General features: G+C 37.6%; 1 long non-coding RNA gene across 2 annotated transcripts; it reads left to right on the top strand.

Annotated features, from left to right (window-relative positions):
- Positions 1–11,984: 11,984 nt before the first annotated feature.
- Positions 11,985–68,186, top strand: LOC140497574 (uncharacterized). 2 transcript variants are annotated; one of them, XR_011964731.1, is made up of 5 exons: positions 11,985–12,426; positions 22,439–22,583; positions 33,456–33,533; positions 63,198–63,281; positions 65,280–68,186. It is a non-coding gene; the product is annotated as an uncharacterized lncRNA (long non-coding RNA). The 2 variants fall into 2 exon arrangements; XR_011964730.1 differs by lacking the exons at positions 22,439–22,583; positions 33,456–33,533 and having other exon boundaries at positions 12,081–12,426.
- Positions 68,187–72,089: the final 3,903 nt, after the last annotated feature.

Genomic DNA, 72,089 nt, shown 5'->3' with positions numbered 1-72,089 from the left:
ACTAAGACATGTTGATGGGATTTAAAATTTACTGTCTGTGAATCATCAAAAGGTCTTGTGACTGAGTGTAGTAAGAGTCGGCTTTAAAAGATTCAAGTTCAAGTGTAGGCTCAAATGAGTTCAAGCATGGCCCATACTGACAGTGGTCAAGTCATTGTTAGTGATCTAGGCAACTCTCTAAAAGAATAAAAGGCAGAAAAGTTTCCTATCTTCATTGGTAAAGGGACTTTCCCCATCTGGGAGTTTCTTATTATCAATGAAATCGTAGGGTTAGTCTGTATCCCTGTCTCTCCTTTGAAACAGAATAAGAGTGAAACATTAGAGTGTAATCAGCCTGGTGAAAGTGACAAGAAAGTGGCAAGAAAGTCTCGAAAACAGGCAACTCAGGCCTTTTCCACTTGGCAAAATTGAGACTTAGAAATATTGATTTTTTTTTTTTAATGTTCAGTGGAAACTGAAATGATCTTAAGAGTGAGGACTGAAGTTTGCTTTAAAACTGCTTTTTGCCACTGCTGCTGCAGGGCCCTCTTAGCTGCCAAGTTTGATTACTCTCTGTCGCTCCAAGAGAAGTCAACACTCCATAAATGGAAGCACCTGGCTGAAAGATACATCTCAGGAAGAAGAAAGCAAATACACAAGGTGTAAGATTCTGGTGAGTAGAGGTCAAGACAACATCTGTTTTGCCTTGCGTACATATTCAGACACAGCTTTCTGTTCTGGACGTCAGTCGAGCATCTAATAACTTCCTGCTTCAGGTGATACTGCAGCAAATGGTTTCCCTGCACCAATGCAGTTGCAATTTCTCTGGCTCAGACAGAGAAGTGCAAGTTGCAGCCAATTTTGCATGCCCCCCTCAGCGTAATTGCAATGTCACAGTTACCAAGCGAGAAACCATCAATGAGCGGGGTTAAGTGGATCTGTGTGTAAAGCCAGCATTTTGAGAAGCACATACCATCCTTGCGTCCCTGATACATGTGTTAGATTTCTAGATAAACTATGGACCAGACAACTCCCCCAGCCTGGGGAATGATAACAAATGCTGAAATGGGCTTTTCTGGTGGAGAGGATTTCAAGGGTGCCTATATCCAGCTACCTGTCTATCTTGTTTGTCTGTTTATCTGTCTGTCTGTCTATCTGTCTGTCTGTCTGTCTATCCGTCTAACTATCATTTTTATCCTCATCACCATCATCATTGTCTATTATCCATCATCATCATTATCTGCCACCTACGTAAATACATACAGTATCTATATACATTCTGAAAACGTGTCTTTATATGTGTGTATGTGTATCTATTTTGTTGGTGCTGTTCAATCACATATAATCCTTTTCACCCCATTTGGGGTTTTCTTGGCAAGGATACTGGAGTGGTTTGCCACTTCCTTCTCCAGCTCATTTTACAGATGAGGAAACTGAGACTAAGTTACTTACCCAGGATCACACAGCTAGTAAGGGTCTGGAACCAGATTTGAACTCAGGTCTGCTTGACTCCAGTACCTGTACTCCATCTATTGTGCCTCCTAGCTGCCTCATGTTTCTGTATACATACATACACACACACAAACACACACACATACACACACATACATTGTCTACATAAGGTAGGTATATATGTGTGTGTGCATATTTAGTTGAACTGAATTGCACTTTCACCATTTCAAAAACAGTATTTTATATGATAAAATCTTCAGAGTATCTTAACAAAAGACAAACAGAAATATCTTCAAGGCAGTTAAAAACTTGGCAAAATGATCCTGAAATACTCTTCTATTGTTTATGTGATAGGAATTGGGACTGCGTCTACATACCTAAGGTGAATGGGAGAATGAATATGTTCCTTCAGAACTGAGCCTCAAATACCACATGTTGGAAATAAACAGATAATTAATAATAATCCAGATAACAATTGAAATGATCAGAATAAGCATCCCAGTTGGTTGTCAGATAGAGGTCATTCTTTTCAGCCTCGTTTCATGTTACTCCCCTTTACACATTCTCCATTCCAACCCACCTAGCCTGCAAACTGGTGCCCACACTTGCCATTCTCTCTCTCTCTCTTCCTTGCTTTGGCACAAGTAGTCCCTGTTTCTGCGATGGCCTCCATCCTCACCTCTGCCTCTCTGAATCCTTCCTTCCTTTCATTCAAGCACTGCCTCCTACTCTTTTTATGTGTTTCACACATATATAACACTCACTTCCCTAGATCAGATGATCTGATGGCCAGGTGTGTTATATATCTCTTTCGTCCCCCAGGGTTCCCTTAAGGGGGTTTTGAGATATCTAGGCTCTCTGCAAATGACTCCAGCCCCCATCAGTGATGTCCCCTCAAATATAGACAGTGCCCCTTCAATGCCTCTTAAACACTAACAGATTCATTTTTACAAAGAAATATTTACTTCAAAGGTATCATCATGAATATACAAACCTATCCCTCCCTCAACACACAGGAGGCGTAGTACTTCTCACCTTCCCATACCACCTCAGTCTCTGGCCAGGAGAAGGGGATTAGATTCATACCTTATTTCCTATATAACAGTACAATTTCCAAGTCTAAAAGCCCCTTCAGCTCAGGTCCCAGGTACCCTGGCTTTTCTGAGTTTTCCAGATGAGCTGATTGGCTGCAAATCTCACCTGGAATCCTGGCTCCATGGTCTTCATGACTTCAGCTCCCAAACCAGAGGGGACCACCCCTTGTATTTGAAACCAAGAACAAACAGAACTGAAGACGATAAACACCCCAGCTCTGGGTTCCAAAAAAGAGTGAGGAAAGGTAAGTATCCCTCCTGTTGGCTCAGTTCATGGTGCCTGCTCTGTGGGTGAACTGTGATAGTCAGTCCTTGGGCGCAGCTGGAAAGAGCTCCCAGGAAAGAGGAGTCTGTTTCAGTCTATCCTCTTTCCAAGACTCATTCCTTTAAAGACTCAAAGAAGCTACTCTTGCCTAGTGGAAAAATATAGGCTTCACCTCCATGTGAGGTGACCATATCAACCATAGGGGAGTCCCCTTACACAGAACTCTAGCTTACTTCCCTTAGTACATTTTATAGCTTTCCTTGAGGTAGGAAGTGTTTCTTTTTTTGTGTGTTTGTCTGGAATATAGCAAGTATCTAATAAGTGCTCAGGAAACTGAATTAAGCTGAAATGCAAGTAAAGAAAGACAAAATCACTCCGGGGATGAAAAGATATAATTTTTCCATTGCAGCTGTCTTCATCAACTGGAGGCACCATTTTCCATAAAGATTAAAATTATGACCATCTCCCCCCATTTCAAGTTTCATTTCACATCCTCCTTTCTTCATAATTGGAGAGGAAAGAAAATTAAAGTGTGTCCTCATTTAAGGACTTGAAGTTCAATTGGTGAAGCAACCTATCCATGACTACCATAGTTTCCGTTTCTTACATCAGTGGGAGAAGATTTTCAGGTACAGAATGGATGAATTAACTGGCGCTAGGAAGCCAAGAGAGGGAGGACAAATCATGGTTGTTTTTTTCTTTTTGGTAATACACAAAAATGACATTAACAAAAGCTTTCTCATTGGCATAGCATAAGATTTTTAAAAAAATCAAATCCATATATATATACATATATATATGTATAAATATATCAAAATCTAAGATATATATATATATATATATCTTAGATTTTGAAGAAAAAACATTCATCAGGTAATAATGAGTTACGTATTTCCATTTAAAAATTTTGACAGATGTAAAGTAATGCTTTAAGAAATAACATTTTTATTATTGGGACAGGGTACATTGACCTGATGGCTTTTCTAGGCTTATCTGCTCATACTCACTGTGAGCTTCCTGCAAACACACCCTTCCATTCTCGTACTTGACTTTTCTCTCCTGTGCCCTTGTCATAAACGACAGAATAATGTATTTATATGAAAAAATGATTCTTGCTCACATTCCTTTCTGGTTTAGATTCTAAGCTTGAATTTAGGATCATAGGTATTCATAGCTGGAAGAGACCTCAGGGATTATATAAACCATCCTGCTCATTTTACAGATGAGGCAACTGAGGCCCAGAGAATTAAGTGACTTTCCCCTGCTCATGTGGGTAGTTAAGTAGCAGAGTGAGGATTTGAACATATACCTTGAACCCCAAATCCAGGGTGCTTTCCCCTGATCTACTCTATTTATTCTGCCCAATGGATGAATGAAGAGAGGGTGTTAGGAAAAATAGAAAATTCTTTCTTTCCCAATCCCAATCTAACATTTGATTTTTGAAAAGTCTACATTCAGCTTTTTCCTGTACTGCATAACGTTGCCTTAATTTCTCAGTTTAAGGAACTTTGTCACTTTTCTTTCCTTTTTTTGATGAATTCAGAGTGGAGCATCCTGGGCCTAAAATAGTTTTCTTGTGTTTGTTTTTCCCTCACCAGCACACTGCCAGTTCTCTTTGTCTCCATGAAATCCTCCCCAATGGCCTATAAAACAATTTAAAAGTTTATACTAAACACAGCACTAATACTGCTTCAGAGAAGCGTGGTAACAGTTGAGGGGGCATGGGAAGATGAAGAAGAGGGATCTTGACCCATTAGATCAACAAACAAAATAAGTCCTGGTACTCTGAGTGCAGATCAATGGCATGCCTTTTCTTAGGTACATTTAGTCTATCTTGGGCAAATTTTCCATGATCCCCATTCATTAGACATGGCCAACACAACCTTTGTGATCAAAAATTAAAAACATATCTTGCTGTGAATATCGGTTTTAAAATTCATTTTGGAATTCTTCCATTGACTTATAAGTTTGTGAACCATGCATTCTAAAAAAGCTCATCCTTTTTGATTATTTTTTTTTGTTTTGGGGGGATTTTTGCTTGTTTTTAATTTGCAGCTGACATTTTCACTAGAGCAAACCTCCTAACACTCTTGCTTCATTTTCACAATTACTTTCATTGCAGGATTATTGGCTCTTCAAAAATTTAAAACAAGTGACCAGATGCCAAAGCTTTACAAAGCACTATACATTACCAGCTGTGCCATATAAATCCCAGTTGTTGCCTTTTTTTTTTATCAGCAAGCTGTGGTTGGTGTGTGATGTCTTATTTTTCCCCATCCAGACATATCTATCCATGCTCCCCATTGATCTGTTGGGGATAACTTATAAATATGATCTTATTTATATCTCTCATCTAATCCAAACCATAAACTCTTTCAGCCACTCAACATGCATCATTATTTTTTTTTTTTTGAGGGAGGAGAAAGGGGCAGAGGGGCACAGGAAGAGAATACATGTCATAAAAAGCACATCTACATAATTGGGTGAATGTTGTCACTAGATCTTCTTTATATAGAAAGAAGTCATTTGAACTGAGTGACTGGCTTGAGCCATCTGTTGTTAAAGACAGCCTTTACAGTTGATTCTTGGATGCTGTGTTCTATTATTTTCCTACCTAACTTCAAAACAATTTTGTGTTTTGACCCCAAGATATCAGCATTAAAGCTTATTCTCATACATATGGCAGCCAGAATGCAGCAAAGGGAAATAGTTAAGTGATTTAAATTCTTTACCATTGAAAGCTCTCAGATCATTGATGTCCAAGACTAAGTGGAAGAATCAAGCATGCTGGGCTGGGATGGTGCTAAAACAATATGCCTTTCACTAATAAAGCACAATGGACCCATTCTCAGCTCCATCGTCATCAGTGATCAATGGGGTCTTCAGTCTAAAAAGAGATGCCGATTGAGGATGAGAACTGCATGGTCTTCAGACTCTTTAGTTAAAGCTTAAAAAACAAAACAAAACTGAGAATGGAAGTTAATAACTCTTCCCAATCATTTGATTTATCTAAAATCTATCTAAGAAAAATAAATAAATAAAGGTTATCTAAAGTGGCAGGCAAACTGAGGGGGAAAAGGCACCTGATGGGTGGACCTATATAAATACACTGCAAGCTTCTTTACTATCCCCTTTTTTCATGAGTCAGTGCCCTGGCATCTGCTCCCAAACTGTTCCCATCCTGTTCAAAAACTGACCTGCATATAGATTGGGCTTAATGACCAAATGTTTAAAAATTCATTGCACAAGAACAGCTGAAAGCAGTTGATTGGTTTGAACTTTATTGTGTGCACCTTGGTTCCCAGACCTGCAGTAAAGGGGAAGGTCAGCTGGTAAACATTTGGGCATTTAAAAATAAAAAGGGATAGATTTCCCAATGCCCATGTCTGTTTCATTTACCCATAGTATTATCCCCAATGAGCTGATTGCATACGGGGATGGGGGTTCCTCCAGAGTTGGGATTTGGATCACATCTTTAAGAAATGCTTACCTGGTAATGTTCTATCCCTGGATACATGCCTGTTTTAAATGTTTACTTTTGGAAGATTCAGGTTTGGTTTTGTCTTGTTTTTAAGATTTCTGCCCCGCCCCACCGCAGTACCCAACACTGAGTTGGTGTATGAATGAAGAAATAACTTCATTTCAGTGTAAGGTAAGTATTTCTTTAAGAGCACAGAGGATGGATTTGCTCTCCATTGGTGTCCCCCTAATTTAAGAATATGATCGAGCTATTAATGTTTTCCAAAACAAAAAGGAGTCATCCTAAGAAAAGGAATGCTTCTATGTTACCTTTACAGCAGGAGATAAACAATCTCACTTCAAGCTCACAAGCATCCTGTGAGCTAATGCTAGAGTTACTGCATTCTTCAGTTTATAAAGAGACTGAGACAAAGTGAATTGCCCCAGAATGTCCAGCTAGTAGATGCCTGAGACAATATTTGAACCCGGGTATTTCTGACATGAATTCTAGTTTTCTACTATACCACATGAGTGTGTGTTTGTGTGTGTGTGTGTGTGTGTGTGTGTGTGTGCGTGCAGTATGTTTACTAGGTGGTACAGTGGGTAAAGCGTTGGGTCCAGAGTCAGGGAGACCAGAGTTCAAATCTCACCTCAGATATTTCCTATCTGTGTGATCCTGGACAAGTCACTTAACTTCTGTCCAATTTCCCCTTTGGTAATTGTTGTGAGGATCAAATGAGATAAAAATCATAAAGTGCTTAGCACAGTGTCTGACACATAGTATTATTTAAATTCTATTATATATCGTCCTTTCCCTCCCATGACCTTCAATAGTTTAACCAACTTTTCTTAATATTCATGATGCCATACAGGGAATTGGAGTGTCATTATTAATACTTTGGCTTCAATGGTCGCCCTAACCATGTCCTAACAAATTCACAAGTGACTTGAGAATTGCAAGCCATGCTATTATCCCTAAGGCTATTTTTTTTAAAGATCACTCAAAAGAAATACTGATTGATCAAATGCATCACACAGTACATATTGTCAGGGAGAAAGAACATGAGATGGGGGGTGTTCAAGTCAAATCTTAGGAGAGTTATGATGAGTAAATTTTATTTCATCCATCTCATGTGGAAAGTTCTAAGATCACTTATAAATCATCCTTGTAATGGTATAATGCTTATTGTCTCCTCTTTTGTAGAATTCACAGAAAAATCATTTCTCCTCAGTGTGTGGATATAAGCTCCCAGAGGGCAGGCATTGTGTCTTTAATGAGTTTATGGTCAGCACTTCCCTCAGAGCATAGCAAATGCTGATTGGTTAATTAGTTGTGTCTGCTGTTCATTCACTCTACTTCTGGAAGATTCCTGGGCTCAACCCTGGTATGTATTTGTTCATCCAAATTGAGTGGGTTCTTAATGATTCAAAATTCATTTAAAGAAAAGTAGATCCTGGCCTCCACTGAAAGCTACAAAAAGTCTTGATGGTGTGGTGAGAAATGGGAGGGAGGAGTGTTGTTGGTCTATTATTCTCAAGGAGGACCATGATATGATGGAAGTGATGCCATGACATGCAAGTGAATTGGACTGAAGTGAGGGAGTCTCTGGAGTCATCTGGGTCCAGTGGCAATATATCGATCAGGATGACTGGATGGCCCCAGATGCAGTTGGGAGACCTTGGTCTTTGTAAGCTAAGGTCTTTAACAGGTCTTAGTTTGACTGAGGCAACATGCATTCAGTGATTAAGGTTAGGTAAGAAAAGAGGCAGAGGGAACACGAGAGACTAAAAGGGTGAGTGGGGGGGGGGGTCTCCTTTTGGTCTTCCTGCATATTAAAGGTACCTGCGGGACAGCTTCCTGCCTCAAACATATACTGTCTATGTGATCCTAGGCAAGTCACATAAGTTTTCATTACCCTAGGCAACTCTCTAAAATGATAAAGTGGATAGCAACCTGCATTGTTAGAGGGAGTTTCCTCACCTGGGAGTTCCCTTTATTGGTGAAATCACAGATTTGGTCCCTATCCTCCTCCCTATTCCTCAGAGTCATTGATACGGTTTCTAGTACTGACCTCATGTCTGTGCCTTTTTTCTTCATTTTTGTTGATGATTTGGGGGCCTAAGGTAGCGGGGTATATACCAGTGTTCATGCATGTGTTGAGCTTGTTATCCCCTTTAGCTAATTTCTTCTTTATAATTTTCCTTTTCTCAGTAGGCAGTCCTTTGTTATTACAATGATAATCACAAGACTAGTAGGGATGTAATTTCCCTTAATGCTAATAGGAGCTGTTTGCGTATACACACCCAGTTTATTCTTAGATTCATTTATTAACTGACTTGTTCCTCTCATATTTAAATACAAAATGTGTTTATTTTCATCACAAATGCTTGTTTGTGAGCTCTGGGATCTAGGCACTGGAGTCAGGGCCTTACAAAATGTAGATGAAAGGATAAGAGATGTCATTTTTTGACATGTAGAGTTGGTTTTATATTTTTCTTTCTTCAAATACAGGTAGCTCCAGAACCTCTGTGACAGGATCAGAAACTGGAAGTGAGAAGGCCCCCGAGACATTCTCTAGTTCATCCCCTCATTTTACAGGTGAAGAAACTGAGGCCCAGATGACAAATGTAGAATCCTACAGAACTAGGATTCTAACACAGGTCCCCTGATTTTGTATCCTGCTGACTTTCAGTGTTGCTGTTCACACTGTCTAAGTGGTGCAGTGGTTCGAGCCATAGGTCTAGAGTCAGGAAGACCTGAGTTCAAATGTGACCTCAGATACTTACCTGTTGTGAGACCCTGGGCAAGTCACTTCACCCTGTTTGCCTCAGTTTGCTCACCTGTAAAATGAACTGGAGAAGAAAATGTTAAACCACTTCAGTATCTGTGCCAAGAAAACCCCAAATGAGGTCACAAAGAGTCAGACAGGACTGAACAACAACTCCTGATTTTGTAACCTGCTCTTTCATCTGTAGTTGTTTGGTTTGTTTGTTTGTTTTTGTTTTTAGCCTTGGTTACAAGGGCACAAACAAAACTCTGCTGTTAGATCAAAAAAGACCAAAAAGTTTCCTCCAAATCTTGTCACCTGATAACTTCATCCCTTTGAATTCTGTCCATTCATTATAATCTATTAAGAGTTAAGATGACTGAGTATCTACTGTTATAATTTTGAAAGTAGAAATGAAAGGCATCATATAAGCCATTAAGAAATACTGTCTTTCACCCCTACCCCCTAAGATCTGCAATACTTTAACTAGATTTCATTAATTTTCTTGATGGCTCTGTGATATATAAAGGACTAATACAGGGAATTAGAGTATAGACATTCATTCATTCAGCAAATAATTGTTAAGCACCTACTGTGTGCCAGGTCCTGGTGATACAATGAGAGAAACAAAATAGTCCCAGACTTCAAGGAATATACATTCTGATTTTTCTTATTACATGCAAACCGTGGCTATATATCCAAGTTGTACCTTTTACCTTTCAAGATTTTAACTTTCAAGATACAGCTTCTAAAAGTTAAGTCAAGACCCTTCATCCCAAACTCTTTAGCACAATGTTATTGTTATATTTCCTAAAAGACTGAGCAGCTTGCCATATTAAACAGTGGCAAGACTTGGAGAGGACACTATTTAGAAAAGGTGAGTGAAATATTCCCCACTCCAACCCTGGTGAAGAGTAAGTGGTTGCTCAGGTCTTCCTCACTCTAAAGTCGGCTCTCTTTCCATTATGATATGCTGTGTCTCATGCAATTTTTACAGAGGATAAAGAACTGGATTTTAAAGTGAGGAAGACTTAATTTGTGTTCCATCCCTGCTATAGCTATGTGACTTGGCCAACTCATTTAACCTCTAAGTGCCTCAGGCAATTTTCTTACACAGGAGGGCTCAGGAAAGGTATCAGTCTTCATTGATGAAGGCTGATTTCTCTGGGCACTCAACACTCAACTGCATGAAACTGTATACAGAGTCCAAAACTTTACAAGATGCCAATGATCTAGATGAAAATCAAAAATTATCCAATCACTTTTCTAGATGTCTCTAAATGTTTGAATGACTACATAGCTTACATGGGTTTTAAACGTATATCCAAATGTGTTGGCATTATGAAACCTTAGCTTTAGAAAATTTGTGAAAACATCCAGGTAAAGACTTGATCATTTTTGGATGACTGGCAGCTTCTTTTATGCTTTGAGGGATATGATGTTATCAATGTGTGTTCTTCCTTTCCATGGACAAGTGAAATCCAATCAATAACTTCCAAACTGAAAACAGATTTTTGCTTGACAACAAATAATACCAAATGCTACTCTCTAACAAGATATAATATAGGATTGTCCTTGCAGGGAATTCAAAGTTAAATAAAGAATTCCAGTTCAATTTCCAAGATTCCTACTTCAAACCTGGCAGAAATGTGTTCAAAATGGCAGAGTAAAAGAAATTCTATAATGCTGGGTGTGTATTTCCATCTGCACTTTCATCAGGACTTTTCCTCCACCCTCTACTCAGCCTAGTGTCCAGTTCCTTCATCAAAGTTAATTCCCGAGGACTTGAGGTGAGGTCTTACCAATGTGAGCTCCAGAATGTATTATTACAGTCTCCTAGCAAATACATGAAATTCACTTTAGTTCAAACCACCCAAGCATGACAACTCTAATAATGACGTTTTAATAGTGTCTACTGTGTTCAAGTTTTCTGAAATCTGATATCTGACACAAGCTAATATAAGCAGTATCACCCCCTCCTTATTTTTAATAAAACAGTTGCTTAAATGGGGAATCCAGTTGTACTGGACTGATAAAACTTAAATGATTTTGAAAATGATGTTTTACTCCCTCATTTCTTATTTCACTGGTGACCAAGATTATGTGTTTGTATTACAGAATGTAAGCACTAATGTGCCTCCTTCTAAAGAGAGTATATTCACCTCTGAAAATTTATGTAACTAATTATCCAAAACTACTGAAGCAGCTACTATTTGCTTCCTACATAGTTGCCCTGGAATATAAGTATTTAATTTGTGTATATGTGTATATACATGTGTGTATACACATGTATATACACATATATACATACATATACACATATACATGTATGTTTGTATGTATATATGTGTATATACGTGTGTGTATACACATGTATATACACATATATACATACATATACACATATACATGTATGTTTGTATGTATATTCTAAATTCTTTGGTCTGGATTCTAACAGACTACTTTTTTTAATTGCCTGCAAATTTTTGTGTAATGAGTATGCAGGTTTCGCTCAACAAGGTTGACATTGTTGAAGGGTGGGGTGGAGGTTAGAGATGTGTGCTTACATAGTTTTTAATAAAATCAAACCCCAAAGAAACTCAATAAACAAATGACAATGTTTGGAAAAGAGAGGAACTCATTTCCTTTGATAGGGTGCAGAGAATTCAAGAAACCTGTGTTTATAATGACCGTCTGCTTCGGTTAGTGTGAAAGAATCTACTTGTTACCCACTTACAAATAAACAAAATTGATCAACCCTCCTTTTCGACAGCAGGCCTGGTAGAGTTTATTTTAATTTTTCTATAAAACTGGAATACAGAGCACTTATCCTATATCCAAATTCTATTGTGGCCTTTAAGACATATTTTCCCAGCTGTTTTCTTCTCTCTTTAGGAGACAAGTTGGCATTTTAGTCTGTGTTTTAAAATTCCTTTGCTTTGCTCAAAAATGTGAATTTCCTCAAACTTAAAAAAAAAAAATCGATCTGTTGTCCATGTTTGGATACTTGGTTACATACCAAAGGTCTCTTTTTTCTTGGCAGCCGATTTTAGCGAAAGTTGCTACTACTGAATTAATTGGAAATCTAAGTCAAATTAGTCTTCCTTGCAGGATTGGCTGCTACAAATGTAAAATCTTATGTAACCTATGAAGTCATTGTTTGGACTTCTGGGGCAGGCACATTCTATCTAATAAGTGATTCAACATTATTTCCAAACATACAAATAATTCGTGCTGTGGCATTTGTGAAGTAGAGATATGCATTACCCACTTTGACATCTTCCTTTTGGAAATCACTTCATCTATTGTGAAGAAATTTGAGGATCCCCTCAGCAAGGAAAAAAGAAATCCTGCCATCCTTAAATTTGCTGGACTTCTTTCAAAGTCTGTTTCTAGTTAATTGGAGTAGGTAAGACCATTTGAACTTTGCATTGGCATTACACATCATCTTTTTCTTTCACTGTCAACTTAAGAATTAATTGTGCTGACAGAAAGATGGGTCATGAGGAAAAAGATACTGTATTTTCATTTCTTTCAAAGAAAAGACAAATTCAAATCTCTTGATTTCTGGAGAGCTGCTCCAACAAAGGGGTGCTACTTAAATTTGGATTTTCCTCATAACTTTTTTAAAAAGCTGGGTTGTATTTGCCTTTATTGTAAAGATTACATTAATCCATCAAGAAATTTTTTAATCAATAAATTCATTTTTACTCTCAAGATGTGTAAAGCCATGAGCATTTTCCAGATGTGGATGTGGATATAAGTAAAGAAAACTCCTCTGTTCTGAGAGGAAAAACTGTTGACATTTCTTTGAAGTATAATCTCTTTTGTTTATTTGGTTTTTAATAGCTTCCAGCAGTTAGCCACATATTTTTTAAGTGATGCTGCTTACATCCTTGATTCTTTTTTTAAAATCCTGAGTGGCATTCCCCTACAGCCATACATTTAGAAGATTAACCTACAAAATGATGGGCCCTTCACTAAGGTAGCTAATTCAGGAATGGATAAGATACAAAGATGTGGGCTGTTGTGTTTATAGCATCTAGACTAAAGGAATATTTTCTTTCTATTCCATGGGTTCATAAAAGTACTTGTTTTTAAAGGCTTCCCTTCCAGGTTGCACAAATTTTCCCTGGGGCTATTCCAAAAAAAGCCAAGAAGATAGAACAGGGCTAAACTTTTTTTTAATTCTATAAGTCACTGCATATCCTTCAATATCAAGCTTGAAAAAAAGTAAGGGAGTAAAACAGTGTTCAGTTTGCCTGTGCATATTTCAACTGCCATGGGGTAGTGGAGAACAATGCACAAGTATGCTCCTTAAATGAGGAAATTTTAAATATCAAGTGATAAGAAATCATTAAAATTGACTGAGAGCCTGAAAAGTCTTTGACACTGAAAAATGGAAACTATTTGGAAAGTAAGTGAAAACTTAAAAAAAAATAGGTACAAGCTTTTGACATTTCATAATGATTTATATAGCATGCTGCCTGAGAATTAATTTGATATCAGATGTAATGTTAGCTGTTGCAAAATGACAGAAAGCAAAACACACTCAAGGTTGAAGAATTTTTCTTAAACAAATGGGACCAAGACCCATTCCTCATCCTGTCCAATCAATGTTTTTAACTATTACTTATCATAACACAACTCTCCACGTATGTCTGCATGCACACACAAAATATTTCTGAATGTTGCGTTGCTCTTGGATTGTGATGTCTGCGTGTACTCATGGATGGAAAGTAGGCTTCCTCTAAATACCCCCCGATAAAAATATTACTCATCTACTCACTTTTTTAAGTGTTAGAAATGACTTAAATAATTTTTTGCCCCACAGTTTCAAGGGAAGCTTTAGGCCAATCAACTTGTTTAATTTTTCATGCGCTGCCAAACAATGTCCTTTACACATAAGCAATAAAAGGTTTTTAAGTGATGCTACTTGAACTCCTTTTGCAGCTATAGATTAAGATTTGTTCTGTTTTTCATGTGTTTTCCATCAAGGAAGTCTGTGGTTGCCTTCCTGATTCTGCTGGACTGGAAAAACATAGCTAATATGGTGTGATCTGGAGAAAGCTTTGATGCTGAGGCTTTACAAATAAACCTCCAGATGCCATATGGTTTACATTCATCTCTCAATTTATTTCCTATAAATGTCTATTGAATTTCCCATTGAACCAACACATGTGAAACTGGAGCTGGAAAAGAGAGCACTATAGAATACTTTGTGGCAGCATGTGATTATCATATTTCTTTCCCAATATTGCTACCAACCTTAAATGCATGGTAAATTAGTCAAATGCCAAAGTTCTCAGACTTAGAGTGAAAATAAAGGGGAAAAAATATTTCCAACGATCTCAAAACAAACCCTCGGTTTCATATTTGGGAATGTTCCTTGAACACCAGGGCTGCAGAGTTGGGGCACATGGGAGCAGGACTGAGGACTGGGGATCTTGTGCCACTGAGAAAGGCAACTCTCATATAAACCTCATGGATGGGAATAAATACTACTAAAACATTGCGAGGGGAAGAAAAGCAAATGACACAGGGAGAAATTTACATAAATATGCTTCCTGATGGACTGTTTTTATATCAGCCTTCTTGATTTCCTTCTTTTCTGGAATCTAGGCAGTCCTCCCCTAAATCCCTGTACCCTGGAGCCAGGCCAGGAGTTCTTCTAAGAATTGTTTACTTAGAGCCTCACCTTGTGAATGTTCATTTTTTCCCCCTTTAAGACTACTTATTTAGAGACTGATCTCTTGCATGGTTTAGTGAAGCTGTGAGACATCTTAAAAAATCTTTTTCCTCTTAATTCTGTAATCACAAATTCTCTCTCTCTCTCTCTCTCTCTCTCTCTCTCTCTCTCTCTCTCTCTCTCTCCCTCTCTCCCTCTCTCTCTCACACACACACACACACACACACTCCAAATCCTACTCCAATCCCCCCAAATATTCAAATATTTCACAAAGGTAAAACAATATTCAGCTGGACAACCAACTTGTTTATAAATCTGTCAATAAGCATTTTGCTTTTTCCCTACTTCTACTGACAATGAATATTTCTCCATCCTTCCAAAATATTAACATGTTATATGAAGATCAAGAAAAATAATATTCTTTTAAATAAGTAGTTCACTTGTATTTAACAAATCAATAAGCATCAAGTAAGTGCCTGCTACGTGACAGTCACTAAATTTGGCCCTGGGTTTACAAAATCAAAAGAAAGTCCCTTCCCTCAAGGTGCTTACATTCTATCAGAGAATACAACATCAGTAGATATATGTAAAATATATACAAAATAAATGATACAACTTTGAGGAAAGGAAAAGCAGCTCATGTTCCCTCAAATGCTTAAATTCTAATGGCAGCTTCAAAAAGGTAAATGCCATCTATAGAAGGAAAAGTCCTCAAATTCAGTATTTCCTTATTGGTTTTTTCAATTTAATTTTCTGTGGCTTTAGAATTACACTTCAGTAAGTTGTCATTTCATAAAATAAATCCACATCATGGAGGAAAAGAAGGAAGGAAGAAAGGAAGGAAAAAAAGGAAGGAAGGGTGGGATGGAGGGAGGAAGGTACAAAATGAGGGAAGGAGGGAGGAAAGAAAGAAAAAAGAATGATGACTATAAGAATTGAGAAGAAAAAACTGGCCCTTTTTGTAACTAATTTTGATCCTAATCTTTTGGAATCCAATTGAAAATACTGAGATTAAAAATTATACATCACTATCCAAACATTATTACTTTTATTTATTTTCTAAACAAAAATTTGTGGCATCCAACTGATTCCAACTTCTCTCCTCAACCAAGAAATTCATACATTGATGACCCAAAATAGGTTTCACCATGCTGCCAGTAGTATAAAATATTCTGAAGAGAAATTAAATGTAAAAAGATGTGAGGTGGGGGGGGAGAATTCAATAAAACAAGGTAACTGAATTTTGTGGTTGCTTCATGTATCATCCTTCAATGTGCCTCTGAGGCTAGGATGGAGTATCCTATATTTAACATGCTGGACTTTGATGTCAAATACAGAAAGATTATTCAGATATGTTATTTTGAATAGATGAATGGGAAAAAAAATCCCTTCTTGTTTATTCATAACCATAAAATATGTTTGAAGTACTTTGCATGTATTTTTCCATTTATTTTTATTATTACTAAATAGAAGATGCCAGATGCTCCTAAAAAGAAAGTTTAAGTTTCCTTCAAAAATTAGGTTTTTGGACTAGCTCAATTGGGCTGTGGGGGAAAGAACTCCAGGGTTATAATGACTACACTAAGTGAGTTTTTTATATGTGAATATTATATTATTTGGAAGACTCCTTCCAAATAAAGTTCACTTTGGACAGAAAAATAAGCTGCTAGTAAATATATGTGTGTGTATGTACATCATAGCAAGATAGAATATCTAATATTTTCCATTCAATTCTAAGTGTAACATAAAGAGGTTGTTTTTTTAACTGGTTCCTAATTTTGTACCACTTTTTTTTCAAAATGTCATTGAAGTTACATTTCCTCAATGACTTACCCACTCAAAGCCCTCCGAGGCCTTTTGTATCATCGAGCCTGGCCCTTCATTGCATTGCCTGAGTTTAAAAAAGTGAAAATACTGAGGCAAACAGCAGAGGCCTCCAAAAGAAGGAAAATTCCTTCAGACATGATACATTCGCCCTAAAAAAGAATGCAATAACTTTTGGAAAATGCAAAAGAAAACTCCCTATAGACAAGTTTCCTCTTGTCCATTATTAAGGTCTGAAAAATTCTTGGGCTCACATTTTAAGAGTGTATTCCAACTCCATCCAGGTCAATTCAGTAAATGTTTCTTGAGACTTAAATGTATTTATTTCACTGTGCTGGATGCTGAGAATACAAAGAGAAAAAAACATCCCTTCCCTTTGAGGAGTTCACATTCTACTGGAGGTAAAATCATTTTATTTATTTTTTTCAAGAGTACAATATATGTAATTAGCTATATACAGTTAGAAATTGAGATAATATATGTGAATATATATGGATATATATAAATAGTTATGAGAGAGATATAAGTATATAAGAGATAGATCCTAAACCCCTTGAGGGAAAGATCTTTTGTTTCCTTTGGTATCTCTGGCTTTTCGTACAGTGCCTGGCATATAGTAGGTGTTTAAATAAATGCAAATAAACACAACTAGATGCTTACTGATTTTGATAAATAGGAGTAATAAGAGATTATATTCATATAGAAGCATGTATAGATAGCGAGGATACGCTGATTACAGATATAGATGCAGATGCAGTTATAGGTAAAGATATATCTCACTTGTTCTCCTCTCAGCTCTCCAAAGGAAAACAAGGTTCCAGTTTTCTCCAAAGTATATTAGATCAATAATTATAAAGCTGATTTTCTTTCTGTCTGGTCAACATCCTTATCAACCTACACTTCCATGCCTCAGTGCTAACCAGCTGCTTTGGCTGGAGAAGCACTGACCACCTCACCCTCATTCACTTGGCAGCTTCAGTGAATTCAACCATGCATTCTATTGCAAGCCTGGATGGCAGTATTCTATTGCAATATTGTAGCCTGTGGAAAATTATATAAAATTTTTATTAACTTCCAGGGTTAACTTTGCAAGAACACTTTGAAGTCAATTAATTCTTGGACTTAACCTATATGTTTCTGAATGACTAGAAAGTGTTCTTTATCTATGATTCAGCATTTCCAATCACCCATTAATAAATACAGCTATGCATGCATAGATTCAAGTGTTACAAGAACTCACATTCATATCGTCCTTTGAAGTTTACAAAATGCATTATTGTGTGTTATTTTCCTCATTTTATAGAAGTAAAAGCTGAGGCTTGACATGTCTATGGTCACATGGTTAATAATATGACTTGGGCCTATAAGCTAGGAATGATTACAAAATCAAAGTCTAACATTCTTTCTCCTATAACCTATTGATACTGACAAAATAAGTTGTTGCTATTTCATTTCTACCTCCTATAATTTCTAGAAGTGACTCACATCCTACTGGAGAGAGACAGTCTAGGGGCAATAGGAAACTTCAGAACATCATTAGACATGAAGACTCAAAAGTCAGGTCTCAGAGGAGAAAGATCTTAAGCATTTCTATGTATATGTGTCCTGGAAGAGATGAGAATCTTTTAAGTTTTATTGTTTTGTTTAGTCATTTCTAGTCGTATCTGACTCTTCATGACCCTATGTGGGGTTTTCTTGGCAGAGATACTGGAGTGGTTTGCCATTTCCTTCTCCAGCTCATTTTAGAGATGAAGAAACTGAGACAAACAGGATTAAGTGACTTGCCCAGGGTCACTCATCTAATAAGTGTCTGAGGTCAGATTTGAACTCAAGAAGATGTCTTCTTGACTCCAGGTCCGGCACTCTGGTGCCATCTAGCTGTGCCTCTAAGTTTCATAAAGACACTGAATTATATACAATGAGTCAGCAAGCTCTTGAATAGACTATCTTGACCCCCAATTTAATGTTCTCTCCCCTGTACCACTCTGGTTAAAATGAAGTTAATTCACATGATCTCTAAATTTTCTGTCAATTTCAAGGATCTGTGATTACATAAAATTTAAAGACTACCATATCTCCATGAATGGAATTGCATCCATGTGAGCACTGACTCAAAAGCGGCATTTTGCAACTTATTCATGCTCTGCCTCCCATTAGTTTACCCCCAGGGCATCCACTCAATGTTCCCTGCATAGTTCCCATGTTCTCCTACTCTATTGTCTCACTGAAGTGACTGTCAGTTCTCCTATACTATGCCAGTAGCACACAAGGCCTAGCAGCTTCTACCATGCTAGAAAGGCTTCCAGAATTACCCTGGCATTAGATAATGTTAGCCTTCTAAGACCCAGCCTGGCTAAGTATGGAACTTTTCTGTACCAGAAGGCTGACCATTGAGTCATAAAGTCATGACAATTTGCCAAACAAAGAAGGTTAAACTTAAATTAGAAATGAATGAATGAAAAAGTACGTATTAAGTTTTTACCATATGCCAAGTACTGCACTAAGTATTGAGTATACAAACACAAAAGCAAATGAAGCTCCTGCCCTCACATATTATATGTGTAACACACATATATTGAAAGTGTCTTGCACTATCACAACATGGAATCTATAACTAGAACCCATTCTTCCTGATTGTTAACAATTCTCTTACATTTAGAATCAGATTTTCTTATCACTTGGTTTGCCTTCTCCTTGAATGAATCCAAATACATCTATTTTTTTCCAGTTAACCTGGGATCTTGACACAAGATTATAAGGTATCAATATAAAATGTCTTTAGTTCTATCTTATTGGATTTAATTTTGGAAGCATCTTGTTATCAAACAGTTTCACATGTAAGCTAACTTCAGGGCTGTGGAACCTAAGGACAGTGTTATTGATATTTCAATGTATTTTCTTCCAACTGATGATCAAAATATCCTAGATATAGTTTATTTTCTAATAGTGGATGCAACATATAGAAGGACCTGGCATCCAGGGAAGTGCAATTTGGTTGAGAAAAGTAACAGAGATGCTAGGTATGTTGACACGGCTACTCCAGTAACAAAGGCAGTTGATTTGATCACAGTTGTAACTGATAGGTTGGGTGTGAGTGTTATGGTAAGACAGTTAGAATCACTTGCTATCCATTGCACCACCTAGCTGCCTCTAGGAGTTAGCCATGAAGCGAAACATTGCTAGGGAAAGCCTGAAAGAATGGACCAGTGAGGCAGTCACCACTCAGCACCACAGGGCCCCCTTGAGATGAAAGTTAAAACTCCCAGAGCAAGCATCTGGTAGGATTAGTAAAGCCCTGGAAAAGATGACCAGGGAGTAGGGAATAAAATAAGGCATCATGGGCACCAGCCTGAAAAACTGAGCCAAATGAAATATTCATCTGTGACCATTTTGTCATAAGTGAAATAAAAGAGGTGCCAATACCTTCCCCATGGCTCATTGCTTGTTGCAATTCATTTTGTCATTAATTACTATGGGAGAATTGAAGGATAAGATGTAGTTTGGCATTCTGCTTGGAATCAGGAAGACCTAGGTCCAAGTCTGGCCTGGATCCTTTACTGGATGAGTGAACCTCAGGCAAGAAACTTAAAATGTCATGGCTCAAAACAACTCTTTAAAATTTGAAGTTTCATAAAATAACCAAATGGATTCTATACAATCCATGATGAATCATGCTACCCACATTGTAAAAAAAGAGGTGATAGTTTCAGAGTGGAGATTGAGATAGGTGGTTTTTAGACATAGCTACATAGAAATTAATTTTGCTTAGTTCTGCATATTTGTTGCAATGGTTTTTTTCTTTCCTTTTTTGTTGTTCCAATGGGATTGGTGAGAAGGAAAGACAATTTTTGTTCATTGAAAAAAGTATTTGAATTTTTAAAAGGAAGACTTTAAATTACATGGTGGCTCTTAATCTATGTTGGTAGAAGGCATTCTTATACCAATGAAGTCTATAGGGTTTGAAGAAAATCAACCTTAAAGCACATGGCGATTCCTTCTCTATTCATAAATTCACAGAAGACCAAAAGTCTACTATCGTCCTCTGATCGGAACCCCTGTTGATAGCAATGGGAGCTGCCAACAGAATGAGAATAAAATATGAACCCACACTAGGAATGTTTGGTCCTTCCAACAATATTGTTGGCTAGGGGAGAAAAACAACCTTGCTGTTTTGTAATAAACTCTTAAGAGTTTCAAAATACCTTATTTTCATTAATTCAAAATATTGGAGCCAAGTGTTTCTGATCTGAATTTTCTGGCAAGCCTTTCAAGGAGTGGCTGGAGAAAGGCCTTCCAATTAGAAAACAATCCAAAGCTAAATTTTTCATTCTTTCTGTATTATCTCCTAAACCATTTACTGGTAGTCCTGAAAATGGATGTGAAGGGTTGGGGAAGGAAAGGGAGGCTCCCTGTGTAATATGACCATTCTCTCCTTGTGAATTTTTGTGTTTCTTTTTAAATTTTATTCCAAGTTGTTATCCCTCTTCCCTCCTAGTGGGGGCTGTCACTTTCCTGTATCATCTCAAACACTACATGGAAGATTACCTGGTTATAATTTAATAGGGAAATGGATGAAAAATGCTTTCATTTATCTGATTAACATTTAATTAACATTGTTAATTAACACTGATTTTTAACTTTTTCAGTTGAAGTGTAACACTTCACATTGACCTTAACTTTTAAAATAAAAGCTAGGTGTTAGGAAAGCTTAGAGAAAGTCATGATTGATAACGGGCATTATAATCTAGCTGTATGTGATCTGTGTTGAAGTTATGAAGTAATGTGCATTGTACCATATAAAATCCTAATGATAGTTAATGTTGGTTAATTATGATGAACGCTGAATGGCTCTGGCCTGTCTCATCTGGGTATTAACATCATATTAGAATCTAACAAAATATTATTTTAGTTAAAAACCATATATACTGAATCATTTTAGATTTACTGAGAAATCTTAAATCTCAAATGCTAACACCATATACAAATTACAGTTCCTAGCAGCCAAATTATTAAACACCTTCTTGCATTTGAGGTAATACCATGGCATTTTTTGTTTAACCCCAAAAGGATTTTTCAGGCTTGGAGTATCGACTCACACCTTCTTGAATTTAATGTTATGTTATGTTTGTTTTCTTATTTTTTAAAACTCCAAACTATATATCATGCCTACCTAGTATATATAATCCATCTGAATCTCTGCAGAATATTTAAGGAAATTGCAAATATAATTGTTTCCACTGGATGCTAAGGACTCCAGTGTACTTTTGTCTAGATGGATTTCATGTTTTTAATTTGATTCAGTAATGATTTCTGATTTCCCAGGTACTATATTCGACACCAGGAATGCAAGACCTATATGTGTGTGAATACATATGTACATATATATAAATATACAAACATATATTCATATTGATGCATGTATATATAAATATACATACACACTTGTGTGCGTGTGTGTGTGAGATCTCCAGGTCATAGTATCTAGTATGAAGGAGTGGGGAGGATGGTCAAGGGGTAGTAGTCAATAAAGCGAGGCATCATAGGGGATCAGCCTGGAGAAGAAGGCTATGTGTTAGCAAATATTCAACCCTTCTCTCAAGGAACTTGCATTCTAATTATGAGAAGCAACTTATGTTGGGCCTAGAGTCAAGAAGACCTGAGTTCAAATCCAGTCTCAGACACTTGCTAGTTGTGTGACCCTGAGCAAGTCACTTAACTCTGTTTGCTTCAGTTTTCTCATCTGTAAGATGCTCTGGAGAAGGAAATGGCAAACTTACTCTCTTATCTTTGCCAAGAAAACTCCCAATGGGGACCAGAAAAGTCAGACATGACTGAAACAGCCAAACAACAGCAAAGCTGTGACGACATAATTTAATATAAAACCTTTATGAAAATATAATTTCCCTAGGGATAAGTGCTGACAACTGTGGAAATGCCAAAAAGTTTTACGCGCTAGAATTGAGTCTTGAAGACAACTAGGGATTTCAGGAGCTGGGAGAGACCAGAGAAAGAGCAGTCCAAGCATAAGGCTCAGGCTGTGCAAAGGCATGGAGGTAAGATATAATCGGGACCAGGAAGTAGCTCAATTATTCCCCTTCAAAGCTTAGTCTTATAATTCATTTCAGTTAAAATAGATGTATCACTTTGGAGTCTCAGTTTTCTTATCTATAATATGAGTAAGGGTTGGACTAAGTTGAGGCAACTAGGCTGCTTAGTGGATAGAGTGTTGTACCTGGAGTCAGGAAGACTCATGTTCCTGAGTTCAAATCTGGCCTCAGACACTTCTTATCTGAGTGTCCCTGGGAAAGTCATGTCACCCTGTTTGCCTCAGTTTCCTCATCTATAAAGTAACCTAGAGAAGGAAATGGCAAACCACTATAGTATCTTTGCCACAAAAACTTCAAATGGGGTCATGAAGAGTCAGATATGAGGATATACATATATACATATATAAGTATATACATATATACATACATACACAAAATCCAACATGTCCCAGTATACTGGTCAACTGTTCCCCTTCTCCTGCTCCTCTCCCTGCCAACCCTACGCTCCATGTAAGAATAGAGATGATATATTGCACTAGTGATAGATGTTTGGTCTGTGCTGATAATAATTGGCATCATTCAAAGGGTTTTAATGTTTCAAAGCACTTGCCCTAAATCATCTGAAATTCACCAAAACTCTGTAACGCTGATGTTATGGGAACCGGTATCCTCATCATATGGATGAGCAAAGTGAAGTTCAGGGAACTTAAGCGATTTGCCACACAGTAAATTTCAGAGGTAAATGTCAACCTTCCTCTTCCTGACTCCAAGTCACAAACTCCATCCTCTAGACCAGGGAGCTATGTAGAAAAATAGACAGAGCACTAGGCCTGGAGTACGGGAGACCTGAGTTCAAATTCGACCTCACACACCTACCAGTTGTAGGACCCTGGAAAGTCATTCAACATCTATTTGCCTCAGTTTCCTCATTTGTAAAATAGAGATAATAACAGCACCTACACTGCAGGATCAAATGAGATAATATTCATAAAATACTTAGCACAGTCAGTGCCTGGTACAGAGCAGAAGCCAAATAAACACGTATTTCCTTTCCCCTCTTACCCCCAATATGATACCTGGTGTTAGAACTGAAAGCAACATGATAGGGTAAAATTTATGTACTAGAGGGCTAATAACTCCATGATGTTTCCATGAACAAAAGGACTTGGTATTCCAACCTTTCTCTGTCTTTAAATTGGCATTAATGATTGACCAGCTCTTGAAGGGTCTTTGAGATTATGAGTCTAGAGAAGAGGATCTGCATGTTTCGTGGATCATCCAATCCACTGGCAAATTAATAGGTGTTTCTAGGTTCTCTTTTCACAATGCTAATAATGCATCGTTTTAATGCCTTGTTGCTGGATCCTCCCCAAATAATTATTGAACAGATGAGATTAATCAGAAGAAAAATGTTGCATCCATTTACAAGCATAGATTTAATGTGTTTTTTTTTTTTTATCTACAATGGGGTTGGGCACGTAAATTTTAAAAAGATTACATTTGCCTTAATTATTTTTTGAAGTCCAAGAAATAAAATGATTAGTATTTTTAGAATTAGCTCAAGATCTAGGCATAATTTCTTTCCTCCCATGAGCCCACCATGAGTGAGCTGGAGTTTTTGAGACCCATAATGGTGTTTACTTCACAAGGTACTTTAAAGTCCAGGTCCCCGATGCCCAGGGATGACCCTTCTAGCAGACCCCAGTCACAATTTACCACCATTTTTGCCTATGGGGCTCTCTAATAATTGGGTTGTTCAAGATCTGTGAGCTGACTTTCCTACTTGTAAAGGTGCCTGGGTTTTTGTTTTTTTTCTCTCTCCATTTTTTCTGGTTTCCTTTGATTTTTCCCCAGTTGAGAGGTTGATAAATCTTTGCTTCTTCTGAATTCCTGCTCTGGACTGACTCCAGCAAGTAGATTCCTTTCTTTGTCAGATCTACACTATAGGTGTGTGTTTACCTCCTGGGATAGGCCCCGAGGTCTGTATTTGTTTTTCTGTTCTATATACACACTGGCCTTTCCGCCAGCTCACATCCGAGAGGGGCTCACGCAGAAGTGACTGACAGTGAATCAAAATTAAAAACACCAGTCGGCATTAAAGGTCATGCTTTATTAGAATTATTCATTCAAATACAATTAACTTACACCCTACTCTGGGAAAAGAGGAAGAGCGTACACCAGGGAAGGAGATGGATCTAAGGGGTTCACCATTTATATCCTTTCTCTTGTTTGAATTCATTTACAACAACTTTATTGGCCTGACAGGCAGCTCGAAACAAAGAAAGGGTCGACTCCATACATTGGAATGTGAGAAATGGATTGGTTTTTCTTAGAGTGGACACATGAGATGTCCTGGAAAAGGATATTTGGAAAGTGAAAAATTTGCTCTTGTGATGGTTTATGCCACCCACGTTGGAATGGTTCTTGGTCTTATTTGCACTAGATTATAATGCTCCAGAAAGGCAGTGCTTATGTGACAGAATCACAGTCTCAAGGTTGGAAGAGAACTCAGTTTCTTGCCACTTCCTAGGTGTGACCTCGGGCAAGTCTCTTAATCTTTCTAAGGCCTCAGTTTCCTCTTCTGTCAATTGTGGGAGTTGAGTCTGATGACTTGTAATGTTATCTCCAGCTCTGGAGCTAGTTTAGCCTGTTTCTGAAGGAGAATCCTCCTCCACCACCACCACCACCCAACCCCCTGCCATTTCATAGCCAATAAACTATTATTTTGCCTTTGTTTGAAGACTCCTAGTGAAGGGGGAGGAAACCTTAATAAATAATGACTTTATTTACAAGAATTTTCTCACACCTAAAAGGGTACCTTGTAGTTTCATCTGAGTGGAGAATATCCAGTATGGAAATTCTCTCCATTAAAACACAGCTACAACCCATCTATACCTTAAAGTCTTAAAGAGTTGCTGGGGTACTGAGATATAAATGACTTGCCCGAGGACACTTAGCTGGTTTGTGTCAGGGCTAGTACTTGAACATGTCTTCCTAATGCTAAGGTCTTCCTATATCCATAATGCCAATACAGCTCTGATACAGCTAACACTGAATAAAGAACTCCCCAACATATATAAACCAGATCCCTTGGAACCACAAACAGGATCATAAATTTCGAGCTAGAAGGAGCCTCGGAGGATACCTAGTCTAACCTTCTCATTTTACAGTTTAGAAACTCAGGTCCATAGATGTTGTGACCTTGCCCAATTCATACAGGTAGAAGTCACAAAGTTAGAATTACACAAGGTACCCACCCTTGTCCTCTGACTTCAAATATAGTTCTCTTTCTTATGAATGTACCACACTGCCCAGTGGAAGGTCGAAAACATGGTGGGATAGTTGTCTGGCTGTAGGCTCCCAGTTTCCATTTCTAACCACAGGACTCAGTATCTCTCTCTGATGGATTTATGCTTAATCCCACTAAAGAATGAGAGATCAGAACAGAACAGTCCTGATACATTAGGTCGAATATAACTTTTCCCTCATACAATCCAAAATATTCCTGTTTAACATTGTGAAGCACTACTCTTTTGTGCTAAGGAGATCCTAGATTGGGTTTATTGGGGACAAAGGGCTGTGGTTGAGAAGGACCTTTCTCTTGTGATGAGAGTAAGCATCTGATTGGGTCAACTAGTGAAAACTGGAAGAAAAATGCTGGATCTTATTTAAAAAACCAAAAACCAGCAATAACTTTTGGATACATTTCTGCAGTAGGGTCCAGGAAAATATAGTGACAAATCTGTAAATTTTTTCCCCCTGGGACTCATGTCCATGTTTCCAGGGCTCTGTTTCCACACTGTTACTTCACATTGTCTATAGGACTTCATTCATCTGACCACAGGGCTCTGAAATGATGCAATTCCCAGAACTGAGTACACACATGATATGCTTGCAAATTCACAGAAACTACATTTTCCTTGATGCTGCACACCATGCTGATAGAAACAACAATTGGTGACCCCACCAAGCTGCCTTTAAAATGTGGGGGCTGCTTTTTTTTAATGGTTTTTCTCTTTGTTTCAGACCCCCAGATGATGGCAGAATTCAGCTAGAGAAGTAGACTCTCTGTATAATACAAATAATTAGAAAGCAAAATATGCTTGACTTTCTTTTACTCAGATCATAGCCCTGAAGTCAGAGAGGGTCAATCCTGGTGTCAAATAAACAACTTGGCTGTTTTGAATTTTTTAAAGGTTGAGGCTCCAGATAAAACAAGGACCGGTCACACATAATACACCCTGTGATCACATGACATGATTGATGACAAATCAAAACAAATCATGTTTATTCAGCTTTAAAGTGAATATGGTCTTCAGGTTTGGGGGATTTCTTAATGTTATTAGATAAACAAGACACACAAACATGGTAAAGGTAAAGATCTGTTTTATCAACAAGAGAATGTTTCCTTTCCATACCTCTTCAGTCAATTTCAATAAGAAATTCATGACAAGTATGCCCAGAGGTATCGTCCAGTATTTGGGTTGGGGTTTCTTAATTTAAAAGACTTGTAAGGACAATTAATACTCCAGGCTAATTTAATTTTTTATGGTCCGCACATAGTGTTTTGAGAACACAAAGAAGAAACAAATGGATTCATTGCTGAAATGGAATGATTAGCAAAAAATATCATCATCCCTGATGTTGACCACAGAAACTTGAAGGATTTATATTAGTCATAGCTTCTTAGACCGAAGGAAATTTAACTAAGACACTTATGGAAGGCCAAGAACTCTTAGTTACCATGCTGATCTGAAATTTTAAAAAATGAGCATTTTTCAAATGGGAAGTCTAGGGTTTTCTTCAGCTACATAGTCATTCAGTTTCACTGAAAGAAACAATTGTCTTCCATTGCTCTTAGAGGAAATATACCAATTCAATGGGAAAATACAAGTGAGGTCATTTTTTCTCTCTCCTGACTCAAACATTCCCCAGAGAAATTTCAGTCATTTCCTCACACCCCTGTAGTTTATCCTTGGCCTTCCTTAAGCATATTTCGAGAAATTCTTTGCATATTCTTCTTCATTGAGGCTGCTGGTGTTATAATGAGGCATTTGTTATAAACATTAGTGCCTCTAATCGGATTTGAGTTTGAAACCTTATATCGGCAAACTTATGTAAGAAAGAGCTGAACTAGCACATGGGGCTACTGAAGAAAGAGTTAATATAATTTAAATAAAAAGGTTTATGGCTAATTTCAACTCATTTAGTGTATTGTAATTATATGATTACCTATAGAACCTCCATAGTATGGTATTTGAAAGATCAAAGTTAGTGAAAAGTCAGCATGTAATTAGTTTCTTGCTTTGGAGCATTAGGTAGAATTACTGCAAAGAGGCAAAACTATCATTTTATAGAGACCCTTAGGAGATTTATAATGATGGTAGACAAATATATGCATACAATATCAGTTGGTGTGCGAAAATTTAATTTTCGCGAGGAAATGTAGTTGAGGATGATCACAATACATGGGGATGTGCTTATTTTAATATTGGTGGATGTTATTATTAGAGAATCATATCAAAAGATATGTCACCAGGGAGAAAATATCATTTATAAATCACTAATGAGTAGCAAACAGTGTTTAGCTTGGAGGTATAAGACATCCTTTCACAATGTGCATTTATGATCAAACACAAAAGATCAAGTGAAGAAAGAATAGGGGATCTATATTTTATCTTGCTCTGCTACAGATTTTTTTTTTTTAATAGTTAAATGGAGAGGTTTGGTGTGTGCATTGCATTTTCTTCTCTGAAGGCTTTTTGCAATGAATAACAACATTAAAAAAAAAAATCTACCTTTATTTTGCCCTAATTTGAAGTGTATTCCTTTATACAAGATACCTTTCCAGTTATATTTGCTCTAAGTTCCCTTCACACCCTTTCATCCCAACCAAATTGTTCAAATATTGTTCCCTCAGTCTCATCACACCATCCTGCCTCCTTCTGTGAATTTATACATACTTTCAACTATGCCTCAAACATACTCATTCTACATGTGTGTTCCTGGTAATCATTCTCAAGAGTTCCAGCAATGACTCTAGCTCCTTAATAAAATTTTTAATGATTGTTTTTGGTGTAAGTAATCTGTTCTCCACTAAATTTTCTTAAAGCACTTTGCCTGGATGTCTCTTATCAATGTCTACCTTGTATCATGCTTATTTGTGTAAATGACATTATCCCTACGCCCATTGAATTGTAATCTCCTTAAGGATAGAGATTTTCTTAACCTTTTCAACACAACAAAGTGCTGTATCTTGCCCATAGTATAAGTTTATAATAAAAGCTTGTTGAATTCTTAAATTAATATACGGTGCTACTGTACTGATTAAGAATACTCAAACAATGGAGAAATATTAATTGTCCATGGCTAGGCTGAGCCAATGTAACAACAATGCCTAAATTAATTTACTTATTTAATGTCATACCAAGCAGATTACCAAGGGATAACTTTATAGAGTTGAAAAAAAATAATGAAATTCATATGGATAAACAAAAAAGATCTAGAACCTCAAAGGAAATAAACAAAAAAAAATATAGGAGGAAGGAAAGGGACCCAACAGTGGTATGTCTCAAACTACACAAATCAATAACCATCAAAATAGTTTAGTACTGGTTAAAAAAATAAAGAGCTCAATTAAGGAACAGATTAGACCCACAATTTAGAGAAACAAACTAGCATAGTAGCCTCATATTTGATAAACCCAAAGATCCTAGCTACTGAGATAAGAATGAACTCTTCAATAAAAATTGCCAGGACAAGTGGAAAGCAATCTGGCAGAAATTAGGGTTAGTATAGTTCCTCATGACATATGCTAAAACAGTTTCCAAATGAACACTTGACTTAGATATACAAAGGTCACATCATAAACAAATTAGAGGAGCAAGGAAGAAATTACCTTTCACATCAATGGATGAGGAAAGAGTTCATGACTCAACAAGGAATACCAAGGATCCTAGAAGATAAACAGAGACAATTTGGATTACATAAAATGAAAAAAAAATCACAAATATATCCCATCCCAGCTAAGATAATAAGGGAAAGAGTTAACTGGGGAGGAGACCCTTTCCAGCAAATTCTTTTGATAAAGTTCTCATTTCCAAGATATACAACAAAGAATAAGAACCATTCCTCAACTGATAGTGGCAGAAAGAATATGAACATGAGTCTTCAAGGGAAGAAATTCAAACTATTCATAGGCACTAGGGGAAAAAGTTTTGAGTCAAATTAAACTAAAGCAATTTGTAATTTACTAATTGTAAATGAGGAAAATGATGAATATTAGGGCCCTTTTGTCCCCTCCTAATCATCCTACATGCCGTAGATGCTTCCCACAATTATGTCCACTTTTATCCCCTGTCTCATATGAAGAGGTATTTAGCTTTGCCAAGGCAAGCCTCTCTACATGCATAAGTGATTCCATCCTATCTATGTTCTCCAGTACACTATGCTATCATCCCCACTCTTTCACTTACCTTCAATCTCTCCCTATTTACTGCTACCTCCCCTATTACCTACAAATGCCACCTATCTCCTTCATTCTCAAAAAATCCATCACTTGATCTGTCCATCTCTGTTAGTTATCATCCCAAATTACATCTCCTTTTGTGGGCTAAACTTCTTGAGAAGGCTATCTCCAATCAACACTTCCATTTCCTTTCCCTTTACTTTCTTCCAAACTCCCTACAGTCCCATTACCAACCTCATCAGTCAATGGAAACTGCTCTTTCCAGTTTCTGCTGATCTTTTCATTGCCAAATCTAATGGCCCTTTCTCAATCCTCATCCTTCTTGACCTCTTTGCACCCTTAGACGTTGTCCATCACTTTCTTCTCCTTTATACTTTTTCCTTTCTCTAGGCTTTCATGACACTATATGGAAAGATTATAATTGTGTATATAAGATCATAGTATATATACCATACCTTTTCAGTCTCCTTTCTTCATCCAGGTTACATCCATTGCCCTGTGTTCCCATCAAAGTCATTTTTCCTCTCCTATATAAGGTTGCTTGGTAATCTCATTAGCTCCCACGAGTTCAATCATCACTTTTACCAAGGAATTTTAACATACTTATTCAGCCCTAACCTTTCTCCTAACATCAAGATTTGTATCTCCAACTCCCAAGCAGAAATCTGAAACTGGATGTTCCATAGATATCTTAAATGTTCTGTGTCCAAAACTGGATTCATCTTTCCCTGACCCCAAGCCCTTGCATTGTTCTGTTTCTTATTACTGGAAAAGGCATTGCCATCTTTCCAATCACCCAGCTTTACCACCTAGGTGTTATTGCCAACTGCTCATTCTCTCTCCCTCCTCATATCTAATCTGTTCCCAAGTCTAGTAAATTTTGCCTTCATAACAACCCTTATATAAGCACCTTCTTTAACACTGCCACTAACCTGACACAGGCCCTCATCACCTCATATCTGGACTATTGAAAAGAGACTTCTGATTGGTATCTTCGCCTTAAGTCTCTTCTCCTTCCAATCTATCCTCCACTCAGCTGTCAAATTGATTTTCCTAAAGTGCAATAATTCTCTTATTCAATCAATTCTATTTGGAAGAAGAAAAAAAGCATTCCTATTGTGGCTACTATGTGACAGACACTATACTAAGTACTTAACAAATATCATCTCACGTCATCCTCACAATCATCCTGCAAGGCAGGTATTATTATTATGTCCATTTCTATAGGGGAGGAAATAGAGATAAATAGCAGCTAAATGACTTACTCACAGTCACATAGTTAGTAGTATCTAAGGCCATATTGGAACTCAAGTCGTCCTGACTTGAAGGCCAGTGATCTATCCACTGTGCCACCAGAACACCTGGATTGAAATAAATCCAATATCTTGTAGGAATTCAAGATTTGGGGGACTAATAGGAGAATAACAGCCTTTCCACCAGTTGGTAGGTATGTATTTTTTTTTATTATGCATTGTATTCTTGTTGTCACGTTCTGGTTTTGTTTAACATTTCTTTGCTGAGTAAATGCTGCATCTGAAATCCAGGTAACTAAGTGGGACAGCGGATAGAGCAAGAGACTGGAGTCAGGAAGCCCTGAGTTTGAATCCTACCTCAGACATTTCCTAGCTGACTGTGGGCAAGTCCCTTGATCTCACTGTGTGTCGGTTTCCTTATATTTAAATGGGGATGACAATAGCCAGGTATCCTGCAGAGTTGTTGCAAGGACCAAATAAATTAACAGATGTGAGTCACCTTGTGAATCTTGCAATGCTTTATTGTTTATGGTTATCATGCTTGTTTATTTCCATAGAATCAATTGTGTTATGTCTAGGTCATATGACTAGCCCTAGCTGAGATGATCAGTTCAGAAAGGAGCCATGGTTCAGCAGGGGTATGAATTCAGAGCTAGGTTCCAATCACTGTATCCCCAAATCTAAACACCTGTTGACAAATTAATGCCATCCTGCTAGGAGAGGTCAGATGGAAGAAAAGAAAGGTCACTGATTTTCTGTGAATTGTAGAGAACTTAGCAAAGACTCAGTACTTCCACTCCATCTGTGCATATGCAAAATGCCAGGATGTGCATGACAAACCCAACTCATGGTCTGGATAGAACCTAGTAATGCCAGCTGATAACGAAACTCTTTTTTTGTTAAACAATGGTACGTCTGACCTTCTGTCCTAGGTATAACCATAGGACATCAAACCTACATTCCAGTCTTTGAAGTCAGAACGCTAGAGTTTGGGTCCCGGCCCTGCTACTTCCTATCTATGTGAATATGGGCACAAAACTCAGATATCTGGGCCTCAGTTTACTCTTTTATAAAATGAGACAGTTGGACAATATCTGTTGCTCTTAGACTTTTTCACTCACAGTACTGGAGCATGCTTTGCCATGTGGAATCTCAATATACTACAGAGTAGTCTTAAGACTTCCACATATACAAGTAGTTTCTAATATCATTTTCACCATGGTAGAGCCTTTTGAAACTTTGGGGATAGAGATATTTAGCTATGATCTAATGATACATAGGCACAGTCTAAGTCATAAGAATAGCTCACATTTATATAATATTTAAGGGGTTAAAAGCAGTTTACATGTCTTACCTCATGTCATCCTCAAAACAACCCTAAGAAGAAGGTGCTATTATTATCCTTACCTTGTAGATGAGTTAATTGAGGGTCAGAAGGTAGAGCTGATTTACCACACATCTAATAAAAGTGTGAAATGGAATTTGAACCCAGGTCTCCCTGATTCCAATCCAATATTCATTACCTTTGCACCTGTTTTTCTGCCCTTTTTTTTTTGGTGAAATCACATCTTTAGTTCTTTCAAGAAGAGGGCAGCTCAGTGAAAAGATCACTGGAATGGAAGTTAGAAAATGAAGGTCTGAGTCCTGTTTCAGGACTTTCTAACTGTTTGCCTGAGGGCAAGTCATTTCATTTCTGTTTTCCTCACTTACCCCATCTGTAAAACTAGTGAGAACCATGCCCACACTACTTAACTCAGAGAACTTTAGTAAACGTCATGTTGCTGCATGGTATAAACAAGAATTATGCTTCATATTACCATCCACCTACAGTGGTCAGAATTAGATAGAGCAGCAGTTGGGTGACCTGATCAATTAAATGCTTCAAAGGATTGAAACAAATTCTTACAGGAATGAAATATAATCCTCGTCTTTGTTTACCATTTCTCGCCCCTCATCACCTCTTCTTCTCCCATCTTTCTCCCCTCCCTCTAGTTCTGCATTCCAAAAAGTTTTATCAGAAACTCCATATTTAAGGATTTATATTCCTGCTGCAGGTACCCTACCACCCCAATAAAAAACTCCATGACCTTTTTTTTTTTTTCCAAAATCCTTCCCTTTCTATCTCTCCTCACCATCTCTGCAATCTGTTTTCTGTAGAAGGGAGCCCAGCAGGACACTGGAGGATACATGCATATACATCGCTATGGAGAGAAACACAATGGGACCGCCAGCCTAGTGAGTGAGAGTCTTAAACTAAGATTAACCTTGAAGCTCAAATTAGAGAAAAACAAATAGAAATTTCTCCACAGGAATAAGAGCTTAATATGAAGGAAAGTATTTCATAACTCGCATAACTTTAATTAAGATGAAAGGTTTTTCAGGATATCTCCTTTCTTGACGATCACAAGTTTAAATATGTGGTTCAACATGGCCTGCAAGAACTAGTTCACAAGGCTCATTAGAAAGAAAGATTTGCCCTGTGTTTTCTGGTGCTCCTGTGGAAGCCCCTTGGTGCTCACTCTTTCTTTGTGGATGTCTTTGTCTGTCTCTGTCTCTCTGTCTGTCTTCCTCACCCTATGTCTCAATTTTTCATTCTCTTGGTCTTTCTCTATCTGTCTTCACCCTTCTCTCTGTCTCTTGTCTACATGACTGTTTTTCTCTTTTTCATTCTCTTTTTCTTTCTACTTCTCTATATGTGTTTGTCTATCTCTTATCTCTCTCCCCACCTGTATTTTGTCTTTCTATGTCTTTCTGTTTCTGTGTCCCAGCCTCACTGTCTCTCTAATTCTGGCTGAATTTTTCTGTCCCTTACTTAGTCTATCTCTGTCTCTCTGTCTCTCTCTGACTCTGTCTCTCTCTCTCTCCTCCCGCCCCATGTGTGTGTGTGTGTGTGTGTGTGTGTGTGTGTGTGTGTATGTTTTTCTCTGACTCCCAAGAAGGTTATAGATTTGTTAGCAAAAGAATATAAAAAAGTCTCAAATGCCAATTTCGAATCCTATTTTGTAGGCAATGGGAAGCAAACGAAATTTTTAGAGTAAGACATTGCATATACAAAGCAACATTATAGGATTTCCAATAATGTGTGAGAGGAACCAGAAAACAGAAGTGGCAAGGCTGGCAAGCAGACTATCAGAGTGGTCCAGACTGTGAGCAGTAGGCATTAGAAGGAAATAAAGCATTCAAGAGAAATTGAACTAGAGGAATCCATATGATCAGAGCATCATAGGTTTGGAGTCAGGAAGAACCTCAGAGCTGATTTAGTCACAGATCGTAGAACATTTATTAAGCACTGCATATGTGCCAGGAGCTGTGGTCAATGCTGGAGGTACACAGAGAAGCAAGAAAGATAGCCCCTGATCTTGAGGAACTTACATCTGATGGAAAAGAGAGCAGGCAAAGGAGTACTAGAAAAGCAGGGAGGGGAGATGAAGGTCTTCTTGTGGAGGCATGGTACATCCACAGCTGGGAAGCTAAGTGGAAGTCTGAATTTCAGTTATATAAGAGAAGAGTTCATCTGTTAGAGCTGGAGGACCCAGGGGCAGAGTCATCATGGGATCATATGGCTAGAGGTAAGAGGGATCTTAGGGTCATTTAGTCCAACCCTCTACTTTACAAATAAGGAAAATGAAACTGGCTTGCCCAAGGTACCCTAAGTAATAAGTGTTATGTCCTGTATTTGAGTCCAGGTCCTTTGACTCCAAATCCAGGACTTGGTGGCCAATGAGTTAAGACAGAAGAAAGAAATAAAGGTGACTTAAGGTGACTTTGAGGTTTGAAGACTTTAGGGCCTTCTGGTTTTGTGGTATGAAAACTTAATGGATTCAGATCTTGGTGAGCTAAATAATCCAACCTATTTTTTTGCAGCTCCCTCCTCACCTCTGCCATTGTGGCTTGTAGACAAAATCACCCCACTTTCCAAATGGACCATAATTAGGTGAAGCCATCACTTGTGTTTTGATGTAATGGCTCCTCCCATAACTTCCACTTAAGAAGTTCAGTCATCTCTTCATTTCTCTTACCAGGCTGCAGCCTGGATTTCTCCATCATACTCTATCATGGGGTACCTCAGTCCCCCACCATTCCCGTTCCTTTTATGTGTTTGTGATGGCAATCAAAATAGAATCTTTTGCTGTTTTGGTTTTAGCATAATCAAGTGCCTCTGATTGAATCTTGCCTTTATCAATCAAGAGTCTTTACAAGGAGGAAAGAACAGAAACAAGAGGTTCTTTAACTAGAAAAAGTAGATGTATTTGTATTGTTAATTATTTTAATGTGATTAAAGATCTTTCCCACCCATTGATGGGCCTGCCCATTGTGAGAAGCTTGATTAGGGGAGTTGTTATGTAGCAGGGTCCCAAGTACCTTTTGTTCTTTCTATTGAGGCACTGGGTCAAAGGGTTATGATGCCCACTGGCTCTAAAAAGAAGGTATAAATACTCTGAGTTGAGGGGTTTTGAGGGGCTTAGTTTTTGGTGAGAAGGTTTGAGTGCCAGATGAGGACTCTGAGAAGCTACTGAAGAGCCCTTTGAGAACCCAGATGTGGTGCTTTCTTCTCTGGTAATGATAGTCAGACAGCTACACCTGTCTGTTGAATTATGGTCAGGCAGAGGAAGCCATGTCTGTTATTACTTTGGGACTTACTGACTGGAAGTGTTTGTTTGGCCAGATGGGGTCTCTGAGAAGTCGCTAATGAGCTCCCCTCACCGCCCCCCTCCCCCCCACTGTTTTGAGAACACAGATGTCATGCTTCCCTCTCTGGTAACAATGGTCAGACAGTTGGGGTCTAATTGTCTGTTGAATTCAGGCACAGGAAGCCATGTCTATTGATCTTTTGATTTATCTGTATTTTCTTTGAAATTCAGAGTGCTGATTTTCTGAACTAGGTGTACTTGGTTAAAGGAATGATACTTGTGCTTGATTAAAGTGATTGTTAACCCCTCAAAAATTGCCTTTCCTTTTTATGAATGCAAATCTAAGAACCGTGATAGCAGGCTCTGTGTACCTTGGGGCACTTACTGTTACAATGTTATCTTCCCCCATTAGCATGTAAGTTCTTTAAGAGAAGAGACTACACTTTCCTCTGCTTGTCTTTGCATTCCCAGCATGTAGCATGGTGCCTAGCACATTTTATTGTTGTTCAGTTGTTTTCAGTCATGTCTGACTCTTCATGACCTCATTTGAGATTTTCTTGGCAAAGATACTCAAGTGGTTTGCCATTTCCGTCTCTAGCTCATTTTATAGATAAGGCAAATAGGATTAAGTGACTTGCCCAGGGTCACACAACTAGTCTCTGAGGCCAGATTTGAACTCAGGAAGATGAATCTTTCTGACTCCAGGCCTAGCACTCTATTATTGTGCCACCTAGCATGTAGTAAGCATTTAATAAATTCTTGCCTGACTGAAACCTCCTCAGGTTTCTGTGCTAAAATTACAGAATGGTGTCAGACTGGAAAGAGGTCACTACTTGTATGCCCCCGAGTGGCTTCCTTGGTCTTGAGGGTCCTTGCATCATATCCCATCTTTAACATTCATCTTCATCATCTCATCATCCTCTACCTACCTGCTCTCTGGCTCTACATTCTATTTTATCAGAAATTCCACATTTTAAGATTTCTATTGCATGTATGTATAGAGCCCATATAAGATTGCATGAAAGGAGGGAGGGGGAGAAAATTTAAAGCTTATGGAAGTGATTGTTAAAAACTGAAAATAAATAAATACATATTTTTTTTTAAAAAAATTAAGATTTCTATTCCAGCAATAGGTTCTCCCCATCAAAAAGTAAATTTTTCATGACATTTTTTCAAAATCTGTCTAATTCCATCTATCCTTACCAGATCTACAGAGCCCCCTCCTTTTTTTTGTTTTTAGAAGGGAGTACATCTGACTCAAGCATTTTCTTTTCAGTTACAAGGATGTAGGCATACTTATCACAATGCTGGAAGACACTCATCTGGATAAGATAACCAAGGCAGTGGTGACAGAAGCAAAGAAAATGGAACTTAGTAGAGAATATCTTAAATCCTATATAGATCAAAACAATTAACCCCATGAGTCAAAGATGGGAACTATGTGGCAGAAAAATAGTTCCTATCCAAAAGTCCTAATAATTTGAATGAATTGGAAGCTCACTATCAGCCAGAAAGTCTATGCAGTAGCCAAAAAAGCTGATCAAATCTTAGGCTACAGTAACATAACGGAAGCATAATGACTAGGAAAGGTGATAGGTTTATTGTCCTCTGGCCTTATTGGACCACTTCTGGGCTATTGTGTTTACCTTGGACTACCACATCTTAGGAAGGATATTGACCTTGGAGCCAGGACACGTCCAGCGGAGGATGACCAGGATGGCAAATGGATGTGAAACCATGCCTTGTAGAGGTTACTTGAGGGAGCTCGAGATATTTAGCCTGGAAAAGAGAAGACGTGGAAAGGACATGATTGTTCTCTATAAACATTTGGATTGCTACGGGGAAGAAAGGTCAGTCATGTTCTGCCTCATTCAGAAAGGGTTGAACTAGGAGTCATAAAGTTGCAGAGAGGTAGATTTTGATTCAACATAAATAAAATACTTCCCAACAAACAGAACTCTCCAAAAGTGAAATGGAATACCGATAGATGTAGTGAGTTTCCTACCTCTGAAGGTCTTCAAGCAAAGGCTAGATGAGAGCTTGCCTGGGATATCATAAAAATGATTCTTGTTAAGGTATGGCTTGCAATAGAAAGATTCTATGAACCTAATATTTTTAAAGAGCTTAGCACAACGCCTGGAAGTAGCATGTGCTAAATAAATAATTTTCCCCTTTTTTTCCCTTCCCCTTTCCAATTCTGAGACTGGAGATTTTAGGATTCTATGAATGCTGCTGTTATAAAAAAAAAATGGGGAAGGCAAAGAAGAGCTCCTTTCAGAAGAAAGACACATTGGGATACTGGGAAATATACCTCTAACTAGTTCATTTTATTTATTAGTGATAGGACCCCACTAAATTTCTACTGCAATACCTCACTTTATCATGGTATAAAGATAACCTGGGATTTTTGAGGCAATGCCAGCAGAAGATTTTAACCAATTTTAAAAGGCTTTGGGAATGCACTGGCTTAGAGAATATACATTTATTGCCTGAAATACAAAGTTTTCATCAAGAGATTAATTTTTTCAGTTGTAGAAATGCTTGAAGACTGTTTATGTAGTCATAGATTTGATTGGTAGAATACCCAGTCCTATGAAATAACATCACTGAAGTATTGAAGGAATGACAAGAATTAACTGTTTCCTAGCAATCTCCTTTTTTCCAGAAAGAAACCACCCAAAGCATTTTTGAGATTACAGTCTTGTTATTATTGTTGTTTTATCTTGTTTAAGGCAGCATTTCTCAGATTTTCATTTGATCAAAACTTCATATGAGAACTCCCTAATATGTGATCTCCAAAGAAAGTTATATAAGGAAATCAACCATCTGGGTGATGTTTCAAGAATACCAGGGAAAGTTTACAACCTTCACAAGAGGCATATACGGAGATATCTTGGTTTTCCACGTGTCTCAAAGGAAAGCTACATTGTAGAGGGAAGCAGATACATGTCATGAAAGGATGCTTTAGAGAATATATTTGTCAAGAATAGGAACTGACCCAATCATGTGATATAAATGACTCGTAACCTGAGGGAAATTCCAAATGGTAAACTGAGATTCCCAAGATACTAGAAGAACAAGAAGAAAGCCTCTGATGCAATAGCTAGGTTCGCAATTAATCAACCAGAAAATATTTAGTACCTAATATGTGCTAAGCACTGTGCTATGGATTGGGAATAGAAAAAGGAAAAAATGAAACAGCCCCTGTCCACATGGAACTTGTACTCTTTGGGGAAAACCATAAGAGCATGTAGAAGAATATACAAAATAAACATAAGGGAATTTTGGAGTAGGGTATCCCTAGTTCCTGGGGAGATTGCATAGGAAGTGACACCTGAGCTTTGATTTTAAGGAAAGTAAAGGGCAGAAGTGAGGAAGGAGTACATTGTAGTGAAGTAGAGGGTAGAGACAGCCTGAGGAAAGGCATGGGTATAGGAACTGGAATGTTGCAGAAAAACATGGATGAAGATTGCAAAGGATGAAGAGCATACAGTCCTTACACTCATGAAATCAGGAATCCATCAAAGCAAGAAAGGAAACAAAACAAATTGTGGCATGAAAAGACACAGGGAAGAAATCAATTAGCTCATCACTTTAGTTAGACACTTCGTGAGGAGTTTTCTACTTGCCTTCAGGCTTTGACTGACTATAGAACCTAACCTTGGAAGGAAATCAGCAGATGATGGTTCTGTAGGATCAGATTTTTATAAGTCTAAGGGTCCTCAGCAACCATCCAATCCAACCCCAGCCCATTTTACAGATAAGGCCAGGGATGTTCCTACAGGTTGTACCTGTCAGGTAGGGTTAGATTTCTTTCCCAGTCCTCTCAATGCAGTCAGTGTTCTTCCCACTCCTATATTGGTCCTGAACTGCCACCTATGTTAGGCTGTACCTTTTCTATACCTCATTTCTTCCTTACTGGTTCATTCTTCTTTAAACTGTATCTTGTCCATACAAAGTTATTTGTATGTGGGTCTCCCTCATTGGACTATGAACTCCTGAGGGCAGGGACCATGGTTGTGCCTTTCACATAGTTGTGTTTAATAAATGCTTGTTGACTGACTGATGGGGTGGGGTGCCGAGGAAAGATTGCTTCAATATTACAAGATAAGCTAAAAAACTACACACACACACTCACACACACACACACACACACACACACACATACACACACACACACACACACACACACACACACACACATAAATGCACCTTGGCTTCTGAAGTGAACTGTAGAAACTGAGTAGGCAACTGAACAGGGAAGGAATCTTAGCTATTTCCATTACTTTTCCTTTTGAGCCATTTTTTCCAAAACTTTCCTCCTGCCCATCTCTCATCTCTCTCCAGATCCTTCTGTTGTTAATAAGCAGCAAAAAAGAATTTAAAAGTGCCAAGTGCTAAGTGTTAGTAATAATTAGCAGTTGATATGCTGAGTAGGAAGCGTTTAAGGGTTGTGTTTTTGAAGGGGTGGGGGTTAATGCTGATTGAACAAGTTCCTTCACCTCACTGAGTCCCCACTGTACTGACTCTAAAAGAGAGGTAGTCCCACTGACTGTCTATGTTTCCCCTCAATATATTTGTCATAGACTGTGTGCATATCTTTTCAAAGTTCTTGGAGATCCTCAAACTGCAAGGTTTACTAACAGTATCAGGTGTCATTTGCAGCCTGTAGCCTATGGAAATGTACTGCAATCAGAATTCGCCTCCAGAGCAAAAAGGAAAATGGACTTCTCACTCTCTTTGTGCAAAATGCCAAAATTAACATCTTTTGGTTTTTCCTTTATATGTAGGGTTTTTTTACCCAGCCCAGGGTGAGAATTTTTAGGGGATTTTTTTCTCCCTAATCATTTATTTGACCAAGGGCTTCAGGACTCCTGAAAAGTGTATCATTTCATAGTATTAGACACAGCTTTTCGTTTAATTAATTTTAATACAGTAATTTATTTTTATATTTTCCCCTAATCTTGTCAACCCAATGTGGATTTTGCTTTTAATAAAATGCAGTGTAAGCTACTTAAAATAGACTAATTGGGCAAAGCCTGACTTGTCCATCTGTTCAGAATGGACATTTCCAAGGGGAGGAGGCTGAGAGGTACATAAGGAAAAATTATGATGGATGAGTCTCAGAGATATAAATCTAGAAATACTGCTGTAGAGGCAGAGAACTTGGTAAGCAGGCAACAGAGGGTGTGGTTGGAAGCTTGGGAAGGATCCAAAAAGTGTCCAGAAAATTGATTTCCTGTATGGCTTAAGCAAAAGCACTAGTTGTGATTAAAAAATATATATGCTATTTTGAGTTTCTGAAACTTTATTTTCAGTTGTGCAGACCATCTGTGTTGTCTAAAGCAACAGCCCCACACCCCAATTTTCACTGGGCTCCTAATTTTAGACACTAACCTGTGGACAAACGGTTGTGGAATTCTGTTTCCAAGGCATTCCGCCTTTGGATTTGAAAGCCCTTGGAAACTGCTCTAGATCTGTTTGGGTGGGTCCAGATTACAGTCTAGGAGAAGGGAAGCTGACCGCAGTGATAGTAACAAGAGAAAGGCAGGAGAGATGGCAGTCTTTGGTCACTCTTCTGGCCCAAAGAAGCATCAGAAGAAGAGGTATTTATGAATGAATGAGTGAATGAGTGAATGAATGAATGGATGGATGGATAGATGGATGGATGGATGGATGGATGGATGAATGAATGAATGAATGTGTCACTGTGCAAAGCAATTCTGCTAAGAACTAGGAATACAAATAGTAAAGAAAGTCCTAGCCCTTAAGGAGCTCACAGTATTATAGGAGATGATCAAACATAGAAAATTTCAACAAGTCAGATGCAAAGGCCAGCAAAAGGGTACAGCAAAAAAATAGATGACAATTTTTTTTTTAATGTCATTCTAAATGATACAAACCAGATCCATTTCTGGTATTAAACCATTTGATAGTGCTAATTATGGTTTTTTTTTTTTTTCATTTTTAAGGGGCAGTGGGAAGGCAGTTGGGGTTAAACAAGTTGCCCAGGGTTACAAACCAATAAATATCAAGTGTCTGAGGTCACATTTGTATTTAGATCCTAACTCCAGGGCAAGTGCTCTATCTACTACATCAGGGAGCTGCCCTGATAATACCAAAAGCTTTGAAGAAGGGAGGGCTTTCTTCTCTGGGTCTTCAGTATCTGTAGCTGCTGAAGAGATAGGAACTACAGCACCTACAGGGGAAGCTACCAGGTCCAATCTCCACAAAGGCTGATTTTCCCTGGACTGTGGTTTCAGGGACTAAACAAGAAGCAGGGCCACTCCTCTTCGCGCCTTATGAAATTTATTGCCACTCTACAAATATTTAAGGAACTCCTATATTTGACACCATGCTGAGCACTAAGATACAAAGAATTTTCTTCATTATCTATCTCAAGTAGATTATTAATTTATTCATCTCAAGATTACATTCTAGCTTACATTTTCAAGGGACTTTTTTTAAAAAATCTGGAATTCTTGATTCTTTTGTTTCCCCTGGGAAAGAAAAAATAAATCTTCCACACGTTATCAATCAAATACCAAATGTGATAAACAACTTTTCACAAAGATCAACTTACTAAACTACTTATCAAAACAATTTTTCTTTTTTTAATTACATTTTTTTTTTATTTTCAAATAGCTTAGTCCTTATGGATTGGCTCCAAGGGCTATTCTTAATCTTTGGAATGCTAGAATCCCACCCTCTTAGAGAGGGTGGATGCAGGATTCAGCTTGGCAGAGTGGCACTTTGGAAAAAATGCAAGCTCTGAAATCAGAAGAGCTATGTTTGAATCTGGGCACTGCCACTTGCTACCAGTGACACCAGAGGAAAGTCATTTAATTTTTCTGAGCCTTAGTTTCCTCATCTATAAAATAAGTGGATTGGATTTAGTGACTTGTAAGGTCCTATGACCTTTACCGATGACCCTTCTAAAAAGTATTATAAGTAGGAATGATTAGATATCACCAGAATGGCTTGTTGCTGTTAGCTATCCAGCTAATACACCACTGATTTTTACCAAATAAACTTTCTCTCAGGCAAATACGAAGTTTTGGCCCATCCCTTGCTGTGTGTGGGAATTAACCAAAGCTTAAGAAGTATCATATTCCTGGATTTAAGCATGAGTTGTCATCAAATGGAAGAAATGCCATGTTCTTTATAACCTTCAGCAAATATTTCCCTGTAAGCTGATTTGTACTTTCTCCAGACTTTGCCCATCTCCCTCAGTTCTGAACCACTGCTCTTTGGACGTTTCTCTTGATATCTAACAAGCTTTCTGCGTCCTCCTGTGACAGACCTCGCTGGGATCTCAGCTTTTGTCCCTAATAAGGCAACTCTGAAAAGGGCGGGTGCTGTCATTCAGTGCTGTCAACATCCATTCTTCCATGGTTTTAGCTATTCACAGAAAATGGAAACTCCCTAATTCATAAGTATCTATCTGTTGAAACATAAAATGGCAACAAAAGTGGATACGGCTGATGTTTACTCAGGTAAAGGGAAACAAAAGATAGACACATTTATAAACAGTAAAAGAAATGTCAAGCAAGGAAAATATTTAATCTCTCAAGTAACATATATCCAAAGAAATGGGAGAGTATGAATTCTTTAGACACACTCCCTGGGCATGAGTCACATGTGTGGGCAGTTAGAAGTAATATTTGATGATGGAAATACACAATTATGAGAAAGCTATAGTATTTTTAAAATTGGATTTTTCTCTTTTATATCTAGCACTTTAAAAAAATCATTTGATACACATACAGGCAGCAAAATGTAGTCATATACTTGGATTAGGATTGCCTCCTCATATGCTCTCATTGCTAATCAAAGTGGCTCTCTTCTCTCTTAGGTCTACTACAACCTGGTTAACCCAATGTCCCTGATCTTTGGGGCCCCTGTTCTATGATCAACAAACTATTCTGCCTCCTCAGATATTGTAACCAACATTCCCTCCATTCCCTTTCTTTAATATATGGACTTCCCCCATGAAGACAAAAAATTCCTTGCCATGTTTTCCATTGGAATTCACTTCCTATGATTTAGAGGGCCAGGAGGAGAAGGAGATAAATTACGTGTCTTTCACTGCCACATTCAGATCATCGTTCTATTGCCTCAATAAAATTTGTGTTTTGAGGATCATGTTCTTCATTTATCCTACTTGGCCTGGTTGATGTCACTTATATCAAATGTATTGATGACTCAAACCTGGAAGGGATAACCAACACACTGAATGGTACAAACATCTTGACAAGCTAAAACTTTGATCCAAAGCTAATAAGATGAAATTTTTTAAAGATAAAGGTAAAATATTATACCTGGGTTCACCAAATCATCTTTACAACTGCAGGAAAAGAAAGCATGATTAAAGAATACTTAGTCTACAAACAGATCTGGAGATTTTTAGTGGATTGTAAATTCAATGTGCATCAGTGATAGGATTTGCACACACGTACCCCCTTCCAAAAAAAAAAACAAAAACCACACACTAATATGATTTTGTTCTACACTGAGAGGTATAGCTACTAGAAGTATGTGGATCATAATTCATCTATTCTCTGCCCTTATCAGACCACTTCTAGAGTACTGTGTTCAGAACTAGGTGCTTCATTTCAAAGACATTGATATGCTGGAGATCGCCCAGAAGAGAAAGACCAGAATTACAAAGGCTTGGAAGGCCATGCCATATGGTAGACTTGATTAAAGAATAGGTATGTTCAGGCTACAGAGGACAAGATTTAGATGAAACATGATACCCACCATCTAACGTTTGAAGGGCTGTCATTTTGCGACTTTTTCCACTTGACCCCAGGGAGGGCAGGATGAAGAGTCCAAGGATTAATGTCATGTAAAACTTCCTAAAAATGATAGTTATCGAAAAGTTGAACAGGTTGCCTTGGCACAGAGAGGGTTTTCCCTCACTGCAGGTCTTTAATCCAAAAATAATAATAATAAACATTTACACAGTACTTGCGTGCAAGACACACCATGTTAAGTGCTTCATAACTGTTGTCTCATTTCATCATCACAACAGCCCCGGCAGATGGTTGCTACTATTATCCCCATTCTACAGATGGGGAAATTGAGACAGACAGAGGTAAAATGATTTGTCCAGGGTCTCTCAGCTTGTGAGTTTCTGAGGATTTAACCAATGCTCAGAATTGGATCACCTACAAGATACAACATTTCAAAATTCCACCCCAAATTAAATCTTCTATCCTATTTGTTCTGCTATCTCACACAAAATACACTCTTTGTCCTGATCATGATCTCTTATCCTTTGACAACATCTGGTTCCATCTCCCTCACTGTGGTCTCCTACATAGCCCAGACATCGTCAGCCTCTTTAATGTTCCACTCAGTATTATTCTTGATGCCTCAACCTGGACCTCCTGCTATTCTTAATATGACACTTCATCTTTGAATAATTCCCCCACCTGACTTTTCTACCTGTATCTCAAGAGGTTCTGAGAGTCAGTGACTAAATCACAAAGCTAAACTGAATTGACCCACTATAAACTCATCTGTCATCTCAGCTGAGTCCTCTTTGCTATCTAAAACCCTAGCTTTTTTAACTACCCATCATACTTACACCACAAGTGCTACCATCCTGACTCTGAGACTACTTGTATGACCTTGGACAAGGCACTTAACCTCCCTGGGCCTCAGTTTCCTCATCTGTAAAATGGGAGGAAGGTGATCTGGCATCTGAGTTTTCTTCCAGGCAATCTATAGTCCTTCTGTGAACTTTTCTTCTCTCATCTCCCCTTCAATTACAATCTCATGCCCCAAGTCTTACAATAGACAGGATGGTTCCTTATTTCACTGAGAACCCTGAATGAGATCATTCAACTTCCATTCTCTGCTAGTCATGACTATCAGCATCATCACCCATTCTTTTCTCCTTCCCTCTTTATTCCTCTATTCCCACCTAAAGCTAATTGTTCTCCCTGTGCTGATGAATTTCCTTCCATTTTCTCCATCTTGCTCCACCAGTCACTGCTTCTCTCTCCCCTTTTACTGACTCCTTCCCATCTGCCTACAAAATCCAAACATCTCTTGATCTTAAACATTCTTTCACTTCAACATTCTATCTCATCCTATTACTGCTTCATCATTCTCTGTCTCTTACTGACAAAAATAAAATAAACACGCCAGAAGTTAACCCAAGAGCTAAGCAAACAACAAATATTGGGTAAACCTGACAGATTTCAGGGCATATTTTTTAAAATGATAATCAATAGATCTGCTGAGGACTCAGAACCAGAAATGATGATACCCTGGTGTGCCATGCTGCTTTTTAAAAACATTGCCTACCCATACTGCTTCTTTTCCTCACTAAACTCTTCTTGACCTTTTGCAATCTGGTCTGAACACCCTACTGAAAACATTCTGTCAAAGATCATCGAGGACATCATTTTTAGAAATTGCTTCTGATATTGTTTTAGCATCACCTACGTTTATAATTCTATCTAGTACCATCGCTTCCCCAGAGAGCTAGCCCTTACAAGAAGTAATAAAAAAGAAGAAGAAGAGAGGAGAGAAGAGGAAAGGAGAGGATAAAGGACAGGAGAGGAGAAGACAATAACATTAATACTATTCTCTACTTTGTTACCAGATCAGATAAATAGTCCCTTGTTTCTCTGTATTTTCATATTCATTATCATATGGCATAGAAACATTTTATAATATTTATATAATACAATTTGTTTTGCCATTCCTTAATCAGAGGGCAACCACTTTGTTTCCATTTCTTTGTTGTCATTAAAAAAATTACTCTAAATATATTGATATTTATATATGTGGTAATTATAATATATTACAAATTATATTATATCAAAATTATATATTAAAATTATAATATTATATATTATATAATATAAGATATTCTATCTTCAAAATTCTTGGGTATAACCCAATGGCTTGCAGTAGATTTCTGGTTTAAAGAATTTGGGCATTAATGTCACTAATGACTACCTAAATCAAATGGCTTACTTTCCACATTCACCCTTCTTGATCTTTCTTCACATAATAGGGAACCAGCTAATGAGTCCAGTCTCTCTATACTCCTGCATAGTGTGTATTAGCATACTTAGCTACTACTATTCCAACATGGAAGGGATTGGAGAGCTTGCTTCTGGGAGAATCATTGTATGACATAGAAGTGCCTTAGAGAGGCACTTTGGGGACATATTTACAAATTTTGTAACTGGCTGTGCTTAACACTTAGTGGCCAGCAATCTCTTTGATTGACTGAACTTGTGGAATAAAAACTGGGCCACCTTCAAAAGACTTTAATTTCCCAAACTCCTAGATGTTCAGATACTTGGACATCTCCTTCTTTTGATGTTTCATAACTCACGAGATCATAGCTTCCAATTGTGTCACCTAAAATGAAAGCAAAAATACAAAGCCAATTTATAGAGAATGGAGAAATTCTTGACTAAACAAGAGATAGAAAACACTATTAAGTGCAAAATGGATAATTTTGATTACATTAAATTGAAAAGTTTTTGCACAAACAAACCTAATGCAACCAAGATTAAGAGGGAAGCAAAAAACTGGGAAAGAATTTTTGTAACTAATGCCCGTGATAAGGGCCTCATTTCTAAAATATATAGAGAACTGAGTCAAATGTACAAGAATACAAGTCATTCCCCAATTGGTAAATGGTCAAAGGATATGAACAGTTTTTCAGGCAGTTTTTTAGAGGAAGAAATCAAAACTATGTATAGTCATATGAAAAAAATGCTCTAAATCACTATTGATTAGAGAGATGCAAATCAAAACAACTCTGAGGTACCATATCACACCTATCAGACTGGCTAACATGACAAAACAGGAAGATGATAAATGTTGGAGAAGATGTGGGAGAGTTGGAACACTAATTCATTGTTGGTGGAGCTGTGAGCTCATCCAACCATTCTGGAGAAGAATTTGGAACTATGCCCAAAGGGCTACAAAAATGTGCATACCCTTTGACCCAGCAATACTACTTCTAGGACTATATCCCCAAGAGATCATAAAAATGGGAAAGGGTCCCACATATACAAAAATATTTATAGCAGCTCTCTTTGTGGGGGTCAAGAGCTGGAAATCAAGGGGATGCCCATCAACTGGGGAATGGCTGAACAAGTTGTGGTATATGAATGTAATGGAATACTATTGTGCTTTAGGAAATGATGAACAGGAAGACTTCAGAGAGGACTGGAAAGACTTATATGAACTGATGCTGAGTGAAAGGAGCAGAACCAGGAGAACTTTGTACACACAGTGTGTGAGCAATTTTTCTGGTAGATTTAGTACTTCATTGCAATGTAAAGACTTAAAAAATTCCCAATCAACTCTTGAGGCAAAATGCCTTCCACATCCCGAGAAAGAACTATGGAATTTGATCACAGAATGAAGCAGACCATTTTCTTTTGTATTATGTTTTGTTTTGTTTTATGATTTCTCCCATCCATTTTAATTCCTCTATAGAATATGACTAAGGTGAAAATGTATTTAATAGGAATGTATGTATAGAGCCTAAATAAAATTATACGCCATCTCCAAGAGGGAAGGGGGAGGGAAGGGAAAAAATCTAAGATATATGGAAGTGATTGTAGAATACTGAAAACAAATAAAATAATTTCATTAAAAAATACAAAGCCAAAGGGTCAAGCTTTATTTGATTATTTGTGAGGCCAGCCATCAGCCTCTTTGGGAAAGGGGCCAAGACCTCTTCCTTTATAGTATTGTATCTCACCTGATATTGTAAGGACAGGAATCAGGGTAAGTTCATAAAGAGCTTTGACTGCCAAGTAGAGAATTTTATATTTGATCTTAGGATTGATAGGGAGCCACAGCAGTTTGTTCAGTAAGGTAGTGTTGTGATCACACCTCTACTTTAGACTAGATCGGTCCTGAGATGTTCATCATCAGTTTAGTTGCATGAAGGATAAGTACATTTTTAGCAACTCCAGCTCTTAAAGAATGACTATGAAATTATCAAAGTGTTGAATCTTCATCAGGATAAAGGGATCACAAAGACTGGAGGAAAATGTGGATCCTTGGTGAATGGAAGTGTTTGAGAAAAGTACAAAATGCTAGTCAAATTTTATTCCTCCTTTGTCATGTTTCCTTCACAGTTGGTGGAGCTCACTTTTACCTCCATCATCTTTCAAACACTGCTCTTGGTCAGGCCCTGAACATTTGGCCTCACATTTTTTCCATGCTTCAAAATGTACCCTATACTTTGGCCAAAGTGAACTACCCATTTTCCCCCCAAATAAACATTTAATCGTAGATTTCCCTACGTCCAAGGTATTCTCACCTACCCAGTCTCCAAGTGTCAAAATTGTAACTATCCTTTGAGGTTCATTTCAAATGCTATTTGGTTTTCAGAACTTTCTCTTCTCCCTAATCAAATGAGATCATTCTCTCCTCTGAAACCTCATCATACTTTGTGTCTCCCTTCCTTTTCATACTCATGAAATTCTGTCTTGTACCATACTTCAGATCAGTTTACAAGCTACTTGATCTGTATCGTAATCATCTTTGTAAACCCATAATGCCAAGTCTGGTGACTTGCACAATAGAAAACAGAGATTGTTGTTTTACTTTTGTCCTTCTATCCCTAACACAAGCATAGGGCCTGGAAGATAGTAGGTGCTTAGCATTCAAAAAATAAACGAATAAATACAAATGCTTCCAAGCATTAATGGCCCATCTCACCTACTATGGGAGTGGTATAGCTTTCCTTTTCTTTCATCACAGTATTAAGAAATTCTGGAAAAGTTGGCTGACTCTGCCAATCTCAAAATTTTTGAGTACTGTTTTTGAGTACACATGTACCCACAAAGAGAAACATAAAGATTTGTGACAGCTCATTTTGAATGGGCCGCCTTTACCACAACATCCAGATATCTCTTTGCCTAGATACAGACCAGTATCATCATTTCTTGTATTAAATACCAAAAGTAAACCAGTTTGTACAAATAGTGGTCAAGTTTCTCTCCACCAGAAAGTTGCCGACATTTCCTGGAAATGCAACTGACCTGGACTCAGTCAACATAGTCCCAGTCTCAGCATTCAAAAAGGATATAATTGGAAATCACCCACAGACTGCTGAGTACCTATAATTAAATGAAATTTAATTTTAATGGAAATTTCTCCTTGGGAAAAAATAAGTATCTCTAATGTTTTTCAGCCTTCCTATTCTTTTATGGAAACAATTATAGGATCCATGTGTTGTTTTTTTTTAGAATACATTTTCAAAACAAATATGTCATTTAGAAATAAAGATGAATAAATCCTTTATATTAATGCTGAAAAGTAGCTCCTGCAAAGTCTGTGGAGGTTCAACAGCATTAGATACTTTCCATAGATGAGCGCCTCCACCCAACATATGTTTTAAATAATAATCGTTAAGTTCAGTCTTTGCAATTATATTTTTGTTTTAATACTCTTGTATGTTAATGGTTCTTTTATCCCTATTTTTATCTCTCTGCTTTATGTATGACCGTACTATTCATATCTAGGGATGTGGGACCCTGATAAGACTAAGAGGATTAAAATGGAGAAAATGTGCTTTATTAATTTGGATTTGTTTTATTAGTGTTCCACTTAGATTAGCACTGAGAAATAGACAGAAAATTGTTTGCTGAGCAGAGGTAAAGAACAACAAAGACCGAAATAGACGGCATGCACCTCAGTGTATTATCAAACGACAACTAAAGAGAAAGGTTTTCCAAGTATTATTGGAAGTATACGTGTCTTAATGTGGGAAAATAGAGAAGATCAAAATCACTGTTACATTGAGAAGTTTGTTATAGATATTATATTTAGGTCTTATCCAGATATTTTTTCAGTCATGTACCCAGCACATTGTTTCTTTAAAAGGAGCATGTGGTCAAAATATACCAGAGAAATATGTGGAAATACAGGCATTGCCCAGTTTATGAAGGACTGTATCATAAAATCTGTAAATCAGTTGTTTGGAACTCAAAACATATTTTCCCATGGGAACAATCTTATCCATAGTGGTTAGGATCCTAGACCAGCTTACAAAACTTTCTTTTTGTTAAGACATGGAATTTTTAGGAATAAGAAACACCCAGGATGAGAAGGCATAGTTGAACAGTGATATGCACCTATGGGAGGAATACCCACATCTATGAGAAAAAAGGCAACTTATTTAACCTATAATGTTTCTTGTTGTTGTAAGAACAAAGGATAACAGGTAGACAGCACAAAATGTTGCTCTGATTATCCACAAAATGTTAAAAGATCTATAGATAGGTAGGTGTCAAGTAACATGTTCGATAGGCCTTCTGTGAAGAGTCTATGCAAGGACATGAGCAAGATCACCCCAGGATGAGATTTTGACTAATTATGTTTTGCCACTGATGGCAAGTTCAGTTATTTCATCAAACACAAGTGCTATCACAACCCCCCAAATTCCATTGCCCTGGGGCCAACTCCTGATGGTTTTGTACTTGTTATAGAGTTCCTCGTTGGTAGTGATGGGAAAACATATAACACACGATTATTATATGCTAGTGGTATTCTGCATTACCATCATAGTTTAAGTGATTTATTCAGTCAACAAGTATTTATTAAGCTTCTTATGTACCACACACTGTGGTAAGCTCTGAAAATACAAAGAAAGGGGGGAAAAAAAACCTCCCAGACCCCAAGAAAAATACATTCTACTTCGGGATACTACTTCAAAATAGCTAGATCCATATAGGATTTACATAGAATAGATTAAGGTCATCTGAAGGAAAAAAGTAGCAGCTGACATGGAGAGTAGAGGGGGGCACTGGAAAAGACCTCTTGAAAAAGGTGGGATTTCACCTGAGTCTTGAAGGAAGCCAGAGAAACCAAGAAGCAGAGATAAAAAGCAGAGTATTCAAGCATAGAAGACAGCCAATATGGGGCATGGAAATGGGATGTCTTGTTCCAAGACCTACAAGTAGACTACACAGCTAACTTTAAAGTGGGTAGAATAAAGTATAAAGAAAGAAGAAGCGTTGAATGTTAAAAGGGGGCCAAGTTATGAAGACTGTTCTTCTAAAGATTTTATATTTTATATTTGATCCCAGAGGTAATAGGGAGCCAATAAAATTCATTGACCAAAGGGTTAAAGTTGGAGGAGAAAAAGTGACAAGATCAAGCCCATGCTTCACAAAGCGCCTTGATAGCCAAGTAGAGGATGAATTGGAATGGGAGAGAGACCTGAGTCAGGGAGACCAGTTATAAAGCTATTAAATAGTTTAGGTCTGACGTGATAAGGGCCTGACCTAGGGTTGTGGATGTCAGAGTAGAAGAAAGGAGCTACAAAAGATTCTGTGAAGGTAGAAACATGGTTCAGCAACGATTTGGCTATGTGTGGTGAGGGAGAGTAAGGAAGCAAGGATGACAATGAGGTTTCAAGTTTGTGTGACTGGGTACTCTAGAAAGTAACTAGGGCATTTGGAATGGGGGAGAATTGGAGGGAATGATCATGGATTCTGTTTGGGACATGTTGAGTTTGACATGTCTACAGGACATATAATTTGAGATGTCCATGAGGTGGTTAGACTTTCATTAATTGTAATTTAGCAGAGACTCTAAGGCTGGATATCTAGATTTGCAAATCTGCATAGAGTTGGTATTCTGAACCCATGGTATTCAATGGAGTAACCAAAAGAGAAAACAGAAGAGGGCTGAGAACTGTGCCACTCATTATAGGTGTGCCATATAGGTAAAGAGCTAGGAAAGGAAACTCAGAAAGAGAAGTTAGACAAAAATTGGAAGAGATTCAAGAAAGAGCAGTAATGAAAACCCAGAGAAGGGAAAATATCCAGAAGAAGATGAATTACAGTGCCAAAGGTGAGGGGATTTCAAGGAGGTAGTGGATTCAGAAAGGCCATTCGATATGGCCTTTAGGAGTTCATTAGTACCTTTGGAGAGGGCAGTTTCAGTTGAATGATGTAGTCAGAAGCCAGCTTAGAGAAGATTTAGAAGAGATAGTTCAATCATCAAAAATGGCACTTAGACTCATCTTTTAATAATGTAATTGACTAAACCCTTATCTTTTTGTTTCAAAATATACATGTAGCATTTGTTATAATATCCTAGGCATTGAAATTTCTAGACATGGACTTTAGAATCAGCACTCCACAAAAGCTTAAATGTACTGGCCTTTGTCTACCCTCATCCAGAACATGAAGACTTTCTAAATGATAACTAATAAGGGATATAGAGATATATAGATATAGATATAGATATATGCATGCAGCCTTGTGATTGAATGTCAATGCCAAATCCTTTCTGAGCTCTGTCCCTCCCATGTTATGTTTCCTTCTATGAAAACAGCACTGGTTAATGGAGGGAGGAAGTGAAGGAAGGAGAGAGAAACAGAGAGAGAGAGAGAGAGGCAGACAGACAGACAGACAGACAGAGGCAGAAAATTTTTGTCTTCTGCTGATCCAGACCATCAAAACTCACCAGTGTCAATTCTACCTAGAAATACATTTCTGAAAAGGCCTGTTCAATTATTGCATTTTAAATTTTAATTGAAGTATGACCAAAGCAACTTTTTGTAATTTATTTCTAAGAATTAATGTTATCAATTTTGGAAATGCAAGATTAAGAGAAAGTATAGTTTGCTACACCCATGGCTCTCTGAACTCAAAAACATGGGTATTCCCTCCATAGATACAAAGCACAGCTCATCTATGACTTCTCACGCTGTGGAATTATTATCTATGAAATTATAAAAACCTTCCAAAAGGGACCTACCAAGACACTGAAGGGCTTCTTCTTTACCAAGCAAGTTTCATGATTTAGGGTTAGGGATAGAATCGGAGCACATTTAGGGTTACATTTAGGCTCCCTATCTGTTTTCTATTTCCCTCCATCGAACTCCACAGCCTGCCTGCCTCTTCTGCAGTGGGGGGTGGGGGGAAGGGATTCCACCCATCTTGATGCTATCTCTTATGATACTTTTTCCTTGCAAGTCCTTGATAGTAACATGTTACAACCTAGTTATGCTCACCGTGCACAAAAATAAGGAATTTAAATAAATTCAAATCTCATTAATGCAGACCCCATTAATTTGGAATTTACAGTGATTCAAGGAGAGTTAGGCTAAAGTTTGCTTTTGTACTATCGATCAGGAAAGGGATTATTAAGAAAATGAATAGTGCAAATAAGATTGTGGTGGGAAATGTTTAATCTACCTGGGGGAATACAAAATTTTCTAACACTTTAAGACCATTCTTTTGCCTAACAACAAGCTGCTGTTTACAAATCAAGTCATTCTCCATGTATTTGTGTTTATTTTGTACAAAGCACTGACACTTGTTGGATATTATGCAAAACTTAGACAAGATCTAATATCTGCTTTGAAGAGGGTAGTACCTAGAAGAGAGAGGAGATGAACATGGATAATGAACACACAGTTTTAGGTAATTGGTACATCGAAAAAAGGCTTAAAACATGGTGCTACAAGAAGTCTGAAGTACCAAGACATGACAAAAATGGGAAGAGAGATCAATGGGCATCTAATCGGGGAGGAGGCTTGAATTGGAATTTAAACTAGGAATTATTCAGGTGCAGAGGGGAAGAAGGGAATTCAGGACAGTGTGTTGCATGAAGAAGAAAGTCAGGAAGCAGAGAGCGTTAGAGGTAGCAAAAAGTAATCTAGCTTTGATGAAAAGCAAAGTACGTAGAGGGGAGTGTTATGATATAGAGATAGAAGGTAAGAGTTCCAGGTCTGAGAGTCCAAAGGCTATTAAGGCAATAGGGGTTCATTAATAATTTGGAGGACTACGATCAAGTCTATGGCTATGAAGTGATAGGAAATGGAACTTGGTGTAGGAATGCCCTCAGGAACTCCCTATATCGATATTGGTCAACAGAAACTTCAAGAAATACCTAGAGCATGAAGAGATTAAGAAACTTGTCCAAGGTCACACAATCAGTATGTGTGATAGCCAAGTCTTCTGAACTCAGGTCTTTCTGGCTTCAAGACCAGCCCTCTATCCACTCTATCATTCTGCTTCTAATGTGTATCAAAGATTACATTATTCTATTTAATATAGATTTATATTAATGAGGGAAAGATGAGTGGAATAAGCATTTATTAAGTACTTATTTACAAATATTATCTCATTCAATCCTCATAAGAACCTTGGAAGATAGATGTTATTATTTTCATGATTAAAATGAGGAAACTGAGGCAAATAGAAGTTAAGTGATTTATCTAGGGTCTCACAGTTAGTAAATGTCTGAGGGTAGTTTTGAACTCAGGTCTTCCTGACTCCAAAGTCAGTATCCTATTGCTTTGTGGCCTAATGAGGATCTCTGTATGGTTAATGCTTAGCTGGCATTTAGTTTATTCTATGTTTTAGAGGGATGGAGTCTTCAAATTTCACAGCTAACAAGCTTCATAAGTGTTACAGCTCAATGATACCTTAGTGATGATCCAGTTCATTCCCCTCATTTTATAAATAGGGAAACTGAGCCTTTGGGAAGGTAAATGATAGGTCCCAGATCACACAGTCACTAAATGGCACGTAGAAGATTTTTTACCAAGTTCTTCTGGTTCCAAATCCATATTTTACAGATAAAGATACTGAGGTCTAGAGAACTGAAGGGATTTGGTTACGGTCTAATAGCGAGTGTGGGGCAGGTAGGTGGTGCAGCGGGTAGAGCACCAGTGCAGGAGTCAGGAGGAACTGAGTTCAAATCTCACCTCAGACACTTGACACTCACTAGCTCTGTGACCTTGGGCAAGTCACTTGACCCCAATAATCTCCAGTCATCCTGGATTCAGATGGCTCTGGAGGAGAAGTGAAGTTGGTGACCTGCACAGCCCTCCCTCACTCAAAACAAAGTCAAGTGCAAGTCATGTCATCATTTCTCTGATGGCATGGTCTTCTTTGGCAATGAAGGATGAATACACAATAGTGTGTGTATGACAGCTAGAACTAGGTGTTTCAATGGTGAGTTTTATTTATAATTAGCCTTTGCAGACGTTTCACTATTTTGGATGTTTCTCTTCCACCCTCACCAGAAGTCACACATACACACACACATATGCACATGCACACATTCATGCACATTTGTGGGTTCATGTACATATGAACATGCACAACAACCTTGTTTTTGTTGACTGACAGCAAAACACAAACCTCTCCTACAACTTGGCCTAAACACCAAACACTCCTTTGTGAGATGGCTGAGCAACCAAAGGTGGGTGTGGTTGAATAAATACAGATCCATTTAAAAATCCTGTTTTGTTTTATTACAGAGGAATTAGTCTCTCCATTCCCATTTGGATTAGGTACGCGATTTATTTACCAAAACATCAGCTTCATTGTGTTCTCTTCCCATCATAAAACAAAAGAACAAACCTGTGGTTTGACATATAGCCCAGAGTTTGCTTTATATTAATTCAAGTGTAAATCCCTTTCTGTGTAGTTCTTTTTGTCAGGTATGATAGGCCATAATTAGAAAAAGGAAGAGGAAACTAAACCAGATTAGAGAGTAAGTAAATAGCTCACTAGGCACAGGGTAAAGACTCTCCCACTCAGGCTTATTATCTCAGGCACAAAGCAATGAAGACCTGAGTGCTCCTAAAGAATTCATAGATCTTTGAAAGTACTGAATTTACACTGAAGAATGGATTGGACCAATTGGATTCACATTTAGCTAAAAGTAGCATCATTCTTTTCAGGTACCATCTGGGTAGCCAGCAGGAGTCATTGATGTAAACTAAATAGTCCCTTGAGAATCAGGGGGGACCAGGAACAAGATGAAATTGACTTAAATTTTCAAAACTACATTTTAAGAGTGAGACCACCTTTCTCACTCTAAGTATCTAATTTACACCCTCTCTGAAGGTTGATACATCCTAATAGTAATCACTTATGTTTCTATGGTACTTTAAGTACTGAAAAATATAGTACTTGCCCTGCAACGTCACTTCTTGCAAGTGTTATTATCCATGTTCTATAAATGATAGATCTGAGGCTTTGAATGTTGGGTGACCCACTCTGGGTCGCATACGCAGCCAGCTAGCCAGGCAGTCTGTACACACTTATTAAGAACCTACCATGTGCTAAGAGCTGGGAATACAAAAATAAAATAAAATAAAAGTCCCAAAAGTCACCAGGTGTCTAAGGACACATAATTAGCACAATACCTGAGGTGAGATTGAACCCAGATCTCCATTCCAAGTTCATCTGATGCACTTAGGTGGTACAGCAAATAGGAGGTTAGACTTAGTCCCGAAGACCTGAGTTCAAACCCTGCTTCAGACACTTACTTGCTGTTGAACCCTAGAGCAGTTGTACAATCTTTGCCAAGCCCAGTTGCCTCATCTGTAGATGGGGATAAAAATGGCACTATCCTTATAGAGTTGCTGTGAGGAACAAATGCAGTAATATGAATAAAGTGATTTGTAAACCTTGAAATACTATAAAAATGATAGTTGTTATTAACTGAGGTTATCATCTATATTTTGTAGGCTCTAAATATAAAATGCTCTGTAATATGAAATAACCTTACGTTAAGCTTCAGCTGGGAGCTATCACTAACTGGGGTGCAGAGAAAAGGCATGTTACATGTACTTGGCTTCAAACGTGTTACAGATTTATGGATGAAATAGTCCTGGCCAATGTATAATTACTGAAATATCCCAATATAGCCGTATCTCCCTTCACTACTCAAGAAGCTCTAGTAACACCCTTTGACTTTATAGGGTCAAATAAAACCTCCTTCTCTTGAGTTTAAAGCCTTTCTTTCAATTTTTTACAACTATTTTTCTTTCCTTTTAAAAATATTAATTTTATATTTAATTTATGAAATAAAACTAGTATTTCCATAGCATAATAGAATAAAAAGATGATTGAATAGGAAACTGCAAGTTTATTATCTATAACTTGCTATTCATTTTAAATATACGATAAATTTATCATGCAAACTTGGTATTTTTCTCTTTTTTGTCTCTCCCCCTAGAGATGGCTACCATCAGACACAAATGTGTGTACATGTATATGTATATACGTATATATATGCATATACTCATACACACACATATATGAATATGTATAAGCACATACACACATAAGTATTTATGTATGTATTATGTAAAATCATGCTATACATACTTCTACTTATCCACTCTTTCTCTGAATGCAGGTAGTGTCTTCCTTCATATGTCCTTTCTTGTTATTTTGGGTATTTCTAACACTTAAGTTGACTTACTCCAGACAATTTTCTAAGACCAAACTGCCGAGCAGGTGCCAATAGAAGGCATTTCCGGTAGAAGGCATTTCCTCGCTGTGAGTTCCCTATGCCAGCGAAATCATAGGTTCAAGCACGTATAAGGCAAATAAAACCAAAACAGCGACACCCTCCCCAGTCACTCTAGAGAGACGACGCTTAGGGAAAGACCAATTGGCTAATCAGGTTCGACCTCCTGATATGGTCGCTCTTTGGTTGGGTGAATACACCAGCAGACTACCTGGAAATTCCATAAATGCTCATTTATAGCATCCTACTTTCCAGTTATTAAATCATTAATAATATGAGAAATTTAAAACTAAATGATAGTGAAGTTTTACTTCATACCCCGCAAATCGGCAAAGGTGACAAGAAGTGAGAATGGTCCATGTAGGAAGGGTTTGGGGAAGATAGGCACGCTCGGGTCATTGATAGAATGGTGAATTGGGTCAATTCTGTTGGAAAGAAATGTTTATCACTCAGAACCAGATAAAGCTAACAGAAAGTTAGACATAAAGAAAACATAGTACTGAATAGACTATTGAAAAGTTAGTTTTCAAAGATATGTCACATTTTCTGATTGGAAATATAGGAGATATGTACTCCTCTCACCATATTGTATTGTCCAAAAATAAACCATGTACTAGGACATGGACAGAGTGTTTAAAAATGGGGAAAATAAGAAACATTTTAAGGAAATAATGAAGCAAAATAGCAATTTATGCAGGGAACACAAAAAAAAGTAGAGACTAAAATGTAAAGTTAATAATGTAATCCTTAATATTTAGTTGTTAAAGAACAAATCATAGACATAGTGAAAAGCAGGAGGGCGCAGTGGAAAGAGCACTAAACTTGGAGTCATAGGACCGCTTTTTGAATCTCTGCCATGGATTACATGTGTGACCTTGGGTAACTCACAGAACTTTTCTATTCTTTAGTTTTCTCATGTATAAAATGAAGTGTTTGGACTAAATTACTTCTTACATACCTTTCTAGCTCTAAGTCTATTATCCTTGAATTAACAAGTATGTGAAAGTGAATCATAATTTTAAAAATATATCAAAAACTTTTGAATGCTACTGAAAAGTCCTCAGAAGAAAGACTGAAAATCAAATTCTATGTTTCCTTATCAATTCGATGTTGTTCTTACTTTAAACTTTATTAATCTCTTCTTCAATTGCAGCCATCTTCATTAATCTCTTCATTAATTTTCTTGGTTTCTACTGGGTTTTTTAGTTGTTCAATTTTTTTAAGTGTATGTCAAATTCATTGACATTTTTCTCTGTTTTGCTAATGGAAGTATTTAAAAATATTTTTTTCACTTCAGAAATTCTTTAGCTGCATGACATTAAATGTAAAAGGAGAACTTACAATAACTCTTTTTTTATTTTGGTAAATTGATTTTCCTTTCTAAAAAAGATTAGGTAAAGTTACACAGATTTTGTTAGTATTTTCAAAAAAATTAACGTTACATTTTATAATTTCTAAAATCCTTTTTTCTATTCAATCTATTTCCCATTTAATTTTCAGTATTTCTTTTTTTGTTTTTTTAAATTACTTAATTGATTTTTGTAGATTTATATGTATATTATTTTCATTTTTAAGGTATAATTTTCTTTCAAAATTAAACTCTCCTTCCCATTGCCCTCTTCTCCATTGGGCAAGTTTTAAAAAAAAGACAAGAAAAATATCTCAATATATATCTATTGTAGTCCAGCCAAACAAACTCTCATGTTAGCTATGTCTATAAATGTGTGTTTCTTTGAAATTCATCACTTTTCTGCCAGGAGGTAAATGACATGCTTCATCTTCATTCTTTTGAACTCATGACTTACCATTTTGTTGATCAGAGAGCTAAAGTCTTTCCAAGTATTTTTTTTTCTCTGCAATCTTAGTTTTGTTAGCATATAATTCGACAAAATAGTTTCTAATAATTTTCTTGAAAGCAGGAAGCATTCTCTTTATTTGTCTTTACACTTATTACAAACTTGTTGATTGATACCTAAATTACTTAGAGATTTTATGTGTACTAATTAAGATAGCAAGAGTTGATCTTATAAAGATAAGCAAAATAATAACAAAATTCATTTGGAGAAACAGAAAGTTTAGAATCTCAAAGAAAATAAGAGGAGAATTAGGGATAAAGAATAGCAGTTCCACTATTCAAAGCATTTTGTAATATCATAATCATTGAAGTATTTTAATATTTGATTTTTAAAAATGTTAAGTAAAATAGAGTACAAAATCAAGACTAAATCGGTTTCCTCACATTCAACAAGCTTGAACAAGCTACATGGGAAAGGATTCGCTATTCTTTTCAAGAATTGTAAGGGGGAAAAGGTAAAGGGATCAAAAAAAAAAAAAAGATTGAGACCAATATCTTATAACACATACCACAATGAATGATTTCCAAATGGGATACTTGTCTTATTTCATTTTTTTTAATTGAGGAAAAGTAATGGAGGTACCTTTTACAACAAAGTGCAGAATTTTTTAATCAAACAAGAGACAGAGGTGATCATAAAAATATTTAGATATTTAAATATTACAATATGTTGTATGAATTCAAGACATTAGAACTAAAATAAGAGAAGCTGTTATTTGGGGGAAAGTGTTTGCATCACATATGTCTGGTAAGGATTTGATATCCAAGACAAATAAGAAATACAAATGTATCCAAGGTGTATGCTGACTTTAAGTTATTTATGTTCACATGGATTGCCTAATGCATAGACAAGTGATTCAAGGGAGAGACATTGATAGATGCCTCTGGAATCATTCCCACTCCACTTCAGGGAAACCACAATTCCTGCCTCAAGAGGAGAAAGAAGAAAGGATGAAGCTTAATTTTATCTATTATTGCTGGCCTAGGGAATAATTGTTTTGGGATAAAGCCACTTTCCTGGCCACTATACCTATAAGTGGAAAGGGAAACCTTCAGTTTCAACTCACTGGTTTGGTTCCTTCCCAACAAATCATAGTTATTCAAAAGATCATCACAAATAGTTAACAGCAAGTAAATCTATTTATCTGATTAGATAGCAAACAGAAATCCTAGGAGTTTTATAGATTTGAATATACCTGAACATGCATAAATTGAATGAGTTTCACCTGTGGGTGCAAGATGCCTAACCTCAACTGAGAGGTTACAATTGCATATAAGGAAAAATTCTCCAAAATGTAAAAAAATAGAAATTATGAAAAAAGAAAGGAAAAAATGAAAAAGGAGAAGATAATGATGTCTTTACTATCTGCCCCAATCATATAATCAGTGAGCTTTTTAGAAATAGCTAATGTGCGCTAAGCACTGAGCTAGATGTTAGAAATACAGATATACAGGTGAGAGAGCCCCTGCTATTAAAGAGGTTAAATTTTAATAGAGGGACACTAGAAAGAGAGAGGAAGGCTCACCAGAGAAGAACATTCTGGCCTACCTAGTCAAATGGCAAGTGAAGTTCTAGAACAGAAGAATGCTATGCTCCTTCTTAGTAATAATGATATAGTTTCATTACTATTCCCAGAGGAAGAGTAAAAGTTGGAAGGTTGGGGGCAAAGCACCAGGGGAGACTTTTTCCATGTTAGCTGAGCAGATGGTAAGATTCCTGAACTGAAAAGGCCCTTATATTCTATAGATTACTAGAAGAGATATGAAGCATGATCTGTTGCTCGCTACATGTAGTCCATTAGGTGAGTTTTTAGCTTTTGCCTACTCATCAAGAAAACTCAGGTCTAGAGAAGGATGCCAAAGTTGAATGAAGAACGCTATGGGGGTGGGGTAGTGAGCTGCAAGGGGGAAGGGATTTAAGTGGTTTGAAAGTCAGGGTCAGGGTATTTATCATTTCTGATCAGGGAGAAGGGACAAGGGTAGATCTCAAGATGCCTGACTGGGTTGATCTTAGTGTTCTGGTTGATGGCTAAATAGAACCCAGAGATCTCACTGCTAGCTATCTAGTCCATGTAAGTCAAAGGCTGAAAGTCTCATTTATACCAAAATATTCCCAGTAGCACTTTCCACAGCAGCAAAGACCTAGAAACAATTTAAGCACCTATCACTTGAGTGGTTCTTATCCTTTGTTCTCAAAGAGGACCAAAATGAAATCACTATGTTAGTCAAGCTACAGTGCATTTGACTGTGGCTGATCAGACCAGTATGAGCTTGGAATGCTCTATCACAGGCTGGACAAAAATAATCCACATGAACATTCGGGGTGAATTCTCTAAATCTACACATCTAGCATTTTGGGGGGCTACTTCACTTCGGCTTTGCTCATAGAGCATAGCACTTCCTCTGATGAGGCCACAACATGCTAAGTGGCCCTGTGCCAGTGTCCCCCATGCCATGCAATCAATTCCAAAGTTCTTAAGAGAAACCTTGAGAGTGTCCTTGTATTGCCTTTTCTGACCACCATGGCAGCACTTACTCTACGTGAATTCTCCATAAAATAGTTGTTTACATAAATACATATGTGTCATTGACAACATGGCCAGCCTGTTGGAGTTGCACTCTCTGCTGTAGAGTTTGAACGCCTGGCTGTTTAGTTCACGAAAGGACTTCACTAGCAGAAAATTTTTCTTGTGTTATGTTTTGTTTTGATTTTTCTCATGGTTTCTTCTATTCATTTAATTCTTCTATGCAACATGACGAATGTGAAAATGTATTTCATTAGAATATATGTGTAGAACCCATATAATACTGTATGTCAACTTGGGAAGGGAAGGAGAAAGGAGGGAGAGAAAAATCTAAGACTTATGGGAGTGATTGTAGAAAACTGAAAACAAATAAATTAATAAAAAAAGAAAGGATTTCACTGGTATCTTATCCGGCCAAGTGATCTTCAGAATCTTCCTAAGATAATTCAAGTTGAAATGTTTCAGTTTCCTGACATGGCACTGGTACACTGTCCAAGTTTCACAGGCATACAAAGATGAGGAATGCACAACAATTCTGTAGACCTTCAGTTTGGTAGTCTAATAAATACCTCTTTTCTCCCACACTTTCCTTCAGAGCCTCAAACAATGAACTAGCATTGGCAATGCAGGCTTCAACCTCATTATCAATGTGTACATCCCTGAAAAATATACTGCCAAGGTAAGTGAACTTATCCATAGAATTCAAAACTTCTCCATTTTGTTGTAACTAATGGCTCTACATATGGATGGTGTGGTGCTGGCTGATGGAGCACCTGTGTTTTCTTGGTGTTAATAGTTAGGATGAAATTAGCATGAACAGCAGAGAATCAATCTATACTCTGTTACATCTCAGCTTTAAAAGCTGCACTGAGTGCACAATCATCAGCAAAGAGAAAATCTTGCAGCACCACTCCCTCCAATTTGGTCTTCACTTGTAGTCTTTTCAAGTTGAAGAATTTAGCATCTGTGCAGTAGCTGACCTTTACGTCATGTTAGTCTTCATGGAAGACATTTGACAACATGGCTGAAAACATTGTGCTAAAAAGCATGGGATGTATGGTGTGTTCAGGGAGCACTAGTACCTCCGGTGTGAGGGATGCTGAGCCCTCTCAGGGCTGCTTTCCACCTTTAGTTTCCACCTGATCCACCCAACCCTTACCTGTGACTCCAAGAAACTGTAGCAAGCACACCCTAGTAAATCATTTTGGCAGATGGGCTGAACCAGGTTGAGGACAATTGAGGACTCTCAGATCCATTGAGGAGTTAGGAGGGTGTCTACCCTAATCATGTGAAGACATCCCCTAGTGGAGTGGGCAGATGAGAACAATTGGTTCCAGTGGCCATGAAGGCAGCTGAAGCAACTGCTATGGAGTGCTTTGAGTTTGGCTAGACATGGAAAACACCAAGGTCATCCACTGTATCATCCACCAGGGTCATCCACTGTATCTTGAACCATCACCAGTAATTTTGCCTCTATCGTGACCCTGGACCATGACAATTCTGGAATCACTTGAATAGTGAATGAACAAATGAAGCTTTCTGAAGACAGTGGTAATGCAATATTGTGCCAAAAGAAATGACAAATAAAAGAAATTCAAAGAATCATGGGAAAGCATAGATGACCTGATGCAAAGTGAAGTAAGCAGAAATAAGAAAACAATATATACAATTACTCCAACAGTACAAACGAAAAAAGCAGTAGAACATAACTGAATTCTGTTTAATAGATACTACTGTTCAGTCATTCAGTCACTTGGGGTTTTCTTGGCAAAGATACTGAAGTAATTTGTCATTTCCTTCTCCAGTTCATTTTATGGGTAAGGAAACTGAGGCAAATAGGGTTCAGTGACTTGCCCAGGGTCAGACAGCTGGTAAGTATATGAAGTAAAATTTGAACTCATGAAGATGAATCTCCCTGATTTCAAATCTGCCATTCTATCTACTATGCCCTACCTGCCCACATGGTATAGATAACACTATATAACTAAGACCAACCCTGGAGAGGAAATGGAAAAAAAAAATCTACCCACATTCAATGAAGGGTGCGGTAACATGAGTGTGCAGTGTTTCATATCTTTTAGATATATTATATATATATAGTAGAGAGAGAGAGAGAGAGAGAGAGAGAGAGAGAGAGAGAGAGAGAGAGAGAGAGACTGAGTTTGGTTTGCTATATTACAACCTATAGTCTTAGCCTCAAATACAGAAAAGTAAGTGACTTGCCTGAGATTATATAGCCAGTAATATGTAAAAGTATACACTAGGTAATTTAGGTTCAATGAATGAATGTAACTACAGTGACTAAAACCATGATCTCTACTTATAGAGACCTATGCTTATAGAAACACAATACAAATGAGAGTTGACTGACAAAGTCCTTCAACAAGCCAGGCAGTTTAGAGAGGAAAAACCAATAAGGAGGTAATAGCCCAGTTAGATAATTGGAGGAGGGGAAAGAAACACATTATTTGAGTAGAAAAAAAGGAAAACAATCTTATTATAGAAAGAACAGGCAATTGGGAGATAGTAAAGATAACTCTAGAATTTGAGATGCAGTGATGGGTAACTTCAACAGGAGAAAAAGCTGGGGGAAAAGATGAGGAATTCTATCTTCACCCTGCTAAATCTGTCATAGTGTCAGGGTTTAAATTTAAATATTTCTTTTTAAATTCAACAGATAAAGGATTTGCTGAAAGGATATGAGCAGGGAGAGATACCCCCAAATCCTCTCCAGTCAACATCATGCAAGATAACTTGACATATCTTTCTCAGGAGAGTAGAAGGTTAAGGAGCTAAGCCTTGGGGACCAAAGAGACATTGAAAGAGAACCAGGAAGAGTTACCTCAACAGCAATCTCCTTTTCACAGAAGAGCCTCTAAATGCTTTTCTGTAGCAGCTGAGGGAGCTCCAGGAAATTTCCCAAAATGAAGCATTTGGCCGGGAACACCTCCAACAGAGAAAAGTTCAACAATTGTGTGAAATCACTTGATTCCGACTTGGACAAATTTCCACAGTATTCTGATCTTCACAAAATGTCAGTTATTTCACAAAAATATTTGTGATATAGAATTTCAGCTACTCAGAACAATTTGTCAGCATTTTCTATAGTATTTCTTCTTAGGTTTAAATTTTTCAGAAATGACTTATGGTCATTTCTGAGCAAATTTCCCAGGTTCCTTTTTTGTCTATTGATATATTTGTTTTCAACTTAAAATCTTGTGGACATGTAGCCTCCCGTCTTCTCCTCCAAGCTGAAATATGCCAAAAGCCATAAAATTTCCTTTGCACAAATATTTGGCTCAGCTCTAATTACAAATTAATAAAAAAACAAAATGGCCCATTGAAGCTCAAATTAAATAACAGTTGGAATGATTCGAAAAGGGACAAATTATTGAGCGGTAAAATGAACCTTCCAATAAGCAAGCCCACTGCCTCAGAAGAAAAGTCCACTCCATTGGGGTAGACCATGAATGATGAATCTCATAACTTCCATAGGACTTTCATTGTAGGATACTGCCAGTAATATATTTGGTTCTTAAGGACAAGTGGTAACATTAAGAGGAATCTTTCTGTTTCTTCTCAGTAGGTTCCAATGTTTTCTCCATTGGAAAAAGATCTTTTTGCTTACATATTAAGAATAATGATCTGACCCTGGAATTGGAAACTGGGATCCCCCCCAAGAAAAGCTTTGGAGAATCTAATAACGCGCCAAGAGGATTTGAAATGGGAGAGTGAAGCAGAATCTAAATAAAATTAATGTGATCGATGCCTTGAAATGAAAACTCCCTTACTAATCACTCATTATAATAATGTCCTTTCTTTAACTGCTAATACAGAAGAACCCAGAGTCTATCAGACTCTCTTAGACCAGTAGGGATAGCTTCTGTTTATCTGTGAAGCTCCTTCCCTTCTTCCTTACTCGGAAAATCCCATACTCCATCCTTGGGCTAATAGCTTAAATTTCCATAGCACTTGAAATTTTACAAGGGATTTTCTATGTATTATCTCACTTAATCCCCACAATTACCATGTCAGGAAAATAATATTATCATCATCCCCATTTTAAAGGTAAGAAAACTGAAATTAAGTGTTTATATAATTGCCCAGCATCACACAACAAGCATCTGAAAAATTCAAACTTACATCTTGAGTACTTCTAAGAGTTACATTCACTATACCTCATAGCAATTTCCATTCTGTGATGAGGCAGGAAGTGGTGGTGGAAGTATTGAACTTGGAGTAAGGAGTAAGGAAGACTTGAATTCAAATTTAGCCTTAGACACCTAATGGATCTATGACTCAGGCAAGTCACTTAACCTCCCACAGTCTCAGTTTCCCCCTCTGTAAGATGTGGATAATAATAGCACATATCTCCCAGGGTTTTTGTGAGGTTAAAAAAATAAGATCATCTTGTCAACTTTAAAGTATGTATATGGGTATACACATGCATATACATGCCTCATATATACTGATATGTATATATGTGCAGTATGTATATATGCCTATATACATAAATATGTGTACACATACATATATACACAAATAGCTAGTTTGTTTTTTAAATTATTATTTCTTTGGACAAGGTTTTCCACATTAGTCTATATTGTTTTTTGTGCTCATCCTTCATTGCCGAAGAAGACTATACCATCAGAGAAATGATGACATGACTTGCACTTGTCTCTGTTTTGAGTGAGGGAAGGCTGTGCAAGGTCACCAGCCTCACTTTTTCCTCCAGAGCCACCTGAATCCAGTGACCAGATAATCATCAGGATGACTTTAGATGACCCAGGATGCTCTGGGAGACCTTGGGCCCTTTAGGCCAACATGAATCCATAACACCACAGGAAAACAATCAAACTCACTTGAGTGAGAACCAAATTCTTCCCCATAAAAGCCATAACCTTTGATTTCCTTCAGGAACTGCTCAGATAGCTGGATGATTGTAAGACATTGAACACATCAACTAGAAGTAGTAATGGAGAGGTCGGTGGAGCTGAGGATGCTGAATCAGGGTAAACCTTCCCAAAGACCCCCAATGAGTTGACCCCGTAGTCCCTGGTGGCTCCCTATTGATACGAGGAACAAAAATAAAATGCGATTTGGCATTCAAAGCCCTTCACAATCCAGTGCCCTCCTATCCTTCTTGTCTTCTTTCCACCTTACTCAATAACAGATTCTTCAGTCCAGTGATACTATACTCCTCACCATTTCATAATCAAGACAATCTCTCAGTTCCAGGAGTTTTCTCTGGCTCTCCCCCATTCCTGGAATACTTTTCCTCCTCCAGTCCTTCCTACTGGCCTTCCTTGCTTCCCTCAAGTCCCAACTGAAATCCCTTCTTTTACTAGAAACTTCCCCAAGTCATCTTACTTCTAATGCCTTCCCTCTTTTAATTACTTCTACTTATCTTACACATATCTTAAACAAATGTGTATATTTGCATGTATTTACTCACCAATTGTCTTCTCCATTAGATTGTAAGCTCCTTGAGAGCACAGACTATCTTTTGTCTCTTTTTTGTATACCCACTGCTTAGCACAGTTCCTGGAACATAGTATGTACTTAATAAATGTTTACTGATGGATTCAGTTCTTCCATTCTATTTATTATTTCCAGATCCTATAAGAGATGGATAGATGATGTTATTAACTTGTGAGCTTCTAATGGTTGAACAAGTGGCCAAAAATTAGAGTCTGTAGCAGAATCTACTGGTAGATTCAATAGCCAAGTCTGATAAGAAGCGAGTTCTGGGTCAAGACAAACTTCTTGACTCTGCCCTACAGTGGTCCAGCCCAGTATCTTAAACATTATGTTCTACCAGTTAATGAATAACTCATTCCTTAACTGTTACACCAATAAGGGAATTTGGTGGGGAAACATTTTCAATCAATCATTTTAAATTTGAGCTCATTCACCCAGGGACTAAGTAGAGAGACTGTGCCCAATTCAAGAGGATGTCCATGTACTTTTTTCTTTCTATCCTTTTGCATAAAATAGCCTGTGTGAAAGATAATTGATGTTAACTGGTTAATTGATAATGAACAATCAATAATGATGTTGAGGCAATAATCACTTGTGATACATATGGGAGAGCACAAGCTGGGGAACCATGAGCAGTAGTATTAGGAACTTCCTCCAACTCCCCTCAGTTACTCCAAGAGCCCTGAGAGAGTATCTAGCAACTTTGCTTGGGGGATCCAACCTATCAGAGAAGTAGGGGTTGGGAGAGCAAGCCCCAAGCCCATTGGGTACATGCTTCCCCTTAAAATATAGTTTCTAAAACTATAGCCAGTACTTCAGATTTGGTGTAACTAAGGTAGAGGACAATCATATTATCCCCTTGTCATTCTTTGTCTCTGTTATTGTAATGCAGACTAAATTTGTATTAGCTTTATTAGTTCTTATGAATTAATGAAAATCATTTAGTAATAATGTAACACAGTACTAACCACTAGGAACAGACATACTAAAACAAGGTGGTCCTATCCTAGAGGTAGGCAAGTGATATGGTCAATAGAGCAATGGACCTGGTGTCAGTAAGACCTGAGTTCAAATTCTGACACAGATACTTACTAGCTGTGTGACTCTGGACAAGTCACTTAACCTCTCTCAGCCTGTTTTTTCATCTTTAAAATAAGTATGATTAATAATAGCACATTCCTCACAGGATTGCTGTGATGATCAAATAAGATAACATGCCATGTGCTTTCTAATCCTTAAGGCACTATATGAGTTCCCACTATTACTATCCTCAAATACTTTACATTCTAGTAAGGGGAATTAACACACATTAGGGAGTGATGGACAGGTAAATGTGATTTGCTTTAAGAAATGACCAAGACAGTGAGTGGAGGCATAGAAAAATCAGTTGACACCCCTATTTTCTAAACAATAATAATATTAATTTGATCACTGTTCTCTGAACAAGAAGTGGAAAACAAATGGGAAGACGGTGGTACATACCTCCTGCAAGGTCAGGTGGCAAGGAGATGACTAGGGAGGATGGGCAGATAGATGGGGTAGAAAGCATGGTCTCAGATCTGTGTTCATCCTTCATTTTTTGGAAAAGACCATGACATCAGAGAAATGATGACATGACTTGCACTTGACTTTGTTTTGAGTAAGGGAGGGCTGTGCAAGGTCAGCAGTCTCACTTCCCCACCCCTCCCCGAGTCATCTGGATTCAGTGACCAGATATTCATCAGGATGACTGCAGATGACCCAGGATGCACTGGGAGACCTTGGTCTATTCAGGTACTCACTTAGAGTGAAGTAATGGCCATAAGACAGGAATGTCCTGAAAAGAGCCCTCAAGTGGAGTTTGGGCAGAGACAGGAAGGAACGAAGCAAGGAAGGAAGGAAGGAAGGAAGGAAGGAAGGAAGGAAGGAAGGAAGGAAGGAAGGAAGGAAGGAAGGAAGGAAGGAAGGAAGGAAGGAAGGAAGGAAGGAAGGAAGGAAGGAAAGAGATCAGCAGACTGCTGGATATATTGAGTCATGTACATTAGTGCTGGGAAATTCAGCAATGAGAACATTATTTTCCCAGGGTAGAGCTTCCAAAGCTGAATGCATTAAGATACTAATGGGGGAAAAAGGGGTATGAGTGGGAGTCATGGTTTTAGAAGATTCTCCTGTGGTCTGGAGAGAGCAGCCAAAAGAACAGCAACAAGCAGATTGCATGGATATGGCTGGGATGGACAATCACACTGTTGATTCCTCATCATTACTGTTGACAATTATAGAACATCCATATGTACATGTTGGTTGGTTGGTTGTTCTTCATCTTCTAAGAGGACCAAAATGACATCACCATGATAAAGTGAAGTTTCAATGTGTCCTACTGTGGCAGATCAGACCAATATGAGCTTGAAATGCTCTACCAGAGGCTGGGCACAAATAGTCCATGTGAATATTTGGGGTGGATGTCCCAAATTTGCACATCCTGCATTTACTGTCTCAATTCTGATTTGCTCAAAGAGCCCAGCACCCTTTCTGATGTGGGAACACCATGCTGAGCAGTCCTGTGCCAGTGTATCTCATGTTGCACAGTCAAATCCAAAGTTCTTGAGAGAGACCTTGAGAGTGTCTTTGTATTATTTCTTCTGACCACCATGTGATTACCTGCCCCATGCGAGTTCCCCATAAAATAGTCTTTTTTGGCATGCACACTTTTTGTATTTGAACAACATGGCCAGTCCATCAAAGTTGCTCTATCTGAAGCATAGTTTGAATAACTGACAATTCAGCTCGAGCAAGGATTTCAGTGTCTGGTTATCCTGCCAGGTGATCCTCGGAATCTTCCTAAGACAGTTCAAATGGAAACGATTCTGTTTCCTGGCATGGGGCTGGTAGACTGTCCATGTTTCACATATGTTTTTACATATATGTATACATATACATATGTATATGTATACACTAGAAGACTACAATCTTCTAAAGGCTCTGTATCTTTTTCTTGATTAATTTATACTTAGTCACACTTTTCTCATTTTCCATTTTGAGGTTGATTTTTTAATTTAAATTTGTGTGACACTACATTTATTCTTATTCAGCTTCATCTTCTTAGACTCAGGCCAATATTCCAACCTGTTAGATAGATCCTGATTACTTCATGCAACATGTCAGCAGTCCCTTCTAGCTTAGTGTTATCTACAAATGTGATAAGCAAATTATTTGTGTCTTTACTCAAATTATTCATAAAAAATGTGAAAACATCTACAAAGGAGATATCATATAAGGCTAAACCAAATGATAACAAAATTTAGTTGGAGGAAAATATGGTCTAGAATCTTCAGGGAAATGATGAAAACAACAAACAAACAGAGGGAGACTTGCTTCTAGCCCTCAAATCATGTTATCACGTGGTAAGCATTAAACTATTTGGTACTGGCTACAAATAAGTGAAAAATGCTAAACAGGGAAGAATCAGAAATAAGGAAACTCAATAACCTAGTGCTCTATTATTCCAGAACATAAATTAACGGAGAAAGAACTCTCTATTTGAGAAGAATGATTGGGGAAACCTGGACTGGAGTTTGACAGAATTTTGATTTAGTCAGCCGTTTACAACAGATATCACAATAAGCTTAAAAACAAAAAAGCAACCAAAATATAAAAGGTAACATCTTAAAAAAAAAAATAGAAGTTAATTGTACCTGGTACAAAGGATAGGTGTGATCATGAAAGATAAAATAATGAAGTCAAGTCAACAAGCATTAATCACGCATTTATGTCCTGGGTGCTCCCTTTAGCTCTAGGACTACAAATAAAGCCAGACATCCCTGCCTTCAAGAAGCTCACGGTCTAATGGAGGATGAAATGTAAAGAACTATGGACAAATAAATTACATAAAAGATGATGGGGTGATTTACAGAGAGAAGACACTAAGATGCATAAAGTGGGACTTTAGGTGACACTTGAAAAAAGTAGGAAGTGAAAATGAGGGAGGAGTCAGTCCTGACAGTGAAAATGCCCATAGTTGAGAGATGAA

This window comes from Notamacropus eugenii, chromosome 3, assembly GCF_028372415.1.
Source record: "Notamacropus eugenii isolate mMacEug1 chromosome 3, mMacEug1.pri_v2, whole genome shotgun sequence".
Taxonomy (NCBI): Eukaryota; Metazoa; Chordata; class Mammalia; order Diprotodontia; family Macropodidae; genus Notamacropus; species Notamacropus eugenii.
Note: the sequence above shows the minus strand (reverse complement) of the source record. Positions and strands in the feature narration are given on the sequence as shown.